The sequence below is a fragment of the Diabrotica undecimpunctata genome, chromosome 5 (assembly GCF_040954645.1).
Source record: "Diabrotica undecimpunctata isolate CICGRU chromosome 5, icDiaUnde3, whole genome shotgun sequence".
Classification (NCBI taxonomy): Eukaryota; Metazoa; Arthropoda; class Insecta; order Coleoptera; family Chrysomelidae; genus Diabrotica; species Diabrotica undecimpunctata.
The window spans coordinates 28,135,616-28,207,704 of NC_092807.1; the positions used below are offsets into that span (position 1 = coordinate 28,135,616).

A 72,089-nucleotide genomic window follows, 5' to 3' on the forward strand; every position below is an offset into this window, starting at 1 on the left:
AAACATGGGAGGAGTAGACAGATGTAACCAAAAATTTGAGCCTTTATAAAATTTCACTGAGGCGCAAGAAATGGTATTTTCCACTGGTGGCACACTGTATTAATGTAGCTCTGCAAAATGCTTGGCAGTTGCATAGACAAAGAGGTGGGGACCTAGATCAGTTAAAATTCCGAAGATGAGTAGGCACTGCGCTATTAATACAAAATAAAAAAATGAAACAGATGCGAAAGGTCTTAAGTCATCCACCAAAAGTTTATACATTAGGTTTGATTATATGGATCATTTGGTAATTCCTCAAAATAAGCAAACACATTGCTATGAAAAAACAACCACCAGATGTTCAAAATGCGACAAAGGACTCCACGTGAAATGTTTTTTGGTATACCATACAAAAAGTGTATAGTAAATGTAGGTACCCTTAAGTGCCCATCGTCCTACATATAGAACGCCCAAAATTTTGTATATTTATCAAAAAAATAAATCTTATGTTCGTCTAATATATATTTTAGTATATCCTAAATTAAACCATTACAAGAAAAAAAAAATAATTAAAATCTGGGTTAAAAATAAATAAGGGCCGGTTACTAGGTCTTAGGGAAGTTCCACGAGCAATTATTAGCACTTATGCCAATAACTGAAACTCCAAAATTACTGGTAAGATGTAGTTATCGGCATCAGCAATATTAATTGGCTTTTCCATTATTAATTATTAAACTTTTGAGATAATTTACATATAGATATGCAAAAATAATTATTTTTTTTTGTAAAGTGAAAATTCCGCTGTTTTTATTTTCAGATTGTTAACAATGCCAAAAGTCAAAAGAGATAATAAATATCAGAAAATATAAACCAAGAAGTGCTCTAATAGACATTGGAAATGGAATGCCCAAGAAACTAGCAGCAAGGAAATATGGAATTCCCAGACAAACCCCCTTTCAACATTGACTGAGTGACATATTCAAATAAATTATGCAACGTACTTAACAAAATATGAGGAAGGTGTGTTGAAGGTTTGCTCATGAACCATAAGATAGATGGGGTCATTGTTGACAAATAGATTAAACATACTGAGTTCAGCTTAATATGTTGCTAACTCCACAATACCTTCTGGAGGGATTACGTAAGTTTTATTGAAAACAATTTTTTTTTAGATTTCTGTTACTTTCTCCATAATATATTATGTTCGTCAAGAAATAATTCCTTGTCTATCTTTGATAATTGTTGAGAATGTAGAGTAGAAGTATCAGTCTAAGTACCTGTCTTACTGTGCAAAGTTTAGTACCATTTCCCACTCATAAATATATGCGTCAGATAAGTGCACACGGCGTACAAACCATTGTGTTCTAGTTTACGCTGTGTGCGTCATTTTGTCTTACAAAACATTTAATCTTAAAATGATACTAAATTTGCAAAAATAAATTCAACTGACCTCCCATACGTTTCTTAATAATAAAATATGTCGATTTCCATGATAAAAAATTTTGACATAAACGTAACCTGTTAAAATTTAGCCTGGAGTCAAGGGGTTAAACAATAAAATTAAGACAGTAAATTCTATGGCAACTCCAATTATCTTATCGAACCTAACCTAACTTAACCAAATATAGCAGTACTATTGTCGTTGAGACAATATAGAACTGCTGTGTTTAGACAGGATAGAAAACCTTTTACAATTTTTACAGGTAATTGAGATAAGTAAAAAAAAAAGGTGGATTACCTAGAAGGTAATTAAGCTAAGTAAAAAAAGTATCTAATATTACCAGACCATAAAAAAGGTTGGCAAAAAAGAATCGCGAAAGTGATTAAAGTTGATGAATACTATTATGATATAATACTATACTTTTATAGACGCTGCTTAAAATATATCTAAAGTCTCAGAATGACTGGGTAAGATCCAAAACAAAAGTCGAGGACATAGCAACAAAAATTGCCAAACTTGCCACACTGTTAGACAAAAAGACCAACGTTGAAATACTTCAATACAACATTGGAGACCTTACGAAAGTAAACGACCAAGAGGAAGACCACAGATGAGATGGGTTGATGACATTAAAAAAATAGCTGGAACAAAATGAAAATATGTTGTTCAGGATAGAGACTGATGGAAGGAGTTGGGAGAGGCCTATGTCCAAACATGGACGACAGAAGACTAACCCTTAACTGGAGACGTGCCGTCTGACAGACTACAGCATAAAGAATTTTGAACACCCTGTACAAATAACTCCGCCCATCGGCACATCACTTCATCTATTCTTTATATTATTCGTTGACTATTAGTGACCCGACTTAGGTAAAGAAATACGCATATTTGGAAAAGTTATAACCGAAAATCAGTTTTAGTTAGTCTGCTAGACGGCTCGGTCTCAGGTTACATTTTGTTTCATTGAAAACGTCGCGTATTTGTTACAATCATGGCCGGTCTATCAAAAAAAAATCCGTTGTACCGATGCTGATTTTGAAGATACAGCTTTGAAGTGGTTTGACGAATTAGACAGTGATGTCGATCAAGTACAAGATGATGTTTATTTAGAATCTGATAGCATATAAATAGTATCTGATAGCATAAATCCATACATACTGCACCAAAGTTACAAAAACAATTCTAAAATTCAAGAAAAATCTGCTTTTGCTAAAATATTAGCAAAACAATTAGTAGAAGGTCATATGAAGCGAAAAATTGGTAATTTTCATGTACCGCGGCTAATTCGTGCTAGTATAGCGAGTATTCTTGGAATTGATATCTGGAATATCTTCTAACCAAGAAGATGATAACGAGCCATTAGTACTAGAGAAGCAAAAAATATGTTATTTGTGCCATCGCAAGAAGAACCGTATGACAAAATATCTTTGTGGCCGATGAAGGAAACCTGTGTGCCAAATCAAATCAATTGTATGTAATTTTTACAGTTGCTGAACATTTTTTTCAACATGAAAATAATTACGCGAGTTAATTTTTACGTAATTCAGTATCTGTTAGTGTCTTTCATATAAAAAACTTACTTGATGTATATTTATTTTTTCACTAATGAAAATTAAAAAATGTAACTGTCACGAACTGTAAATGATTAGCTGTTAGAAAGTCATAGCTATTTTTTTATTTTCTGACAATATTTTGAGTTTCTTTACTGTGCAAATACAAACAGCTTAGAGTACTATTAAATATATTAAAAAAGTTTGTAAGTTTAGTTTTTATCCCCTCTTCTACATTGTAGTAGGTCAGACGGCATGTCTTTCTGTGTGTATTAAAATAGGGTCCCTCCAGTTAAGGAATATGAAGAAAAAGAAGAAAGTCTCAGAGCCTTTGAACAAAATACCTGCAAATGTAGGGACTCATTTTGACAAAAAAATTGAGACAGTGAATTTAATCTCCAACCGCGTATCTCAATCTATCTTAATCATAGGCAACCATAGACATATAACAGAAATATACTGAGTGCTGCAATACAGTCCTGTTTCCCCAGTGCGACACAGAAAACTGACGCAAAGCAGACCCTGCGTCTCTTTTCAGTAGGCCGGATTTACCGACCACGTGATCCAAATGACCAATGAAATTATCACTAATTTCTTACGCGCTGCCAATGACCGAATTTTAAATTTTCGATAATTCATAATTAACACGTGATTTTGGGTATTTTAGACAAGTTATGACCCGTGATTTTGGATGACAAATTTCATTTTTTGTTTGCTAGACTATCGTCTATTCTTGGTATTCAAGAACCTCATCCCTACTTATTCTCAATCAAAATAGTAAATTGTGTAACCATACATTTAAAACAATTGTTTTCCGAAAAAAACCTAAAGAAGTAGTTTCATTTAAGGAAAATAAGCAAAAGGTGAAGGTTTCAAGGTACTTCAGAGATACTTCCAAAACTAACATTTTGTACATAATATACTTATACTTAAGATACTTACCTTCCACCAAGTAATTATTGCTGGAGGCCTCGAGCCTCGACACCGACAGGTAATGTTGTATCTTCTTCCGGCACTGAACTCAGGATTGTTTCCAATAAGTGTGACTTCTAGGGGTCTCAGGTACATATCGATTGCAGTTCGTACAACAAGTGGTGGTTGAAGACGACTGTTGCTGGCCTCACAGCTGCAAAAAGGGGAGATTTCAACGACGTATTAAAGTACATTCGTTTACCAAATTTCCATCAGTAAACATGAGCACGTGTTGATATTCGCCGTCTCATTCGTCAAGAGGCTATTAAATATAATTTACTACCTTAAGTTAGACAGATTCTCATGTTACAGATCCAAACTTGCCAGTATTTTAAATTCAAATTGTATCGTGTTGATTTTTAAGTTAATACATTGTCTTATATTTATGTTATAGTTATTGTTAAGTTATTTACTGGTCGTGTTATTTTTTAGAGTTTAGTTTAATTGTGATATAATGATTAAATTTCAAGGAATTCTTACACTAACAGTTTCAAAAGTAAATATTTTTTAAAATCATATGATACATAGGTCGTACATCAGTACGACCCTGTTTGGCTTACACGTGGTTCTATTGACGATTGGAAATTTGTAAAATGAATACGGTTTAGTTAGCTTTTAAATGACGTCCGTTTACAATGCAAATTGGCAAAAAAATCAATAATTAGGATAATAATCACGGAATTGTCAACTTTTCTGAGCAGCAAATTAAATACCGAATTGCTTTTCTTATATTATCAGGGCACTTAATTTATTTTATGTTCTAACTGTATTACTTTTGCAAGCATTTAGCATAGTTTAGTTATTTACTAGGAGATAATCTATTTGGTTTCTAATTTTCTGTTGTTCAGTGTGTCGTGGAGATTTCCATGTTTATAATGGTCTAAGTAATAGGTTATAGTAGGTATTTTTAATTGTCAGTTCTTCTTCCTGAGAGATTTGTCATAATATATATCTCCCCGTTTATTTTTTTTCCCGTGCCAAAAGGTTCCATGAATTTCTCTACAGCTTGGCGTTAAAGTCACCAATAAGAAATTTTTATTTTATTATATTATATTAATTTTATAGCATTCCGTAGTTGTTTGAATGGCCGTCCCGAATAAGGTTGTAACCCACAAAACATGTTTTGGTAGGAAACGGTTTTTCATTAGTAATCAAATTTAAGATCAATAATGTACTTTTTATTATTGGATAAGGAAAACAAAAAGATTTATAAAAGATAATATAAAATAATCTTTTATATATAAAAAATATAAGGCTATATACGGGATAGAAAATCAGTTTAGTGAAACAAGGTTGTAACATCACTGAAATTCATTAAAATGCCTTGGTTACAACCTTTTAACATATTGTGTGGAAATGTAAGAAAATAAGACAAATATGACTGCTTTTTAAGAAAATGGTACCTATTTTTCAAGGAACACCTATACCTACATTTATTTATATAAACCTACATTATTAACAAAGATAATAAAAAATTATTTTTTACTTTCCGTTGAAGTAAGGTTTAAATAAAATTCCCTGTATTCTGGATTAGGAATATAAGCACACATATCCACTAAGTTCCTTTTTTTTTCTCTTTCTTTACTGGCAAAGGATTCTTATACAACACAGAAAGATTTTTGCTTTTGAAAGAATGGCAACTGGTAGCCAAAAAAGGATTTTTAACTCCTCTTTTTTTGGACGCAATACATTGTGGCTTTCTTGACCTAATAAATTTGTAAAATTATCACTGGTAATTTTGTAACATACCGCTTCAGTTATTTTAGTCTTGTTTTTCAGTAATCCTAAATCGACTATAGTTAAGTCTTTAAAATTGGTCCTCTCAACACACAAAACACACAATAAATGCCTAAGAGTGTCTTGCATTGGTTGTAGCTTCAATGCAGTCTTTTGGATGATATACTGTTGCTGTTTTTTTCTTACGCCCAATTAGATTGAAATCCCTATCGCATGACAAGAAGCTGTGTCCGCTAATTAAAAACTTTTACTCCACAGATGTAAAATGTCTCATAGTAACGATGTGTACTGGTATAATGGAATACTACGCCAATTATTATTTTGTTCTATACATCGGTCTGACCAAACAATTAATTTTCTTTCTGTTTTTTCTATGGGCTTAAAGTTAGTGGTAATATGCTTCAGTAGGCAGGATATTGTTTCAGCTGAACCTCTTTTTGCTACAATTTCATGACACAGACACATAAAACCCTCGTTTGTACCCATATTGTGGATATCTTGATCATACCATGAATATTGACATTGGTTGAATATATTAGAATGTTTTAGCGTCGGGCAAAATAGTACCTGCTGTAGATTTCTACATAGAACAATAATATTGGAATTATTTTGAGCTAATCCTATATCCTCGTTTAAGGTAGCATACATTTGTTCTGCTTTTGCGTGGTGTAGCTTGCTTTAGATTTGAAGACCCTGCATTTTGGCCTCAGATTTGGCACATACAAGCTCAACATAAAACTTATCGCATCGAGACTAGGTGTGCAATCTAGGTGTACCAAATCTCAAGTTGAATTCGGAATTAAATATGTATCGGTAGAGATTTTCACTGCTACGAAATTGGGAAATTTTGCCTTAAAAAGTAGATACAGTTTGTTTATGGATAGGTCTGGATGTAAAATAAGCTTTTATAGTTGATTAAAATTTAAAAGTTGCTTTGAATTAGTATTAACCACATTTTTATGCAAGCGTTTTAAAAATGTATAGTTTGACACGCTCCAGTAGTGTTAAACATATTTAAAAAATGACCTATATTAACCTTATGAACCTAATTTATATAACTAAAGCTATTTAGTTACTTAAACATAAGGAAGTAAATACAATTTTCTGTACTTACGTTTACTGGAGGTACTTTTTTAGGAACAACAGTACCTTTTCTGGAAACATATTGCTTCCCAGTGTCTCGTAGGGTTTTCTTTTATTGTTCTTCCACTTACTAGGCTTAATTTTTCTTTTTCGAGACTTATTTAATTGTTTTTCTGTGGCCACACTCACCTTAACACATGCTTCATCCGCCATGTCTAATATTTCTAATGATGTTACAACCTTATTCGCCGCGGCTCGACTTAAATGCTGTCATAAATATGAAATGAGATGATTTTCTGCGACCAATTATATACCAGGATAAGAGAAATGATGATTACAACCTTATTCCGTTAATAACACCGATTTAAAAATATTGAGGAGAAGGTACAAATATGGGCTACCATTTTATTTATTGCTGATATCTTGACTATTTTTTGATCGAAAAAGTTCAAATTACATAATTGGCATAAAAAATTGTTTTTCTCTTTTGTGCTAGTCCGTTTTTCTGCTTAGTAAGATATTTTTTTTCTGTAATGTCATAAAAACACTTACGGTGTCATTTAAGTAAGAAACGGAAAGGTGATATAAATATGGGCTACTAGTAAAAATATTTTTATTTTTATTTTATAATTTTTATGTACAATATTCACACACATATTCGTCTCTTTCTGCACCAGAATAATCTATAAGTGCCCACAAATTGCACATAAGGCACTGAATCCATTTTCACCTTGATAATTATCACAAAATTTTCCGTCACAGAAAATACAATTTACATCCGTATTTTCCGGATTCGTAACACCACGAATCTCCTCCGAATCCATATCTTCATCAGCTGGTTGAAATTCCTGCTCACTATCGTTGGAAGAAAAACTTTCGATTTTCTTTTTATGCCGCCTCTCTGACTTGTTTTTAATTTTTTTCTTAGTCACCTTTCTTGTGGACTCAGCCGTAATGTGTCATTTTACTGCTTGTACATTTAATTTCTTTTTGCTGTTTTGCTGGTCTTATGCTTCCTTGTAAGGTGAAGAAGTTAATACCGTTGATTTTGATGATTTTCTACCGCGATTTGTAGATGGACTTACAAACTTCTGCAAACCAGATGGACCTGGTTCTATGACGTTGCTTGTTTCTGGTATTTTTGTTAGAATAGCAGGTTCAATAGCTTGCGGACTTACAAACTTCTGCAAATCAGAAGGACCTGATTCACTAATGTTGCTGGCTTCTGGTGTTTTTGGTAAGATAGCAGGTTCAATTTCTTGCGGTTCTACATGTCTGTGGTTGTTACTCTCAATTTCTGCTGCAATAAAATCTGCATCTGAGAACACAGTCTTATTCAATGGATAAATTCCAGTTTGGCTTTTAAGGTATGCGTTGCCAAAAAGTTCTCCAATATCGTAGTGAGAGAGAGCGCGGTTATTATGCCGTAACCATTGCCTGATTTCTTCGCTATAGTATGTCTTGAGCGTTCCCATAAAAGTTTTGACTAGCGGTTGCAGTTTTTGTGTTGAATGTGGAGGTAATGAAATTATAACTATGTTATTCTCCCTTGCCAGATTGATTACATTTAAATTGCGAGTACGGCTGTAGTGTCCATCCAATATAAGAAGTACAAGAAACTCTTTAAAGGGTTTAAAGGTATCTATAAAGTATTCGAACCACTGTGTAAATAAATTAGACTGCACCCAACCACTAAGATGAACGGCTGATATCGATCCAGGAGAAGTACCTTTCATGAGTTGCACATTCATATTTTTTCTTGGAAAGATTAACATGGGTAGGATAAAATTCCCTCCAGCACTCATACATGCAATTAAAGTGATCAATGATCCTCTCTCAACCGAAGTCAGCGATGCGATTTGTCTCTTTCCTTTGCGCCCCACTACTGCTGCAATTTTATTTTGCACAACGGTTAGGCCTGTTTCATCTACGTTGTAAACCCGATTACTGGAAAAATTGTATTTATCATATGCTTTTTCCAGATGATCAAAAAATATTTGAACATTATCTTTGTGAAAGCTAGCTGCCCGTTCAAAAGACGTTCCAGTTGGTCTCCTTAAAGCCAATGTATTTTTATGACGCGTCAAGAACAAATCTAGCCAACCTTCACCAGCTTTTTTTAATTGCATAAAGGAATGATTAAATCCATTTGATTTAGTCGGATTAAATGCCATTCGTTTGATATCAGTCCGCGTTAAACCATAGAATTTTGCTTCCATTTGAAGGATATAGTCCACCAAACATTTTTCTAAATCTGGGCCAAGAATAGTTCCTCTTCTCAGTTTCTTAAGTAATGCTTCATCTGGACTCAGTTCAGTCATTTTTGCTAAACGTTGTACTGTTGATCTCGAGACATTATAAGTTTTAGCTGCTTTTAATGTACCCATCGTTTTATCTCTCACAGCTTGAATAGCAGATTTCATGCTATCTCGATCCCAGCACTTTCATTGTTTTGGACTTACAATACTTTTTCTACGCATTCTGAAAAGAAAAAAACCCTGTAGATTAAACTGATACAAATATGGGCTAGCTCATATTTGTAACACCACGCTAGCCCATATTGCAACATAACCAAACATATATTTAAATATTAATAACTAAAATGCAATACAAATTAAAAGAAAAAGTCAAGACTATTCTGAAAATATCAGCCTTTAGCTTACGATGTGTGATAAAATATTAAATTTATTCTTAGTTTTCACCGAAAAAAAATTTAAATAAAAACATACCTGAAAAATTTCTTGAACAGCGTCAACACTATAGTGTATTTTTATGTATGAGAGAGTAATAAAACAATAAATTATGTATGCAAATCCCTAAACTGTTGATACGGGTGACTCAATGAAAAACAGATATTTGTCAACAAGTTTACAGAAGTATATAGGAAAACAATTTTAAATTGACTATGACCACCAGGTATAAAGGTTGGAGCAGAATAGAATACAATAGTTGTGAGGATTACTAATCCCTAAATAAGGTTGCCAGTGTCGGAGTGATGGAGGTTAACAGGTACTAATGAATTTGCAAGAAATGTAAGATGTTTATTTTATTGGTTATATATAACCAATAAAAGTTTAATAAGTACCTACCTATTTGCAAAATAAAGTTTAATTCTTTAGATAAAATAAAACGTTTTATTTTATCTGAAATGAGTGCATTCCACGAAGTAAGGGTTTCAACAATCAAACATTTAATTCTTTAATTCCAGGAATCTACGACAGTAATTGACTAGATAATTACCTTCTAAACTTATTCCACAGAAAATGTAATAGTGGGTTTTTCCATTTTGTAGGAAGGTCCAAGTGGCGTATTCAAAATTCTTAACAGTTCACTAAAAGTAGGTACTTCAGTTGCAAGGTGCAGTTTATTGTGTATACTAGTGTTATGGAAAATTTGGAAGTGCCGTGTAAACGCCGAAAAATTGGCCTTTAACAGTTAATGAAAAAACATTAATATTTAATTGTTTTAAATCATTTACAGACAAACGTTTATGTGAAAGTGTTGATGAGACCGTTGAGTTAGTTAGCAGTACACTTGGTGTTGGGAAATCTACGATTTACAGAGTTATTAAAGAAGAGAAATGTGGTAGTTTTCAAATGCCACGTAATGCTCCAGGGAAACCAAAATTTCAAATAGAATATCATTTTAAAGAAGGACTTCGACGGAAAGTGCATGAATTCTTCTTTAGACAAGAATTTCCAACATTGGATAAAGTTCTTGTCTCAGTTCGAGATGATAAGGATTACCCAGAAATGAGTCGAAGTACGTTATGAAAACTTTTAAAAGAAATAGGCTTCCGCTGGAAAAAGAATCCCAGAAAGTCTATTTTATTAGAAAGAAGCGATATTGTCATATGGAGAAGACATTTTCTAAGAACCATAAAGGAAATGAGAAACCAAAAAAGAAAAATATTTTATCTTGATGAAACATGGATCAACGAGGGTCAGACACCAAATAAATTTTGGCAGGATGAAACTGTTACAAGTCAAAGGCACGCTTTTGTCAATAACTTATCTACTGGTTTAAACCCACCATCAGGAAAGGGACGCAGGCTGATAATAGTACACATTGGCAGTTCAGACGGTTTTGTTGAAGGTGGTTTATTAACTTTTGAATCAACTCGTACCGGTGACTACCATGAAGACATGAACGCTGATGTCTTTCAAGAATGGTTCGAACAAATGATAGATCTTCTTCCTAAGAACTGTGTAATAGTAATGGATAATGTAAGTTATCACTCCAGACTTATAGAAGGACTGCCCACAACCAAGTGGTTAAAAAAAGACTTGCAGAATTGGCTGAGTTCAAAAAATATTACGTACCATCCCGGATCTATAAGAAAGGAACTTTATTCGTTGTGTGCCCTTCATAAAGAAAAATTTAAAAAATACGAAATTGATGAAATTGCCAAAAATCGTGGAATGACAGTACTTAGATCCCCACCATATCATTGTGAATTAAACCCGATTGAACTGGTATGGGCACAGATAAAGAGTGAAGTTTCAAGAAAAAATACCACTTTTAAAATTCATGATGTTAAACAGTTGTTTTTGAAGGCCGTAAATAATGTAAAACCTGAAAACTTGGAAAAGGCAGTAAATCACACTATTAAAGAAGAGGAAAAAATGTGGAAGCTGGACAATATTACTGATAAAATGATCGAGCCAGTTATTATAAATCTTGGTTCTGAAAGTTCATCTTCTGAATCTGATTTGGATTTGTAACAAGTAGCTGTAAGTTTTATATTAATATTTTTATTCATCTATTTAACATACCTCAGACGGTTTTAAAAACTCTTTTTCTCTTTTGTAATTTTTAAAAATTAAAAAAAATGTGAATTTTTTAAAACCCTTTTTAATGTAGGCCAGTCAGTTCTAATATAGTGTGTGATAAAAGAGGTCACTTTTGTTTACATACACATAACACTTTATAACACTGAAAAAATTCATTTATTTTTTACAATTATTCAAAGTAATTTTTCAATTAATCTTGAGCACGCCCATGGAGTAGTCGGAGCTACCAGTTAAAATTATGCTAATTACTCTCTCGTTCATAAAAATAAACTATAACATGTGATTGTTTCAACGGTCACTGGACCTAGGTCACTGTAAGCTTTATTAGGTATTATTTTAGACTAAGGGTGGCCGCACACAGAAAGAGCAAAACTGTTTTTGTCAAAAACGTTTTTGACTAAACGAGTCTGATGCTGATGTTTCCATATAAATGAAATGAGCTGACGCACACTGATTAGTCGAGTGTCTAAAGCATGTTTAGGCTCATTTAGTTTCAGTCAGTCTGTTTGATGTTGATTACCGGATCGTCGTTTTGTATCGAAACATTTCAATGTACGCAGGCGCAACGTGTTTTTGGAATTCCCTTCTTGAAACCGCTCGAGTAGTCAACAAGAAGCACATGTGGAAACAGCGATATTTTGCTTGTTTATATTGTGTGTATCATGGAAGTGGACGCAGCAAAATTAATTGTACTGATTGAGGTCAGATTCTTTTCTCATTTATAGGATGCACCCAAAATTGTCTTTTATTTTGCGTTTTTTGTCCTGTAGGAGGAACCACTGCCAGAAAACTGGTGCAATTTCGTCGTTATCTGTCGATATCTTTAATAAAACTGATTGCAGTATGGTTTGTGCAAACATTTTGTTTCTCTTGAAAACAAAATGTTTCTTGTGGAAACAAAAACGTTTTTGTTTCAAACAAAAACGTTTTTGACTAAAACAGTTTTGCCCTTTCTGTGTGCGGTCACCCTTAAGAGTGTCTAATCAAGCCATTGACGTATAGATGGTGGTGAGTATTTCATATTAATTGCGATAGCCCATATTAGTAGCATAACCCATATTTGTACCTTCTCCCCTACAACCTTATTTGGGGCGGAAATTCGTTTATAGAACAACATAGATTTAAAAACATTAAATAACAAATCAAATATTTTAATTATGTTGTCGCACTGAAACGGTGTTTTAATTATGTCTAACAATTTAAAATGATTACAGCCCTCACAGCTTTTTGCAAGTGAGATATTAAACCTTTAATAATACATCTTGGTACAAGAGTGTGATAAGTCTCTCTTATTTACCATCAAAAACTAATATAGGCGACCCTACTCAACGTTTAAATGCAAAAAGTGTGTAAAAGCAAAAAAAGTGTAAATTACCTGTATATGGCCAGGAGGTGTGAACGAGTGAGCTTGTCAATTTTGAGGACGCTCTGGGATTTCCGCCGATCGGAAAAATACTCAGTCTCGTCAGTGACAAGATCTCCGTCTCTCCACCAAGAGACCTGCAAAAAAAAATCAAGAGTGATTGATGGACTCCAACAATCGCTAAAAGCAAAATGGGGTCAGCATATGTGATGCGACGAAAATGCGGTATTGGTATTAGGTTTATTGGATTTTAGTTCATGCAATAATGATCAGTCGGTTTGGAAATATTAACCCTTTCATAAATGTAATTGAAATTATATAAATGTAGAGTGTTTAATTAACTATTTTAATATATTTTTTAAATTATAATATACCAATTTTACATATTTAATATACATTAAATTGGTATAAAACATGTCGGCATATTATTCCAATCCTACGAATAGTTGATATAGTGCCTACTAAAATCTGCTCTTGGCAAAACTAACTTTTCAGTGATTTATAATCAAGAAACGCACAATATTTTTAGCTAAATACACAAAATTACATTACACAAAAATAACCTCTAAGTACAGTACGCTTAATAAGAATTAAATAATATATATTGAATTTAAGCAATAATTTAATTTAATCACAATCCATAACTCTGTTTCTGTTTTTTTCGACAACTTTGATAGGTCAAACTAATTAGCCGACGATACAGGACCGGCTGAACAAAATTCTATCAAATGAACAAAAAAATAAAAATTATATATATATATATATATATATATATATATATATATATATATATATATATATATATATATATGTGGTTTCAGTTGTTTTCCGGGTTTGACTCCGCGTTAAATATTTTTGGTTTTTAGAAAAACCATTGTTTTGACGACGTTTCGGCAAGGTCACACTTGCCATTGTCAAGTCAGATTCTGCTTCGTCTTGATGTTACAGGCGAACTGATTTCTCGGTCGCTGCACGCTGAGTTTAAATATCTTGTTGCGCTTCTTGTCATTGGTCCTGTGCGCAGAGTGGGCGTGGTCTTCTTCGCTATTTTAATTTTTTTTTTTTTTTTTTTTTTTTTTTTTTTTTTTTTTTTTTTTTTTTTTTTTTTTTTTTAAATTAAAATAGCGAAGAAGACCACGCCCACTCTGCGCACAGGACCAATGACAAGAAGCGCAACAAGATATTTAAACTCAGCGTGCAGCGACCGAGAAATCAGTTCGCCTGTAACATCAAGACGAAGCAGAATCTGACTTGACAATGGCAAGTGTGACCTTGCCGAAACGTCGTCAAAACAATGGTTTTTCTAAAAACCAAAAATATTTAACGCGGAGTCAAACCCGGAAAACAACTGAAACCACATATAGCTCCCGCGGAAATTTCAAATTCAATATATATATATATATATATATATATATATATATATATATATATATATATATATATATATATATATATATATATATATATATATATATATTGTTATGATTCATTTTATTCGCCAAAGATAAAATTAAAATTACTAAATAGACCATCTAAATAAATTTTCAAGATATCCTGGAGAGTTGTTATGCTATATAAAATTAAAAATAATATTGGTTTGCTCTTAATATATTTTAAATTATAAAATATAATAATTCAAAATATTTCAACTGATAAACTATGAAAGATATTTCAAAGAAATAAAAGTCCATTATCTTTGGATTACCTGTAGTAAACAAAATTTAAGATATGCATAAATTATTTTCTTTGTAAAATATATTTGAGTGAACGTAGTGAATTGAACAATACGACCGGGTTTTCCAAATGGACTTGTACAGTGAATAAAGACAATAGGGTAGAATGTAGAAATTAGATTTCTCCGTTAGTTCTTAAGAATTTGTAGAAACCGATTAGCATGTTAATAGTTTGTAGGAAATTTATAATTGTAGGTAAAATTGTTGTTTGTTATCTAAATGGGGATAAATATGACGAACTTTGATTGGCAAAGAGTGAAAAAAAGTGGGAGAGATAGATGAATTAGAGTTTAGCTAGATTTTAGAGCAAAAAAAGATCATCAGTTGTTTTCGAAGGGTGCAAGGCGAACAGTCGTTGTTCTTTGGCGGTTCCCAAGTGATAGTAAGCATTAGAAGTGAATGTTTGTGAGTTGTAAGTTTGTAAGTGTATCCTGACGGAAGCTGATCCAGTAAAATATTGTAAGTCATACTTTTCTACATATATATTCCAAGAGTCACTGTTCAGGCCGGAACGAGAGATTCAGTTTATCGAGAGGAGAAGAAGTTTATCTTTTGAACGATACGTGCATCTGAAGGAGATCATTGAAGACGAGAGGCTCGCAATAATTTGTTGTAAGATTGCTGATTACCTAGGGAACTGCTAAGAATAGATAGTGTAGGCTACAATGAACAAGGATTTGGACAACTCATCATCAGAGAGATAGTTTTTTTTTTCATTCGTCAGTTTTTCCTTTATCAACAAAGTTTTTTTTAATTGCTTCAGAAAAGATAGAAATATTTATCAGGAGATATAGAACAACAATTTTGATTTGAAATTTTAATTTATATAGTATATAACATTAATTTTTGAAGGTTCACGTACGTAGAACAAAATTTTGATAATCATTGTATGAGATATTTTTTGTTTAAGATATTTGAGTGTGAATTTTATTTCAATATATAAATTTGTATCATATATGTTTATTATTCCGGTATTCCTCAGACCACAAAATTTTTTAAATTTGTAATCGGTAAATACTCAAATGTTTCTTATATTGAATCAAGATTAATATATTATTATTGTGGTGTGTATAATCGTCTTTCATTCCATGAAGTGGTATATACCTGAGGTTTACCGTTCATTATTTAAATTTTTTTTTAAATGTGTAGTTGGACATAGTTTTGTTTACCTCTAACAACTGTTTTAAATAATGTGGCATTGCATGTTAAGGTCTTTACGAAATAAACAATACAAACACATTAAACAGCCTATACTATTATTTTATTAGAGGTAAATATTATAATGTTATAATAATTAAGTAAAATTATAGACAAGTTTCAAAATTGTTAAAGATGCTCCATATCATCTTCATCTTCTTGTGGGTAATCGTTTGTGGCTACATCGCTATGTGTTAAATTTTGATAAAACGCATGACAAACTGACGGAACAAAAGGCAGTAGTGCAATTAAGTCATTGTACTTTTGTTTTGTGATTGGTAGTGGGATTACTGAGACTTGATTTAATTGGACTGGAAACGTTACTTGCTGTCTTCGATACCTCATGAAGTCCATTTCATACATATTTTGATTTTTGAAATCGGTCTTATTAATGAACTTTCCAATGAGTTCTTGTTGGACTTGTAATAAAACACATGTTGACAGTAGAACAGGGTCTTTATTAACATTTTTTTTCTACTTACAAAAGGAGGATTAGATGACAATTTCTTATCGAACAGAGTTTTGAAGTTTTTGAAATCTGCAAGTTCCATATTGTGCACTGTGTATTTACCTGATGTTTACCTAACTAGTTGTTGCCAGTCCCATGGTGTTAAAATGGCCAAATTGGAGAGTTTCTTTCTTTTTCTTTTGATTAAAGCATGAACGGTGTCTGCTTCCATATGTGTTTGCCCTTTCAGTAAACACTTTTGAGTAATCATCTTTATTTGCAGTATCCAAAAATAGCACATTATAATAATATTTATTATATAATAGCACTTATATTTTTATTTTGTCCATAGCAGTTATCGGTCCAAAGAGTGATGTCCTCTACTTGACTACCTGGAATTGTATTGTCAGCCCATTTCAAAATTGACGAGGCAATTTCATTTGCACCTCGGGCCCCTTCCGATTCGTCCCACATTATACATTGTACAGAAGAATCACTGGCATCATGTAATGTAAAATTTAATGTCCAAAGCTTCCTTTTGTAGAAACTAATACAATAATTGTTTGTTAGTGGTAAAGGCAAACATTTTTGCAAATCACCAGATAGTACTTTGTATTTTGGTGACTCTTTAGCTATTATAAAGTCCAAATGTTTTAAGTTATACCGAGTTTTAGATTCAATTAGGTGAGCATCATGATCAGCCTGTACACTGGTTAGTTCATCTACAGTAAGATTATTTTTTAATTGAGCGGTGAATGTACTGCATGTATCGAAAATGTCTCTTTCGGGCGGTTTAAACGACAACTTGAAGTCTTTATTAAAAATATCTGCGTACAACCACTTTTTTGCTCTGAGCTTTGGATCTACATGTCTTTCATTGCATTCATCAATGTACAGTTGATACATCTTTTCTATTGTAATTTCTGTGCCCAGATAATCTCTCTTACTCCTTTCTCTGGAATAATTACTCTCGTATTTTGGGAATGATTTAATATTTTGATGTATACTATTTATGGTTTCGGTAGGAGTCTTATTGGTTGGCGTGTGTCTACCTCTTTGATCAGCTTTTATTAAACCTCCTGGCTCAGTTTTTTTCAACATATTTACTACTACTAAATTAGATATACAAAGTGTGTTTAAAAACATAACCTTGCACACCTTCAATAGCTGATTGTTTACTGTAAAATGGTAGTGTAGTGTATTATTTTTAGATTTGGTAGAATTTAGATCTTTTTTTCTTGATCGACGAGTAGGTTGGATGTAGATACATGAGAAGATAAACTGCTTTTAAAGATCTGAAACGTTTGTCTCAGTCCAGTATGAGTTGAAAATTTTTTGTCTTTCGTATTCTGGCAATCTTTCAGAACATTTCATTTGACACATGCAAGGAGGCTTTAACATTTTTGCAGGCATTTCTTTTCCTCTTTTACTGAGATACTCTTTCCCACCAGCTATTTTTCATTTGCAAACATTACAGGCCCAATTTTGTTCATTTACTACACGTTTTTTACCTTTTTGTTTGCACTTAGTTATATTTTGTACCTTTCTTTTAACACTTTTCTCTTCTTCTAAAATAAGTTCATTATGTTCATTAAAATTGCCTGCATCACTGCTTAGGGATAAATCATCCTAAAGAAGATTTTTTTTATTGCCCCACTAATCGTAGGAGTAATAATAGCTTTCTCTTTTACCTTTGTTTTCGCTGGTTTACTTATACGTCTCATATCGTTGTCGTCCGATTCTGAGCTTTCACCACTTAGATTAGATTTTATCAATATATGAATTTTCATCTCCAAACAAATTCATTTCTGTCAAATCATTTTTGTCCACTTCTTTCTTATAACGAATATATTATATAAAACCAGCTAAAAGAAGGACTTGAATCGTGGTCGTCCGATTCTGAGCTTTCACCACTTAGATTAGATTTTATCAATATATGAATTTTCATCTCCAAACAAATTCATTTCTGTCAAATCATTTTTGTCCACTTCTTTCTTATAACGAATATATTATATAAAACCAGCTAAAAGAAGGACTTGAATCGTGGTTTATTATAATTTATGAAAATATTTTAATTAAATAATGTTAAAAAATAAAAAATTGAGACATGACTTTAAATTATTGTTTAATTTCAAATCGAGAGCTGTCATTCGTTTCTTGTAAAGTGTAGCACAAAACTATATTTAGTTGTGGCATACTAAAGTGGAAATCACATTCAGATGGCAGTGTACGGATATAGGATAACAGCATTGCCAATTCTACTATCATTGTAAATTATGCTACTTTTGTAAAACAAGCAGGGCCGAACTCAGGGTAGACTAAAATAGGTTTAGGTAAGTTAAAATTTTTAGTAGAATATTCCTGAATGAAATAAATGGTCTTAATTTCTAAAATGCGTTTACACATTATAAAGATAATTTGTTGGTTAAACACAACTATTATATTATATTATATGAACTACATTAATAATTTTAAGTAAATAGTAACCTTTAGTGAACATTTATTAATGAGTATTTAATGAAAGTGTTTTAAGAGAATACCCCAGAAATACAATTTTAAATTATTTTCAATGTCATAATCTAGTTTATTCCGAAAATTATTTTCTACCTTTATAACATGGTTGAGGTAACTTTTCCAATGTTATTGTTCTGTACTTTTCATAACCTTCATAAATCAATGCTTTAAATGCGTTTTGTTTAAAACTTTAATTTCTAGAGGACACGTACCATTGCACTTCTCTTCACATCCTTTATATTGGATTCAGTTTACAGTGATAAGGCGGAAGTCTTTAGATGTGAACATTTACGCGGCATTTTTCGTCACTGTGATTTGTGTATTTTTCAACAATTTATTCAATGTTGTATTTGTTATAAATATTTTTAAATGCATGAGCAGTTTTCAGAAGTTGTTTTTTTTTAAGTAATTATCTACAAAATAAATAGGATTTTATTGGGAGTAAACCACCATTGAAGAATAAAATAAGTTTATTGACGTTTCAATTTCCACAATTGTTTTGGTAAAGTCACTCCTTAATTTGATGTTTCACCCAATATTGTTTGGGAAAATTAAGTTTCCTAGAATGGTAAGATGCATTGTCCATTACAATCAAATTCTTTTTATTTTTTTGGGAGATTCTGTATTAACATGTCTTCAAACCATTTTTTAAATAGATATCCATCCGCACCTTCATGGTAGTCTTCAGCACCTTTTTTTTGGCAAGAAAAGTTATGTCACCACCTTCAACGAATTCACCTTTGTTTCTCGTATGGACTGAAACAAATCTTGATCCTTTTCTGCTCGGGGTTTTATACCTGTGGTAAGTTTATTAACAAAAGCCTGTCGTCTATTTTTATTGTTGTATCTTGCCATACTTGTCCATTGATAGTTCCAGTTATAACCCACGACTTGTCCGTATAAATGATATTGGCTCCTTGATTCCTCAGTTTCTGTATTTCTCCGAGAAAATGGCGCCTCCAAGCGACTATTTCTTGTTTTTCTATTATTATTGAATTTCTACCCTGCTTGCTGTATATAAAACCCATGTGCTGTAGTCTTCTCAATATTCTCTTAGCAAAATTTAGAAGGCGCTTCATTTCGTAAATTTTTTTTAGTACCACGTCAAGGTTTGGAAGATGTTGTCCATAAAAAAACCGTGCACTACTTGTCTTATTTCAGAGCGAGTTACTTTATCGTATTTATTCTCACGGCTAATCGAATAACCGGTTCTTTTTTTATTATATGGAAGTTGGGAGTAGCCCATTTTTACTTTTACCTCTATATATCACATAATCGTTCGTTCAGAGACTCCAGTCATAACAGAAACTTTCCGCGCTATTGTTGATAAACTTTTATCATTGTTACTGTTTGACAAATAGTTAAAAACATTTAACACTATTTTTGTGCATTCGCTATTTAAAAAATTACTGTTTTTGAATTGTATTACACTTTTTGAGATTGACACGACACAAACGTCTGACATCAACTAAATATCCTTTTAATGAACATTTTATCTAGCTGAATTTATAATTGCAGGCATTAAAGAATAATTTTGAATTTATAATTATATTTTCTTAATTCTTAATTACTTTCTAATGTCTGTAATTGTAAATTCAAGTAGAGAAAGTTTGGTGTCATTAAAAGAATATTAGATTAAAAAGGGATTGTACAAATAATTATTTCATTTCGACGAATTGCAAACAATTTTGAAAAGAAGGTATAAAACCGAAAAAACTAGATTCCTGAAATATAACTTTCTATTTTTAAAATAACAACAGAAAAATTATATAATTTAAAAGAAAACTTCAAAAAGCAATATTTTTCCATTTTACATTCATAAATATTTGCCAAATTATAATTCTTTTATAGGGGCCGGCCCATACCGCACGATTAAAAGCTTTGGCAACCCTGTAGTTAGTTCTGACATAGAGAAAGCACAGGCCTATCTCTGTAACGCTGCCATCTGAATGTGAATTTTAGTATAGAATAAATAAAACACAATGAAAAAATTAAAAATTTAATTTTAAATTAATACAAAATGAATAACTTGTACAGTGAACAAGTGTGGAATTTAAATATATGTATTATAATTCGAAACTGCTGAAATAATAGTATTTTGTCATATCTCCATTATTAAAAAAATCTTCAAACATTTTGGACATTAACTCAACCGTCTCTCTGGTTATTAAATTTATTAGATACCGTTTTTTGTTGTTAATAATAAAAATAATATTTATCTTAACACATTTTTAAACTCTCAATATATGGAAATGAGAGGAGACATAACAAATAATAACAAATATATCAAAATAAAAGGAGCAGTGACTGTCTATAATTTTGAAAAAGTGTCAGAATTTAAATACTTAGGATTATTTATTATTACTTAATTAATTAATTAATTATTACTAAAAGCAAAAAATATTACTGTCTATGAGACAGTAATCAGACCCACAGTGATGTATGCCAGTGAAACGTAGATTATGAACTAGCAGGAAGAAAAGAAAGTAGAGATCTGGGAAAGAAAGGTGCTCAGATAAATCTTAGGCAGGGAATATTTGAAGAAGGCGAACGAATAAAGAAATAATGAAGATGTATGCAAAACCAGCAATTACAACAAAAATACGAGCCCAAAGAGCTAGATGGCTTGGTCACATTGTACAAATGCCAGATAATCGAAATGTTAAAACAATACTGAAGGAGGTGTGAAATGGGAAAAAAAGAAGAGGACGTTCAAAGAGGACATCTTGTTATGAATCTAATAGTTTGATATTCAATATATGCTTTTATATAGATTGTTGAATTTTATCTCTGTTGTTCTTGATATTCATATTTGATAATTTAACGTGAGAAAATAATAAAAACTATATCAATGAATTAAATTTGCGTACAGATTTTAGGGGCGAATTTCTCACTCACATGAATATACACCACCTATAGTAAAATTTTTGAATGCATTTTTTTAAATAATATTTTAAAAACTACATTCTCTGGGGCATTTATCTGGTTTTATATTATCTAGATCGCATGGTAATTTAATTGATATTTTTATATTTTTAAACTTAACAAAAGGAAACGCTAGACTAAAAATAGTAAGTAATAAACAAAATTGATAAAGATTTTTATTAGTAACTTACAATCTTGCCGATAATATATAATGAAAAGGTACCAATATAATTTAAGATATGTATCGGTTAGGACCACTGTCGTACTAAAACATATTAAAAAAGTTTTTTTCACTACATTTAATAAGATTTAACGAAACAACTTCTAATGTATATATATATATATATATATATATATATATATATATATATATATATATATATATAAAGTGCACTCGTAAGTGAATGGGATATTTCGGTCAATTTGGAGATAAAAAAGAGAAGAGTTGTGCTACTTTATCTATTTATTGAAGACGTTTCGCCTACTGTTCAATTGGCATCATCAGTTCATCTTTAAAAGATCTGTAGCATTAAGATGTTATTATTGTAAAGAAACATCAAAAATTAATCTAATAAATAAATCAGCATATACACAGAAACACACAACGCCGGAAGATTCCCAATTTAAGTAATTTTATATTAATACATACTGGTGTTTTTTGTTACTATGTGCAAAAAAAGTTTTTTTTTAAGGTTTGAAATGTATGGTAGCTTTGAACTTAAAACGCAAAGGTTTACCCAAGGTTAATCGAAAAACCCAATGTAACTACATTTAAAAGGAGGTAATTATTTGAATTGTCGGCAATAACTAAATTTTTGATTGTTAGAAAGTTTAAAAGTGAGGTTCTGTTTTAGCCAGAACGCATGCGCTGACAAATTCAAGTAGTTCTTATGAATCTTTATGTCGTTAAGGTTCATTGGTAAAAACGAATGAAATTAAATCCCAGTATAGGGAAATATTATTTTGATTTTCTTTTTTTAATTATATTCTATTGTTCATGTATTATTATATCTATAATATAGAATCACGAAATTTTTGATGATAATTGATCTTCTCTCTTGCCTTTTTGACATAAAACTCTCCCTCAAGTACCTCTTTCGTCTTCGTTACTGCAAAATGTCGTATCTCGTGTGCACGTCTTAAAATCTAATTTTGCAAAGCCTCTGGTACAACTATTAGCCCTATACCGTCTGCGTACCTACTTATATAAAATATCATTCTTTATAAAATAATTATTATATTCGTCTTCTCTTTCCAATATTTGCTTAATTGATTGAATATATTTGTCTTTTTCTTGCGTTATTTTTAGCTTTTTGATAATTTCGCATTCTATTTTCTCGTCCTCTTACAATACAGCACAATGTTTGCTAAGAGCATCAACATGAGACATTCGGGTGCCTGATCGATGTTCTATTTCGTATTCGTATTCCTCTAATAGTAAAGCCCATCTTGCTACTCTCGTAGTTAGATATTTTTTGTCCATCGTCTTTTGGAAAGCTTGGCAATTTGTTATTATTTTGAATTTAGTACCTAATAAATAAGTACGGAACTTCTTTACTGCTTGGATGATGGCTAATACTTTTAATTCGTAACTAGAGTATATTTATTCTGCTGGTGTGGTCTTTTTGTTAATATAATATATCGGATGAAATTTATTATCCAGATAAGATTTTTTGCATCAGACAAGCTCCGTATCCTTATTTGCTTGCATCTGTGTGGAGTTCTAAATCATAACTGGTATCACCACCAATATAAAAACTGTTTGAGTACGGAATGTTTTGAAATCTTTGTTTTCAGATGGTTCATAAAAAATCTGATAGCAATGGGCTTAGAGTATTACCCATTATAAGATCTACACTGTTATTTGTATATATTTGATTATTAAATTCAAAGTAGTTCTATTTTATGCAAATTTTAAGCAGATTTAAAATTTATGATTGGATTACTAGAACAAAAGTTTCTGTAGGAAAAATACTAGGAAAAAAATTTTTCCTTTAAACGTCATCACTTATTATCGTAGCTATTTAAATGCACCAACATAATTTTTTTAAACCAATCTGTATGGGATTATGAATCCTTTACAATACTATAAATATTTAACAATTTATTTGAATTTCTTGTGCATATAGCACATTTAAAAACGCCTTTAAATACACGTTTAAATGATTTTAACATTATTGGATTAACTTTATATAAACGGTAATTTACTAAACAGTCTACGCCACTGCTTTATCTTTTCTTTTTGATAAAATGTGAACTATTAAAGAATAAACGCAATGCTTTTTAGCAAAAGTTTATCATGAGTCGTTTAATATTTCAGTCGTTATTGGTTATCCTGTTGTTTCAAACAATTTTAGCATTCCGCTATGGTAAAAGAGAAGCAAAAATAAAAAAAGGTAAAAGAGAAGCGAATGTAGGCCAAAATCGTGGTTGGATATATGACGATGAACGCTTAGACAAGCGAAATGCTATTAACCGTGGATGGATATACGACGATGAACGTTTAGACAAGAGAAATGCCAACAAAGGTGGATGGATATATGACGATGAACGTTTAGACAAGAGAAATGCTGACAACCGTGCATGGATATACGACGATGAACGTTTAGACAAGAGAAATGCTGACAACCGTGCATGGATATACGACGATGAACGTTTAGACAAGAGAAATGCCAACAGAGGTGGATGGATATATGACGATGAACGTTTAAACAAGAGAAATGCTGACAACCGTGCATGGATATACGACGACGAACGTTTAGACAAGAGAAATGCCAACAACCGTGGATGGATATACGACGATGAACGTTTAGACAAGAGAAATGCCAACAACCGTGGGTGGATATACGACGATGAACGTTTAGACAAGAGAAATGCTGATAACCGTGGATGGATATACGACGACGAACGTTTAGACAAGCGAGATGCTCATGCATTAAATATAAAAAAAAGAAGTATGGAAAAATCTAGTCAAGTTCCATCTGGGTTCTGGGTAAATCACGATGAACGTGTTGCCTAAAGACCCAATATTGAAAAACTATGGCCTAATTAAATTAAAAATTGTAAGTATATTATATATTATATAAAAACCTAGTGTATTTAAATTTCTCCAATTAATTATATATATTTGAGGTCTTTGTTTTTTAAATTATATTTTTATTAATTATTAGTCTAGATTTTTTATGAATATGTTTTTGTTGGGTTTCACTTATTTATAAATTCAATGTAACATGTCAGGTTTAAATTCTATATTGTTTTTAATTAACGCAACTGTCTACTATTTGGACCAGAGAAATTGGAAAAGAAAAAGCATTTTTCGTGACACTCATTGATACAGTTATCTAACAACTGCTTTTTAAAACAAGTAAAAGATTAAATGTTAATATTTACTTATAAATAATTATACAAACAATGTTAGATTGCTATTTAATTTCAAAAACTAAAGTTGAAGAACGGTAGATGATATAGAAAAGTGACACTATTTTTAAAAGTTTATTTTTTGAAAAGTATTAAAAACTGTTCTAAAAATGCACAAAAAAATTTAATTTCGTGTAATAATAGGGACAATATTGCATGTATTTAGCTGTAAATATTTAACGATGTTTCACTTAACAATTATTGAAAATTTTTTTTGTTTATCCCAGAAAACTTTTATGTACAAAGTTATTATGATTAGGTCTACATTAATTCTGAAAGCATTATATCGATTTTATTGTATCAAATTAAATCATTTCGCAATTAATGGGTTTTTAAAAATACTGCGAATTGAAGCTTATACACATTTAAAACTCGGACGCATCAACATGTAGAAATTTTTTTTTATTCGAAATGTCATTTTTATACGAATTTTAAAACGATATGTAATGTTCTTCAACCCTAAGAACTGGAGTTGGCCTTTTTTATTTCTCGATTTTACTATTTCAAAAACTAAATTCATAGCTTAAAAATTATAAAAGTCTAAATTGTTGTTGCCTCCAGATTAGGTGTTTGCCGTTTGAGTGGTCTTGAAAACAGCTGCAGTCTTAGTTGGTTGGTTTTATATGTACTTAATCCATCATTTTATTTATGAAACTATCCCATAAACAAAAAGAGATTATATATCGTCGGTGCAATGCCACACCCACGAATGTGCAAAATGAGCGTTAGGAGATATTCAACCTTTAAACTTTCAATTAGTTGACAAAATTCAGGATTTAATGCGACATTTTTTTTGTACTTTTAATATCAGATGTTATGGTTATATTTTAGAAATATTATCAGAGATTTTCGAAAATATCCATTATTTTTCGGAAAAAGTTACATTCGTGATTGCGGCATTGAAGTTTTTGTAATAAAATGCATATACGTGAAATTATATCAACCTTTATTATGGTAAAAGTGGAACAAAAAGTACCTTCTAATAATGAAAAATAATAACAATAAAAAAGATAGAAGTAATAACATACTTGGTAAAAGACTTCATATTTTAGAATAATTTAATTCTCGTCTGAATCCTCGCTTTCATTTGGCTCCGGTAAATTGTCCTTTATATTTTTATCGGCATTTATAGAATTATAAAAGTTATGATAGTTCTTTGGAATTGTTAAATCATTACACATTTTCTGCAGATCTTTATATTTAGCAATCGCAATTGGCAACTGCTTATCATAAGCTTTCTTCAAGTCAACGTTTTTGGGTCGACCACGACTTTTCATGAAGTTTACTTGTTCATCTCCAAAATTTTTTTTATAGGACATTGTCACCATGGCATCGGTTTTAATGTATCGTAACCAGCAAACTTGTTGCCAAGGAATTTGGTTCAATGTATAGTTCTGTATTCCAAAGGACTTGAAATCAAAGACGTCATCAAACATTATAAATCTGACTTCAAATGGACGTGGATGTGTTCGAGCATTTCTTATTATCTGAGCCCAACCTTCTGGTGAATAAACAGGGACATATTTTGATTTTTGTTCGATTTTCGAGTGGAGTGAATCACACTCCATCTCGGTATGCCCTGTTTCAAAAAACTTGTGATCAATCGTTTTTAAATTAGTATGATCCGTAAGAAGTTTCAAGCACATAGCAGCAAAATGTGAATTTCTTTGTTGCCCGCCACACCCGTCCGATATCATTCGAACCTCAGTAATGGTTGGATGATTGATAATGTAATTGTAAAGGATATCTCGATATTGTAAACGAGGATATCTCGTTTGACCCCCTTTTTCCTTGGGTTTCGTCCCAAAGGTAACAGATTCCGTCCTGATTCCCTAAGTTGTAGAGAGTCAGGTTGTAAATAGCCAATTTTCGTAGGTAAAATCTTTGTCTGTTGGACCCTTTGGAGTCGTAAGCACTGCTTCGAGGTCAAAGTTAAACGATAGTACCTCTGGATTACTCTTTGAAATTTCTTTGTCTTCGTCTCTAGCCTCACGAGCTAATTGCTTCCTTAGCATGTGTTCGTGATGAGCCTGTTCGTGTGTTATTTTTTCCTCCTCTGTCAAATTCGTATATTTTAAGCACTTTTTACAGTGGTCTTTTTTGGGTTTATGGAACCCCAACTTATAAGTTCTTAACACTCGTCGATATTTTTCGAAAGAAACTGGATGGACATTTAATTCTGAGCACTTTAATTTGTACAATTTGTGCACAATAGAGACGTTTAGTGCAGAATCCAAATACCTTTTGGTACTAGAGGCTATACATATATATATATATATATATATATATATATATATATATATATATATATATATATATAACGTTTACTTCTTTATATATATATATATATATATATATATATATATATATATATATATATATATATATTTATATAAGCGTGGATCGAAATACGGGCGCTTTTCGATCGCCATCTTTTTCTATCTCTCCAGGTGTCTTCATCAATGGCTCTGTCTTTTATGGTTTCCATAACACCTTGTACCCAAGACTTGGCTGGTCTTCCTCGTTTCCTTCTATTACTTGGATTGTATTCCATAGCTCTTTTTGGCCATCTGTTGTCGTCCATCCTCTGTACGTGTCCATACCATATTAACTCTCTAGTTTCTATTCTTTCAGAAGTTGTATGTACTCTATCTGTTTTTCGTCTAATTTCAGAATTAGGTATACGTTCTACTCTTGATATATGGCAAGCTCTTCTCAGGTAGTCCATTTCAACCGTGTCAATTTTTTTCTTTCCTTTTACTGTCGTTTGCCAACATTCTGCTCCATATTTAAGAATGGGCTCTACAATTACTTTGTAGATAATCATTTTAGTTCTCACAGTAGCTTTGTTGGACGAATTGTATCGAATTCAGAATTTAAAGACTCTTCCTGCCTTGTTGCACTCTATAGTCTATATCTCGTTCCGGTGTTCCTTTACTGCAAATAATACTTCCCAAATATTTGTATTCGTAACACCTTTTCATTTGTCTAATTTCCAAATCCGGGTCTTTGTCTTTACTGCCTATTCGCATATATTCTGTTTTAGACATATTCATACTCATCCCCCATTTTTCGTATACATCTTTGAGCTTTCTAAGCATATAATCTGCATCTTCTTCACAGCTTGAAATTAGTACTTGATCATCTGCAAATAACAGCGTTGTCAGATAATGGTTGTTAATCTTCAACCCCATTCCCGCACATTTTTGTCTCCACTGGTGCAGTGCTTCTTGGATATATATTTTGAATAGGGTGGTGAAAAGACAACATCCTTGTCTCAAGCCTTTCGTTACTGTAAATACCCTTGAGAAAGTATTTCCTGTTTTTACAGTGTTTTGAGGACATTTATAGATGTTCAGTATTGCTTTTAGATATGTTTTACTAAGGTCCGTTTTCGTCAAGACACTAAATAAGAGTTTTAAAGGAACTGTATCATAAGCCTTCTCCAGATCTATAAATACCACATGCGTAGGAAGGTTTCGAGCTGTTCCTTTTTCAATTACTTGTTGAAGGGTAAATGTGCTGTCCACGCACGATCTTCCTGCTCTGAAGCCGCTTTGTTCATCAATTTCTTTATACTCCTCTTCTATTTTTCTTTTCAATATACGACCATATAACCTTCCCAGCGAGCTAGTTACGCTAATGACTCTATAAATTCCGCATTCTTTTCTGTCTCCCTTTTTATAAATGGGGCTAATGTGGGCCAAATTCTAATCGTCTGGAATCGTTTGGCCTTCAATTAAGCATTTATTAAAAATATTCACTAAGCTTTCCAAAAGAGCATCCGGTCCATGTTTCACCAACTCGATGGGAATGTCTTCAGGCCCGGGTGTTTTTACATTTTTCATTTGTTTCAATTCTTTTTTCAGTTCTTCTTTGTTTATCTTATGCACCTCTGAGTTTTCTGTCATTGAGATATGGTCAGGTCTTTCCATAAATTCGTGCCTACTTTCTGTTAATAGCGTTTCGTAATATTTTTCCCACTTTTTATTTTGAATCAGGTTTATATTTCCCTCATCTTTTCTTTCTTTTCTAATACTTTTTATGAATTTCCAAGCTTGTGTCACTTTGGTTCCTCCTAAGCATCGATCCATCTCTTCGCATTTCTCTTCCCACATTTCGTTTTTTCTTTTAGTGACTTCCTTCTTTGCTTCCCTGTTGAGTCTGCTGTAAATTCTGCGGTCTTCGTGTCTTCGAGTCTTTCGTGGATAGCCATGTTTGATAAGCTTTTTTTTGTCTTTAATTAATTTTCCTACTTCTTCGTTCCACCACTCGGATTTTTTCTTTTGTCAGCTTTTTCGTACCCCAATTCGTACCCCAAAAGAGATTTTCGCAGGCCATAAAATGAACCTTATTTCATATTTCCTTCTTTTATAAATTTCAACTACACAAAAAACTATACCACTGCGTTAGAAAAGCTGATTAACTAAAATAGTGGGTAATGACTACAACTAAGTATAGCACATATACCGTAGAACATATGTCTATGATGGAATTACCTCTTCTGTCAAAATAGAACAGAATCTTTAAGTTATTATTAATTTTCAAAAAATCAACTTTTAAAGCTATTTTTACAATAATTAAGCAACAAATTAACAGAAAATAAAACGTATTCCGAAGCCTCTCTTATCAATATTACTTTTTTTTCAATAACCGATAGTAGCACACAATACCTATTATTATTCCTCATAATATGAAAAAAGTATTTCCATTTCCGTTTTATTATTGTGAGAAGTACATCACATTTTTACACATTCTGCGGAGAATTTTATAATTTGTCACTCGATAAACCCATGAGATTCGTAGTATCTTTCTCCATTTACTAAAATCCTCTTTTGCACCTCTTTTATGGTATTTTTAAAATTGGTTCTGAGTACACATTAGAAATTGATCTAGCATCTGTGAACCTGCCAATTGCTTTATGGTAGTCATAAAATCTATGTACACATCACAGTTAACACCTCTGCATTTTTGAAAGGGAAGCTGACTGGTAAATAGAGAGACAGAGAGAGGGAGAGAGAGAGAGAAAGAGATTTCACAAGACTTTGTAAAATCTAAACTGTGTGCTCGGTACATGTTCATCATATTATTTTTTTTTCTTCTGTAAATAAATTGTTAAATTTTTTGTAATCAGTGCTGCGTTTTTTGTTACGACTTAAAGAGGTACAGAATTAATATTTGTTTTTTTTTTATTTACAAATTCGCATCAACCCGAAGGCTATTAGCGAGAATCAGATTTACAATATTAAATATATTATATATTAACAAAATTAATAGCTTTTAAGTAGTTTACCATATTTGTGAATGAACAATTTGCACCAATTGCTTTCTCTAAGTTTATTGAGATACCATAATTGATTCTTGCTGTGGAGAAAACTGGACAGTCTACACCAACATGTTTCACCGAAAGTTTAACGTTACACTGCTCACATTTTGGTTCGGATTCTTTAGCAATTAAGAACTTGTGCGTGGCACTGGTATGACCTAATCTAAGACGAGTTATTGTCACTTGATCCCTTCTTTTAGTGGAGAAACATCATCATGGTTTAATGTCCGGTTTAATATTCCGAAGATTGGACACTGAAAATTCCCACCGGTTTTGCCACTCACTTAGGATCCGCGATTTGATAACACTTGAAACATCACTAGCTATCACGTATTTCACAATAATAGAGTCAGCTGAATTGACGGCTTCACGCGCACACTTATCTGCTTCTTCATTACCTCTAATACCATTATGTGATGGGATCCAAATAAAGATTACCTCCTTATTACAATTTTCTATCTCTATCAGATTTTGTTTTATTTTTTCAAGAATATGATTCTCGGGGTATATTCTTCCTATAGATTGTAGGGAGTTTAGTGAATCAGTCAAAATTATATATTTCTGATTTGGTGAGGATATAATATATGTGAGTGCCTCGTATATGGCATATAATTCTGCATTAAGAGTACTATAGTGTATTGGCAACTTATATTTTTGACACATATTAGAGGATATAACTGCTGCTCCCACGCCATCTGTTGATTTTGAAGCATCTGTATAAATTTGAGAGAAAGTTGTATATTTTGATAATAAGTTTTGCAGATTTTGATGTATTATACAATGGTTAGTAGTGTGTTTGTCCAATGATGTTAGGGTAGTTATTATTTTAGGTACTCCCAAAGTCCATGGTGCAGCAGGTTCAAAACTAACGGGAAAGCAAGGAGGTAAGGTAGTGTTCAGAGATGAGAGATCCATTTTGATTCGGTGGTAGAAAGGTTTATGTAGATGTGGTTTATTGGAGAAGCATGTTGATAATCGGTTAAGGTGATCATATTTGAAGGTGTCGTTGTTAGGATTTGCATTTGATTTAATTGCATAGGTTAACTTTAAGTACATTCTTCTGTGATATAGTGATGGTTTAGCTGCTTCACAATAATATTTGTTTATTTCCTGTATTTATTTAGTTTTTAGAAAAACCCTTGTTTTGATGACGTTTCGGCAACGTCACACTTGCCATTTTCAGGTCAGAATAGTTCTACTTTTTCTATATGTTCTAATCGGTTCTCGTCATCTTCTTCATATTTGTATTTCCCTACATATTTTGAGTGTAATACGGAGTATAAGATATCTTTTTTTTATATAATTTTAAATAATCGGTGACTATTGACATATTACATAATATTATATTGAAGCAATAAGTCAACATATGAATGATTAAAATAATATGTATTTTTTATATGCTATATATTTTAAAACTTTTCTTTTTTTTCAGGTTTTTGGAAATTTCTGAAAATTTAATTTCAAAATATTGGGCACTAAAAATACTCTTACTGTGTATCTGAAAATATAAAAATATTTTGCTTTTTTTTAATTTTATTTCTGTATTAAAACTCTTTTAGTCACATACCTAGATAGAGGCATCCAAACATTATAAAATGTGGTAGATATGCTTAGGAGAGGTAACTAAAATAATACGTAATTAAAAAATTCTGCCTCTCCCCATCTGTTTTTTTGTTACCACCTGTACCTTACAAAGTACATGTTGCATTTAGGGATGTTACAAAAAAATAAACAAAATCAACTAATTTGTATTTAATTTATTTAAATACTTGATATAAATGTATTATTATTATGTATCAAAATACAAAAAACAAGAATAGTTGTTTAGAAAATGACTTAACAGCCAATCTATTATGAAATTCGGCAAAATAATTTCTGCCATTCATAACACATAAGTGAACTTGACATTTTTTGCAAAACATGTGCGTCCTCCCTTTACAACCCTCCATCTTATACCTAGAATTTTCTTTGTTGTAATCATAGATTGGTACATAATTATCCCAATCATATCTAAATTTCATATAAGGTCGTTTTTCGGTAAGCTTTCTTTTCAACGATTGCGGAGAACGTTATTTCGCTGAAGGTCTACTTCTCTTAGGTGTATCTTTGTGAAGAAGTAAATCAACTACTGACTGTCTGAATCCAATAAGTTCCACAATATCCAACTTTGGAACATGAATAGAATCTGTAATTTTCTTTTATTTTTGCAATAATATTTGTATATTTTCTCCAAATAAATGTAAAATATATTATCAGTTAACCCTTATTTTGGGCAACGGGCCCAAGACGCCAATTCTTTTATAATAAACTAATAAAAATTTTTTTATTGAATTTTATTCATCACTGAATTTGTTTAGAAGTGTGTTTCTTTCTTAACATAGTCATGTGCTATTTAAAATATTCATTATTATTTTTGAAATTATTGCGTCGAAAGGATTTTGTCACGTAGAGAGACCACACGAGCCCGTCTTATCCTATTTATATTTATACCTTAAGTCTAAATCTTTGTCACATAAGTTAATCTGAAAGTCGGGTAATGTTTTTGTGGATTTTCTAAACGACTTTTATGATTCTGTTATTAGATTAAAAATTGTTATTATTAAAAAATAAAGTCTTAACGTGTAACAAACAATGTAAACATCTCTTTGATGTTAACATTAAAGAGATGCTTACAGTAGGTGTTATATCTAGTTTAAATGAATTTTAAAAACTGACAATCATTGTTAGAATGCAATAATATTGTTAGCTAGATACCTATACGTATTTTGAAATAAATAATGCATCTGCTATCAGTCGTTTTATATCGATGTTAGTGTCGACAAATAAGCTCTTAAAATTATATTGAATTACGTTGAAAGTAGATAGTGCGAATAAAATGTCCTAAAAACCATAATCAGCTGCAGGACTGCAAGATATTCCTAACAATTTATGGGATTTCGATGAAGAAGAATCTACTGAAATAGGTGGTATTAAATGTGACTCTGAATGAAATTATAGATTATTTTTCGGAAGCAAGTGAAGAGGATGATCAGTAAGTAGTATTAAGTGATAATGAAGAAGAGTGTGTAGATACAAGTTCCCAGATCTCAGATTATGTAATTTTTGAAACTAAGGATGGAATTAACTAGCAGATTCAAACACAACCGATAGGACAGATGCGATCCTGCGACATAATAAAAAGCAAAGTACACAAAATACGTCAAAGTTTAGATAATCCTGTTGATTCCTTTTGTCTGTTTGTGGACGAAAACACTGTGAACGTGTGATGTCAGCTAGTATAATTCAGCCAGAGAAAAACAGGATTCGATCGTATGTCATTTATTTCGGATTTACATATACAAATAAAAAGTAATTATCGTTAAGTACCTACTAAATACAATGTTCGAATACAAAGACGTACTGTTTATTTATTTCGATAGATGGGTGTGACGATACCAAAATACGGCGATCGAGGAATTGAAGTCGTACTCGTATCTCAACGCAGTGCGAGTACTTGGACAGGGATAAGGTTGTCTACCTAGTTCAACACACCAGATAGAAAGATCACGCCAAAATCGTTCAACGCACCAGATTGACGCAGTCAGAGGAAGGAATGTCAATCTCGCTCAACGCGCCAGATCGACTGGATTTGGAAGGACACGTTCAACGCACCTGTCCCCAAGGTCAGATATTCTCAACTCAACGCGTCGAAAAATGGTTAGCTGTCTTTCAGTTTCGACTTTTATATTATTCGAGACGGAACAAAAACATGTTTTGTTTAACACATAGGCGTACTCTAGACGATAAAATATATTATCGTCACAAACGAAATAGTAAAGTGTACAAATTATATAGAAGCCGACAAAGTCCTGGGATAGAGAACTGGCAATATTGCGAATACAAAGCTATATGCCTTTATTGGACCACTATTAACTGCAAGACAATTGAGTGCCAACATTTATAACGTAGATATACTATGGAGTAAGTTTTATGGACCTACTATATTTAAAGCTACCATGGATTTAAAACGATTCAAAAAATTGCTAAGATTTGTTCGATTTGACGATAAGGACACGAGGTCCGAACGAAGAAGGAACGACAAATTAGCAGCAATACGCGATATGTGGAATCAAGTAAACCGAACTTTTCAGAAATACTATTTACCAGAAAACAAGGTAACGGTAGATGAGTAACTTGTTCCGTATCGAGGTAGGTGTCCCTACAAGCAGTATATGCCTTCAAATATGGTGGGCCTGTGACTCGGAAACATATTACGCTTTAGGTGAAATACCATATACAGGAAAAAACGGAAATACAGTAGCCAAAGGTCTTGAATCTCAAGTTGTAAAGCAACTCGTTGAGCCTTATTATAATTCTAGGAGGAATGTGACCTCCTATAACTATTTCACTGATCTTGCAAACTCTTGTGGGCAAAATGAATTTGATTTGTTCCTCGGGAATTTTTACCAAACAAGAACTGTTTAGAGAAATCTTTAATTTTCGAATTCACTCCACAAGAAACTCTTGTTTCTTACATTCCGAAAAATCAAAGATGGGTCCTAGTCCTGTCTAGCATGCATCACAATCCCTTCTGTGCAGATGATGTTGACAAAACACCAGCTATGATACTCTATTATCATCATCATATAACGGGGGTCCTACGGCGATTGCCGCTTCCCGCATTTCAGCCTCCATCATTTCCTATCTCTCCAATCTCCCTCTTCTAAGCCTCTAGATTGCATTGATTTTGTAATTTCTCTTCTCCAGGAATTTGGTGGTCTTCCCCTTTTCCTTCTTTCTGGCGGAACATGCATTAAGGCTTTCTTTGGCCATCGCTCCTCCTCCATTCTCATCACGTGACCATACCATTGTAATTGCCTTCCTTGTATTCTATCTGAAAGAGTATCTCTAATTCCTGTACGGTTTCGTATTTCCTCATTCCTGATTCTTTCCATTCTCGATACTCGACATGACCTTCTAAGATAATCCATTTCCACAACGTCTACTTTATCTCGTTCATTCTTTGTCATCGTCCAACATTCGGCACCATATGTGGTAATTGGTTCTACAATTGCTCTGTATACGCGAAGTTTGGTATGCATCTTTATTTTATTAGACCACAGTAATGAATTCAGTATTAGGATGCATTTTTTCCCTTGGGTTATTCGGTTTTGTACATCTATCTTAACTCTGCCATCTGCTGATATGATGCTTCCTAGATATTTATACTGGTTGCAGCCTTTTATGACTGCGTTTTCAAGCCTCAGATCTGTGGTATTTCCTCCCAATTTTAAATATTCTGTTTTGCTTATGTTTACAGTAAGCCCCCATTTGGCATATTCCTCAAATAATTTTCGATTCATATAATTTATATCTTCCTCATCGGTTGCAACCACCACCTGATCATCTGCAAACAACAATGTATACAGAGTTTCTTGTCCCACTTCGATGCCCATAAATCTACATTTATTTCTCCAATTCCTCAATGCTTCTTGGACGTATATTTTAAAGAGTGTCGGTGACAAACAGCATCCTTGCTTTAGGCCTTTACTCTATTATAATAGTACAAAATGTGGTGTCGATACGCTAGACCAAATGGTTTATAAATATATGTGCAAAAGACGAACTAACCGTTTTGCCTAGTGCATTTTTTATGAATATTTTAGACGTAGCTGGGATAGCCTTATTTATTACTTGGACAAATTTACATCCAAAATGGAACGAAAACAAAAATAAAAAGCGAAGATTGTTTCTTAGAACGACAGCAGAACAACTAGTGTTGCCTCAAATTTTGAGAAGAGAATCAGGGGGACTACAATTGGAACCAAAAACAGTGTATTGAAAAATGCTTACAGGAAGTTGAACCACACAATATAAAGAAAAAACTCGAAAAAACTTCAGTCTTAATAAGGAAGTGACATGTGCCCAAAAAAAAAGAACAGGAAACAAAAACAAATTGTGTGAAATATGCAGTAGAAATGTGCGTAACGATCATTGTATAATTAAAAAGTATGTAAGTATTGCAATAAAGAAAACTTAATGACTAATCTATGGTTTTTTATTTTTATCTAACCTTGTTTTTAACCTAGTAATTAATCTAACCTAATAACTAACTGAAGAAATAGAGCAATTGCAGGCAAAACATAATATTTTTAATGTACATAAAAAAGTGAAAGAACTTGAAGGTACACAAAAACGTAAGCAGCCAAATACCCTGTATAATGTCAACAGAAACATAATAACAGAACTAGAAGAACAGTTGAAGACATGGAAAAACTATATTGAAGAACTCTTTGCAGATGATAGACAACAATCTGAGCTAAGTAACATACAAGGAGACGAAGGTCCAGAAATAACGGAAGAAGAAGTAATGTACGCACTAAAAAGAATGAAAAATGGTATAGCCCCAGGTCCAGATGAAATACCAACGGAAATCCTTAAACTAATAGAAAAAGACTCGATTCACATTTTAGTTAAACTTTTCAGTAGCATTTATACATCAGGAAAAATACCACAACAATGGCTTTTATCCACCTTTGTTACTATACCAAAAAAGATAAATGCCAAACAATGCAGTGATTACCGTACAATCAGTCTGATGAGCCATGTACTGAAAATATTTCTGAAAATTATACACTCTAGAGTACACAGAAAACTGGAAATGGACATCAATAATACCCAGTTTGGATTCCGAAATGGACTTGGAACAAGAGAGGCGTTGTTTGCACTGAACGTTATGTCTCAAAGATGTCTTGACATAAATCAAGATGTATTCATGTGTTTCATAGATTACAACAAGGCCTTTGATAAAGTGCGGCATGATCACCTAATCAGACTCCTGACAGAAAAGAATTTAGATAAACGAGACATCCGACTAATAGCAAATATGTACTACAATCAGAAAGCAGTAGTGAGAGTAGAGAATAATACCACTGAAGAAATTGAAATAAAGCGAGGTGTGAGACAAGGGTGTATACTGTCACCAACCCTGTTTAATCTCTATTCCGAAGACGTAATGAATAGAACACTCTCTGAGCAATCCGTAGGTATTAAAATAAATGGTGTTAGATTAAACAATCTGAGATTTGCCGACGACACCGTTCTGATCGCAGAAACACTTGAAGAGCTACAGACATTGGTGAATAAGATAGCAGACTGCAGCGAAGAATATGGACTATCTTTGAACATAAAGAAAACTAAATTTATGGTAATATCGAAATCAACACAAAATGTCCAAAATTTATATTTACACAATGAAATTATCGATCGAGTTAGCAAATACAAATATTTAGGCACTTTTATAAATCAAGACAACAATAGCTCAGCAGAAATCAAAATAAGAATAGAAAAAGCCAGATTCATATTCACTAAAATGAAGAGAATGTTCTGCGGAAGAGATTTGAGCCTTGAAATGAAACTTCGCCTGATGAGATGTTACGTACTTTCTGTGCTGTTCTACGGAATGGAGTCATAGACGTTGAAAAAGATTGATACCAAAAAATAAGAAGCATTTGAACTGTGGATGTATCGCAGAATCCTGAGAATATCATGGACCGAGAGAGTCACAAATGTCGAGGTCTTGAGAAGAATGAATAAAGAAAAGGAAGTCATATTTACGATCAAAAAACGAAAACTACAATACTTGGGACACATTACAAGAGGCGAAAGATATGAACTGCTTCGAATAATTATGCAAGGGAAAATAGCAGGAAAAAGGTCCATAGCAAGAAGACGAAACTCCTGGCTAAAGAATCTACGGGAATGGTATAGCTGTAGCAACAACGAATTGTTTCGGTCAGCAGTTTCGAAAATACGTATAGCCCTGATGATCGCCAACCTTCGGAACGAAGATGGCACTTGAAGAAGAATAACTAACTACCTAACTAAAAAAAACTGTTTTTTTACCTTAATGGTTAATTTTTCATATCAATGTGCTATTTAAGTTGGGAATAAGCCAATCTTGTGACTAAGTCCCAACTTAAATAGTAAATTGATAGGACAAATTATTAATTTGTAAAAGTACAATAATAATATTTATCTGACTTATGTGTTTAATTCATTTTGTAAAGATTGTTTTTATTGGTAGTTTATACATTCTCTCATAAGAGTAACAACACTGTAATCTTTTTTCAAGGTGTGAGTAAGCATAAACCCTTCGGAAGCCGAAGCCTATTTAATAAAGCCAAAAGTAACCAAGATTGGGATGCCTACAGGTATAAGCTAACGCTATACAATAAAGAAATTCGGAAAGCCAAAAGGAATTCATGGAGAGAGTTTTACGAGGAGATTACAGATATCCCGGCATGTTCTCGAATCCATAAAGTCCTGGCAAAGGATGGTGCTACAATCAAAGAAGTAGGTTTCTTAAAGAAAGCTAATGACAAATTTACGGACACCAAAGAGGAAAGTCTTAGAGAACTAATGAACACGCACTTTCCGGGCTCAACAATTCTGGATGATGCAGATAGGCAAATCAACATAGACCAAAGGCTCACTAGACCAAGGTCTACAGATTGGGAAATAGCCACAGCAATCACAAAACCAAACAGAATTAGATGGGCTATAAATAAGTTTCGGCCATATAAGTCTCCAGGGACAGATGGCATATATCCAATACTGTTGCATATGGGATTAGAGGTATTGATACCACACCTATGCAAGCTCCTCAAAGCCAGTTTAGCATGGGGGGTCATACCGGAAATATGGCAAAAGGTCAAAGTCATATACTTACCTAAGGTAGGTAAAGTATCAGACCTAACTACGGTAACCTGGTAAATCTACGGACTCTGCGTTGGATGATCTAAATAGGCTTATCTCAAAGTCAATGAAAGACAAAGATATAGCAATGACCGCTTTTTTAGATATAGAAGGGGCATTTAATAATGTCTTTGATAGGAGCTATGAGTAGACGAGGCGCACCTGCAATAATATGCAGATGGATAAGGGCATCCCTGGAGAATAGGACAGTAATGTCCACTCTGGGTAAAGCAACCATCAAAGCAAAATTAGGTGGAGACTGTCCACAAGGAGGAGTTCTGTCCCCTCTACTTTGGGCAACCTTGGTAGATGATCTCCTCAGAAATCTGTCCACAGAAGGCTTTTATTGTCTAGGATATGTTGACGATATAGCAATCGTTGTCAGGGGCAGGTTTACTCAGGTAGTGTCTGAGAGAATGCAAGCAGCCCTAAATATAGTTGACGACTGGTGTAAACAAGAGAGACTGATAGTCAATGCTCAGAAAACACAAATTGTCACTTCACCAAAAAAACAGCACTACAATGCCTAAAACCACCGGTACTGGGAAGAACAGAGATTTCATTTGCCAAAGAAACAAAATACCTTGGGGTATATTTTGATCATAGGCTTACATGGAATACTCACATTCTAAAAACCACACAGAAAGGTATTATGTCCTTGGGCAGATGTAGAAGAATGTGCGGTAAGAATTGGGAACTTAACCCCAAAATGACTCTATGGTTATATACAAGGGTTATTAGACCCATGATAACCTATGGCTCGGTGACGTGGTGGACAAATACGCAGCAAGTGGGAGCAATAAGGCTGCTAGGTAATACACAAGGGCTAGCATGCTTGTGTATTACGGGGGCCTTAAAAACAACTCCTACTGCATCGCTGGTAGTCCTGTTGAATCTACCACCACTTCATATCTTTATACAGGGCGAAGCCAGATCCGTGATGCACAGATTAATCCATAGTCAGCGACATATAAGCCAGATGCATGGTACTGACAACAGAAAGCTAATTGAGGAGCTAACTATACGGTAAACATACGGGGGCAACAGTTACGAGATATAGCTTTAACAATAAGTTCACAATTAAGAAACCAGGCAGGGAAGACTCGCATAAAGGTGTACCCATACAAGCTGCTGCTACCTGGTACACGGATGGCTTAAAAACATCGGAGGGGGTAGGAGCCGGCATAGTAGGGACAAATCAAGGGATAGATTTCCCGGTAAGTTTATCTAAGGATGTGACAGTTTTTCAGGCGGAAATAACTGCAATCCATCACTGCGTGGAAGAAATAGAAAGGCAGGGAAGAACGTTCTGTTCATACAACATAAACCCTTCTTTTCAAATAAAATGGCCTAGCAGATTTACAAAAGTTTTTATTTATTTATTAATTAAGTCTTTATTTGGCTCCAAATGTTTATTGATTGTGAATAAATATCTTTTCTACAAAAGTTTTCTTGCAATTTATTATTTTGTGCAAATCCTTCAGGTAGATTGCACCCTCTAGGTATACCGCATACTATAATAGCACCTTTTTTTATATAGAAAATTTAATTTTAACTTTAATACGAAATCAAAAAAGAATATAAGAGATATATGGGTAAATCTAAATAGTACATTCAATAACAGTGGTGTGCCTAACGGAACCGAGTTGGCCGGTTACGTAAGTAAAATGTGTTAAAATTAATAAGGTTAAGGGTTAAAATCGTATTTTTGCTTGTCTTTGACAGAGCTTTAATAATTATTGGGGGAATTTGATATTAAATTTCCCAACTTAGCGGACCGTTTAAGTCAAAGTCAAAGTTTTTATTCTAATGAAAAATATGCGCAAAATATTTGAAATATACTGTAAGTTGCTCTATGTCTTATGAAGAGATCGTCCTTTGATCTACCAAAGCTAAGGTAACGTAGTAATCGTTGATATTCTTATAAGTGTATAAAAATTATTTTAATATCCTATGATTTCCCCGCTTTTTTGTGTATGTATAAGTTTATTGTGTTTACGCTACAATAATTTTAATAGTTTACAAATTTTCCAAAGTCAATTAAATTTTCCACTATTACAGTTTATTGTTTAATGCATTTGCGTGTTATTAAAAGTATTATTTTTGAATTGTTTTAAGTACTCTACAGATAATTCTATAGAGACTGTTAAATAAAGAGTTGCAAAGCCTACTGTGTCCTGACCCTATTGTGCTCTTGTGTTGATAGCGACAACAAAGACAGAATTTAAAAATACCGGCGAAATACAGAACAAATACAAAAAACAATTGACGAATATAACATCTGAAACCTTGAATTCGCTTGTGAATATTCTTATGATATTTTTTTAATAATAGTCCAGTCCTCCGAGACGAAAATGCAACTGAACCTCTAAAAATTAACAAACAAGCTAAATTTTGCTAAGAATGTCTATTTTCAGATCACAAAAAATATCCAAAAAAGTTTTCCACTCCTAAGTGAGGGGGGGGCTATACATGTCGATTTTCTAGCCTGACCAAAACATACTATCGTCATAAACATGATTTTTGTAATTAAACTGAAGCTATTTTTAAAGGAAGTTATTCATATAGCTCTGACTTTTCAGTTTCACCCCTTGCTCTTTTACCCAGACAAGTATTTTATTTCTAAATTTTTCAAAAATTACATTTTCAGGGCATTCCTCTATAATATTTGTAAAAAATCTAATGTTTTACTTTATGTTAGAATTACTTAAAATGACATAGTTTCCGTCAACTAAAATAATGATTTTAAAGGCTTCTATACTGGCGTTAGAATATTTTTTTCCTCTACAGTAAAATTATGGGTGTATATTGGCTGTATATTGTCGCCTTTACTTTTTAACTTATATTCGGAGGAAATATTTATAGAAGCCTTAATGGAGACAACCGAAGGTATTATTGTGAATGGAGTAACCGTCAACAATATTAGATATACTTTGATCAGATAAAAGGCATATATCGAGCACGGTTTAATTTAATCTTGCCCAAGTACTTTCGATCCCTAGATCATCTTCAGGGGCATTTCGTCAATTGCGGCCTATCCGACAAGAACAAAATGTCATAAACATATAAATATACATCACACTACACTACAAAAGGACAAACAAACACTTTAAAATTATTTAAGAAAGGCTACATTACTTGCAGAAGCCGGAGACAGAATGGATAGATTCAACATTTTGTTCTTGTCGGATAGGCCGCAATTGACGAAATGCCCCTGAAGATGATCTAGGGATCGAAAGTTCTTGGGCAAGATTAAATTAAACTGTGCTCGATATATGCCTTTTATCTGATCTAATATTAGATATGCCGACGATACCTTAGTGCTTGCTAATTGTGGAGAAAACCTTCAAAATCTAATGAACAAAATAAAACAGACTTGTGATCAGTATGGATTAAAACTCACCGTTAAGAAAACTAAATATATGATAGTTAGCAAACAAAATTATATACAGGATGACGGTATAAAAGTCGGAGATGCCACACTGGACGGAGTAGAGAAACTCGTGTATCTCGGCAGTAATATCAATTAGAGCTGGGATCCAACCGCAGAAATTAAAAGCCGAATAGAACAAGCCCGAGCTGCCTTTGTAACAATGAGAAACGTACTTTGCAGTCACGATCTTAGCATTGACCTTAGAGTTCGAATGACATCTTGCCACATCTTTCCTGTCCTGCTGTATGGAGTGAAAGCGTGGACTCTAACTGAGGCTATCCTTAGACGCTTGACAGCCTTTGAGATGTGGGTATACAGGCGACTACTAAAAATAAGCTGGGTCGACAGAGTTAGAAATGAGGAGTTCCTTAGACGGCTGAACCAAACAACACAACTGGTCAATATAATAAAGAAACGCAAGCTGGAATAGTTCGGTCACATTATGAGACTACCTGAAAAATATGATCTTTTACATCTGATCATTCAGGGAAAGATCCAAGGTAATCGTGGTCCTGATAGAAGAACATCATGGCTGAAAAATCTAAGGCAATGGTATGGAAAATCAACTACATCGTTATTTAGAGCTGCTGTCAATAAAGTCACGATAGCGAATATGGTAGATAACATGATATCCCGATCGATAACGCTCATGGAACTAGAAGAAGTAAAATTTTGAGGCAAGCGTCACGAAACTAGCGCCACGAGAAGGCGTCGTCACGGGTAGGGCCATAGAATAGCGGTTCTTTACATCGATTCACTACTCTAGATCAATTCGTTCCTAGTCATCATATAGTCTCTGTCAATAGAAGATTCAATTATATGATGATTCACAATTATTCGTTCGACTCCCTAAAATAATCTGTGTAATGCCAAGATCAAAAAACAACAATCTATCCAGTCTCCCACACTGTGACGTCGCTACCTAAAGGTTAAGTTTATTTGCAGCACTTTTTCGATATTTAAGATTATTTTTCCTTAATTCCAACGATATCGTACTCTTAGAAGATCTATATTGACCAGCCAAACTCTCCTCGTTGATATATTTAACTGGTTTTTTGCTCTTCTCATCAATCTTTCTGACCTATGTGCAGTAAATGCACGTAATGTTTCACTTCAATAGGTTAGAAATAGTTTTCCCAGCTGATACTTCGCTATTTATAAATGGTTTTGCGTGAAATCTCTAAATACCTAATTCTCAATTTATATGACAAGAGAAAACTTAAAATTATTTTGTCTTTGTTAAAACTTAGTGAATGAATTTTGTGCCAAAATTACGTTACAAATAAAGACATACGTTATAGCTGTATTATGACAGCTTAAAATCGGGAGACATGTAGGAGCTTGAAGGAGACTTATGTTCAACAGTAGACAGTAATGGCTACATAATGAATTGTACATTGTATACTTAAAGTCAGCAGTGATAGTAAAAGCAGAATGCACAATATCTAGAAATTATATAATTTTCTGTATGTAGTGTAAATTTAATATTTATATTTGGGTGAATTTAATAAATTTCATATTTAATTCCTTTTTCTACAGAATACAGTCCTCCTTATCCTCCAGATATGCTACATAGGATGCTTTTTTCTAATATTGTTAATATAAATAACTTAACACCATTTTTTGCTAAATCTCAAAACATTGTATCTAACAATCAGAACATCTATTACCATTCACTACCTTTTATACCATCATTAACACCTAAATTAATACAAACACTAAAGGTTATTGACAATATAAAAATAGCAACAAAGAACATCAAAACTATTTCATCTTTATATTCCAAAACTAAATATCCTATAGACAAATTTGAAAAAACGAATGTAGTATACAGCATTAGTTGTACTCAGTGTGAATCTGACTATGTTGGTGAGACCGGAAGAAATCTTTCAAATCGCATTATTTCTCACATAAGTGATTGCAGAATTAAAAAACCATCTTGTGCTTTGGCAGCGCATGTAATCGATAAAGACCATATTATGGATTTTGATAACATTAAAATTTTATGTAGTGAAAGTAATAAATTCAAAAGGACTTTTTTAGAAATGGTTTGTATTAGCAAAAGTGATAATAGTTTAAACAAAAGATCAGAAATTCAAAACCTAAGCAAAATTTATAATTATATTATTTCTTTATAATTTATATAAAAAACTTGAAAAATATCACATTTTTATTTAATTTTCCATATATCTGTTACATTTTTTCAGACATCTATCAATGGTGAATAAATCTTCTTCTTTTTTGTTACTAAACAAAAAAGAATTTTTAAACAAAATTTTATTTTTGACAATATAATAATTGTCAAAGCTAAACATTTTAAGTTGGCATTTATGACATTGAGGCTTATTTGTAATTGGTTGCTACTTTAAACTATTTATAAATTCAATTATTTTTTTTGTTAAGAAAATGTTTTCAAAATTATTAAAATTTCAGGGAAGAATTTATTAGATAAGGGCATTTTAGTATTAATTCTTTTTGACATGTATTTGCAGCAATTTTTATTAACGAAACTAATTTTATTTGGTGAGTTAACAAAAAAATGTTATTCTTTATAGTTCAACTTTGTAAGATATTTTGTCTTTTTTAGCAGCTCTTGATAAGAATTGTAAACACAATTGAGATATTAAATAGTTAACCAATAGCCCCTTTTATTGACTCCAACCCATTAAAAACATTTATATATATATATATATATATATATATATATATATATATATATATATATTATGTGTTTAATTTATATATATGTCACAGGTTCTTAAACTTTATCTTTTAAAATCAAATAACAGGAAAAGTGATAGATTAAAACCAGTAAAATAATATATCCGGTCTCAACTAATATTACTTAACAAATTAATACTAGAACATATCTTAGATTAGCTACGTACTACAGGAATCACGGGTGTAACATAGGAATAAAAATGGGATCTAACATACCAAACCTATGTGGCAATATTAATTTTAAAAATTCGGTATACCTATACGAAAAAACGATTTGTATGTTTGATTTTATTAAGATTCTGAAATTGTTTGCTTGTGGCAAATTTGGAGTTAAATATTTTGTATAATAGGAATAGTAATAATAATAATATCACTTTTAAACTTACGTAAATAGATTTTAAGCTTTGTTTAGTTGCTAAATTGGTAAAATCGAATTAAATGTTTTATTTATATGGAATTTTTTTTAAACGGCAGATATCGAGCACATTTGTTTTAATAAATCATGTTTAAATGCTTGTGGAATTTAACGGAAATGGTAAAGTGAAATCTGACATATATGACAAATAAGATGGATAGTCACTATTAAAGTGAACTAAAACTCTATGGGATACTGAACATTCACCACAAGTAGTACAACCGACCAGTAATATAGAAGAAGCCAACAAATGAAATATGACATTATATTAATTACTAGATGTAGACTGTTTAATCCAGATCTCACACTCAAACCTGTTAAAAATAACTGAGGTGCTAGCTTCGGGGTAAATATAGTGGATACAGAGTGTGACTACAAAAACTAGACTGGAACAATCTGCTAGAGAGTGGTTATTTGCCTACATGAAAAAGGATCTACCAAGCACTACTAATAACACAGAAAAGAAAAAATTGAAATGCTTAGAAATAAAGATTAAAGCTGAAAACAAAGGTTCAAACTGAAGTATTATACCACTGGTTCAGTCAAACGTACAGTCAATGGGTAAACTACAAAATTGGAAAATGTCAAAGCCAAACTCATATATGGAATTCAGCCACAATAAACCGTAGTTAAAATTACATCAAAAATATATCAAAGTTATAGATAACTCCAGGTAAAATGGATGTAGGCTCGACGAAAATTTGCAATTATTAGTCGCTCTTAGCAAAGACGTGAAAAGCGACTAATATTTGCTAGTTTTCGACAGGCCATTGGACAGAAAATAATTCGTTTAATTGTTTAGTTTTTCACCATCAAAGCAGGTGGTACCTCTGTACTCGAACCATTAAAAGTGGGAAGATTTTGGAGACATAAGTTGGACTTTTTGGTTTAAATCGGAATCTCGGAGCCGAGGAGCTGGGAGAGAACTCTGAGGCACATAATTCTTTAGTTTCCTTGGTGATGGTGCTGATTATATTCTGGACGAGTCGTTCTAGAAACTGAAATGTCGCTGATAGTAGAGCCTATATTTTTTAGGTTTCTTATCATTTCGCTTCTCCGGTTATAATATGGGACCTTTTAAGTGTTTAAGTTCTCATGGTATCATATCGCACTTTATGATATCTGTGAAAAAGCGAAAAGCGAGCTATCAATTCTTTTGCATATTCGCCGCTAGATCTTAAAAATTCGGGGTTCATATTATAAAAATTTAAGGCTATACCTAGTTATACATATTTAAGATCTAATGTGATTTCTTTGTATGTGTATTTAACTTCCGTATATTTGTGTTTAAGAGCAGTAAGGTCATGTTGATTTTACGTGGCCTGTATTTTGTTGCTCTGTTTGGTTGCTATTTGTTAATCAATACTTTCAAAAAAGAATTGGTACAGTTCTTTGCTGTTGCGGAACCAACCAAGAAGGTATTTCTTTTGAAAACAATTTATTTAAAATCCTTTATAAAGGGTATATAATTAAAACACCCAATCGGGCTACATCACAAAACGTTTTTGGAATCTATATTCCATCATCAGTGTGTCTAGGTTTACATACATGTTTTGAGCCACTAAATGTTTGGGTAAAAACCCTTTAAATGTTATCAATTTAAATTTAGGTTACGTTATTCAATCTTATATGTTATGATGTTAAAGTTATAAGTGGAATATTTAGTGGCTCAAAACATGTACACCTAGACACACTGATGATGGAATATAGATTCCGAAAACGTTTTGTGATGTAGGTCGATTATGTGTTTTAATTATATACCTTTTATAAAGGATTTTAAATAAATTTTTTGTGATACATGGTATACAGTCAGCTACAGGAACTTAGTTAATTGTGGATTTCTTTTCAGTACTGTGGATCTGTATGATAGATTTGGTTTCTGTACACACAAGCACAAGGAAGTGGAATATTTGAGCTCTTAATTCATTAATCTGCTTTCCTAATTTTTATTTTTTGTTAGGTACATTTTACGTTTTTAGGTTCTTAATTAGGTAGTATTTTTTATGTTTAAGTTTGGAAGAATTTTATTGTTTTTTTTTTATTTAAAAGTACAAACGATTCTTCTTCTGATTTTTTTTCTTCTTTCTTGTCTTATTGTTATAAGTCCATAAAATTTGTAAAATTTGCAGTGACAATAAAGCATATTACGTATTTACTTACTTATATATTTGTATTGCTATTAAGGCTAAATATAACCAAAAAATTACTTTTAGAGCTTTATAATAAATATACTCTAGAGATGGGATTGCAATAAATCTTAATTCCTATGGTCAACAAAACAATGCCGTTTTCTATATAATAGGGTAATGCAATCTCAAAAAATGTTTAATAAAAAAATTAATTAAAGTACATAATATTATATTAATATGTTACGGCACTGTTCCGGTTTAATATCCCGAAAAAAATTTACGTTGCACATTTTTATTAATAGATTAATTCAGTTTTACGAAGGCCTCAACATGAGTCGTTTAATCATAAGGTGCATTTTGGCACTTTTATTAGTTCAAGTAATTTCAGCTTACAGAAAATTATCAGATGCTTATAATGAGAAACGAAGCGCTGATGATAATGACTGGCAAAATAATGTTCAAGATTACCAAAGAACCAAAAGACTAGTAGGATTTAAAGAAGGCACGATACAAAAAAGAAGCGATGATGGCTTCAACCTTTGGTTATCGAGAGCAAACGAGGAAGAAAGAGAAAGAGGTGGAAATCATGATGACGTAAGAAAAAGAAGCGACGATGACTTTAACCTTTGGCTATCAAGGGCACAAGAGGAGGAAAGAGAGAGAGATGGGAACCACGACGAAGTAAGAAAAAGAAGCGATGATGACTTTAATCTTTGGCTATCAAGAGCAAATGAGGAAGAAAGAGAAAGGGGTGGTAACCACGATGATGTAAAGAAAAGAAGCGATGATGACTTCAACCTTTGGTTATCGAGAGCAAACGAGGAAGAAAGAGAAAGAGGTGGAAACCATGATGACGTAAGAAAAAGAAGCGACGATGACTTTAACCTTTGGCTATCAAGGGCACAAGAGGAAGAAAGAGAGAGAGATGGTAACCACGATGATGTAAGAAAAAGAAGCGATGATGACTTTAATCTTTGGCTATCAAGAGCAAATGAGGAAGAAAGAGAAAGGGGTGGTAACCACGATGATGTAAGAAAAAGAAGCGACGATGATTTTAATCTTTGGCTGTCGATAGCAAAGGAGGAAGAAAGAGAGAGAGATGGTAACCACGATGATGTAAGAAAAAGAAGCGACGATGACTTTAACCTTTGGCTGTCGAGAGCAAAGGAGGAAGAAAGAGAGAGAGATGGTAACCATGATGATGTACGAAAACGAGGAGTAAAGTCAGACTATATTTATAATATGTATAGTGTGGATAAACGTTCCGTCTAGGTAGGCATTCAATAATATTCACATTATTAGTATTAAATAAAATGTAACGCGTATCTGACCAAACTTCTTCTTTTTTTTTTCGTTTTCTTTAAATAGTATATTTATTCAGTCTCAGCTTTTACAATAGTAATATCCAACTTTCATGTTATCTCGTAGTCTTTTCACTCTTTTTTATATAATTTTTGTTAAGTATTTAATTACATACTTTGTTTTCTGTTCTTGTTCATTATCAACTTTAATCGCGATGGGTAAAACGAGGTGATTTGCGCTTCTGTATTATCTGTAAGTAAATCACGAAAAACTTTTGTTCTCTAGAGTTCCACAAAATTTTTACAATTCATTATCATTACAGTTGTTTTACTATTCGTCTACACTTTATAGTATTTAACTAACTAACAAAATACGTTGAGGAGAGGAGAGCTGTTTGTCTTTGGTCATGTAAAATATATTTGTATTTTTTAATTTATTAATTGCCATAGATTTTAATAAAGGCAGCTTAACGCCTTTATTTTAGAAACGAAAATTTTTAAATTATTCACTAAATAAATGATTATGATCTAGAATGTAAAGTACGTACATAGAATCTATTTTTCTATTATTAAAATCTTTTTTGTGTTCTGATATACGTTTGTTAAAGTTCTACCAGTTTGACCGATGTAATTTTTGGGCAGTCGCCACATTTAAGTTTGTACATACTGTATAAGTGCTTTTTCTTCGGGCTCTTGTTGTTTTTAATATATTTGCTTAAGTTGTTGTTTGTTTTGAAAGTTGGTGTTATTCTTATCTGTTTAAGTGTTTATACAAGTTTTTAGCCTTCTGCGTAAAGTGGTTTTATGTCAGAGTGTTCCCATCGCAACAAGCTTGCTGTATAGGCTAGGTATATACTATCAATTGTTGGTACTACATTTTTTTCATATTCCTCGTAAAACAAATTCCGTAACATTTAGCAGTCACGATATTAAGACGTTTAGGTTTTTCAGAACCCAATCTTGTTTTTTTTTTCTTTTTAATACCACCCTTCACTTATGATACTGCCTTTACAACTACTTTCAGGCTCATTTTGCAGATTTTTATAAACGTTTATACACATTTTCTTGGATTGTCCATTCAAAATAAACTCTTTTCTACAGTTCCAGTCTCAGTGTGGTTGTTTTTTATATCACATAAATGATCGTCGACTTTTAGGTACACTTTCTCTACTACTACTTGAGTTCTCTTGCTTCCATGGATGAAAAGTTATAGGTGATTTTATCCATGGTCTAAACATTTTGGTACTTTTTGCTAATTATTGCAAATTTCATGAAGATGAAAAATTTTAGATGTTATCATTAGATTTGTGATATTATTATGGTCTAGAAGAATTTTTTCTAGAAGAAAATTTTCTGTGGGAGCAATACTAGGAAAAGAATTTTTACGCCAAATGAAATTTACTTTTTTGTGTAATTGAAAATTTTGTATTTTATTAATTAGTTCTATTGTGTTTTTTACGGCAAATTTGATTGAAAATTTATGACAGCTCCGTCATATAAAATTTCAAAAAAGTTTTTAGAGATTATTCTAGAAAATAATAAATTTTCATCTTAATGCACCCACCAAATACAATACAATGTGTTAATAAAATACAACTCTAAACTAACTTCAATTTATCTAAAAAATCTTTTTTCTAGTATTCCTACTACAGAAACTTCGATTCTATTAAGAAAATTTGGACCATAAAATTACAAATTCAATCATTACATCTGAAATTTTACATCGTCTTGTCCCAAATTGGACGTGTACAAACATATTGCTATAGAGCCCCCCATAAAATTATTAGACCCTCTGAAATATAATAAACTAATCACTGGCATCCTTTGGAGATCCGCAAACTCATCACCGCAGATAGGAAAACTCATCACCCGGATTTTTTTTTGTAAAGCGCTAGTTTCTGATGCAGAAGATTTTCTGTTACACTTTTTGTTTACTTGGTATTAAATTCAGAAATCGTTTAAAGCAATTTGCTTTAAAATTTAACTAACATATTTATATCGGGTGTCTCCCGGTAAATAGCCACATCAGACACATTTGGCAATCTGTTTTGAGATCTGAAAATTTGGCTGCATAGGTTTTTGATAGTAAACTTTTTAATGAATATATTTTTGAGCATATGATATTCCCGGTTATATCGGTATATATCCCGGTTATACCCAACTTCGGTATTTTATTTATTCAACATTTGAAATTGGTTTATTTTTTTAATTATCGCACCTTAGATGTTTGTAAGAATTTCGTGGTCTTTACCTGGCATGAGGTGAAGGCAGGCCAGTGATCAGTTTACAAATCTTTCCGGGTCTATTTTACAATCGCTAGTTTTATTGCGGTGATCAGTTTGTAGTATCTCCGAGTGCCATTATGATAATTGGTGATGAGTTTATGTGTGCCCTTAAAATTTGCATTAATCAATACTTTGAATTTAATAATAAAATATATACAAATAACCGTACTTTTTTTAATTGGGTTTGTATGACTACGAACCTTATGGTCCATTTGCCAATTTGCTTATTTTATATAATTACATAAATGTCTTATATAAACATAACATGTCTTATTAATTTTTATCACACCTTAACATTACCTTAACATTATACGTAACCTATATAGTTCTCATAATATTTAGTTCGATTTTTTTTCCATTACGATAAGACCATAACCCGATTCAATATCTCGGAGGTTATTTGCCTTAATTGTTATCTCTCCATATTTTTATCTCTATATTTTTTTATTATATATATATATATATATATATATATATATATATATTATTATATATATAAATTATATATTATAATTATATATATATATATATATATATAAAAAAATATATATTTTTTATTATATTAATATATATATATATATATATATATATATATATATATATATATATATATATATATATATATATAGAGTTAGAATATTAAAAAACTTTGCTAGTAACATAGTGGTGTTTTTTGTTACTATGTGCAAAAAAAGTTTTTTATAGGAATTGAAAATGTATGGTAGCTTCGAACTTGACACGTAAAGGCTTACCCAAGGTTAATCGAAAAACCCAATGCAACTACATTTAAAAGGAGGTAATTCTTTGAAATGTCGGCAATAACTAAATTTTTGATTTTTAGATAGTTAAAAGTGAGGTTCTGTTTAAGCCAGAACGCAAGCGCTGACAACTTCATTATAGTTGGTATGAATCTTTATGTCGTTAAGGTTCATTGGTAAAAAACGAATGAATTTAAATCCCAGTAAAGGGAAATATTATTTTGATTTTCTTTATTTAATTATATTATATTGTTCATGTATTATTGCATCTTATTGAGATGTATCTAAGAAAAGCAAGGGAATGTTATATATTTTTTTTGTGTTAATGAAAATTAATTATAAAGGTATGTTAGTTGTTAATGGATATATCAGTCAAGTTAGTTATCTGTGATATAGTATTGTTCTTGGTATCTGATTTAAGTAACAGGTGGTATATATCGCTTAGATTCTTGATGTCACTCTTAACATTAATGGAGAAATCGTTAAGAAAAATATAAGACATTTCAATGAACTCTCTTTTAGATTTATTGTTCTCACGGTGGAGAATTGTGGTGTTGGTGTAGTCCATGAGATGACCAGTGGAATGGACATGTTTGGCTAATGCACAACGGTCAGGGTGAAGTCGAGAATCACTTTTGTGTAGTGTAATACGTGATTTCAATAACTGAGATGTTTGACCGATGTAGGAATTGTTGCAAGAGAGACATGGAATGTTGTAGACAATATTACTAAGCCTATCTATGGGAGTCTTATCTTTTATCTTAGAATAAAGATTATTAATTGTTAGGGCTGATCTACAAGCTACATTAAGTTTAATGTTGTTATTATTATTGCCAAAGCTATTTTCAACACTTTTCAGAATCCTTGTTAACCCCGGAGTGATATCTCTGAAATATGGTAATGAAAAATATTTGTTTATAGGAGTATCAGAGACTGGGTTCCCACTTAAGACATCAGGATCAGCATTGTTAGTCGCGAAGGAAGGTGAAATATCTTCGTCATGGATAGTATTAAACAAAATCTTATTAACTAATGGTGTTGGATAAGCATTTGAAATAAAAAGTTTCTGTAGGATTTGTAGGTTTTTTGTATGAAATGAAGGATCTGATAGTTTTGTTACTCTATTTTTCATCTGTTTGATTAAGTTGACTTTGGTAGAATTATTATGGTATGAGTTGTAGTTAAGGTATCTACCAGAATGGGTCGGTTTTTGATACCAATCTATTTTGATGTTGTTGGTTTCCCTGATCATCCTTATGTCGAGAAAGGGGACGGACCAATTACCATCTTCCCTCTCTATAGTGAACTGGATGTAGGGGTCATAACCATTAAAAGTGTCTAATAGTTCATCTACCTTGTCATTGGGTATAGCCAAAATGATATCATCAACATATTTTTTAATAAATGGAATATTAAAGGATAGTAAAGGAATGACTGAGTCTAATACATAATCCATAACGTAAGTTGCAATGATAGGAGAAATCTTAGCTCCCATAGGGGTACCGAAAGTTTGTTGATAGAATTTATCATTAAATGAGAAGTAAGTGTTGTTAAAGAGAAATTCGACGATGCTGATGAATCTGTCGTAAGACATGGAACAACAACCTCTAATACGGTCCCAGTTGATCTCTATTGATGTCAAACATATTCAACAAATTCTCTTTGGCGAAAACGTTCGGCGAAACAATTGATACACATTAAGGTATTTCTTGCAGATTTCCCCAATATTTAAGAGTTTACTATATATATATATATATATATATATATATATATATATATATAGCTATGTTGATGAGTTTATGACTTAAGTGCTACTGTGTCATCTGCAAATGTGCCAATTGTTACGGTATTTGAGGTTGGTAGATCAGACGTATATAATAAATATAATAGAGGTCCCGGGACGCTTTTTTCATTTACTTTTGTTCTGAACTGTCGGTTTTCCAAATATGATCTAAGTGTTTTACAGAATGGTGATATTATGTATTTAATTTTATCAAGAGGTTCTCAAATTTTAATGTGTTTGAAAAATTTCAATTGTTTCTAAAATTTTTTTAAATATAAGTACTTTTTAACACAAGATGTTTTTCAGTTCACTGTAAGTTTTTATTTTGAATCATATTTTGTCCCAGTATCTGAGTGCCTGAGGTGTTTTACGCTTTTGCGGCATATTTATTTTATTTTTTGTACTATAATTTTTAATCTAAATTTATTTTTTTTTAGATCCTAATTTTCATAAATGGGAAGAACAAAATATCTACAAATACCTAGCAAATATGTTAGTTTTATATTTATGTTTATTAAATTAACCTAATATATTTGTTTTATTGCTAAAACTGTATTCATTACCCCTGTTTATCTGTGAAAATATCATCGATTTCACGAACTTTAAAAATGAGGTTGATCAACTGCTTCTATCTAATTAGACTTCTTCGGTCCATATTTGGACATAGCGCTGCTTTGAATGAATAATCGCACATTTAAAAAAACGTAATTTTTCAGGAGAGGCCGTCAAAAATTAAACAAAATATTTATTCTCATAACTTTTTATTAAATTGAGATCCTTTTACATTAAATATAAACATTAGTAGGGCGTTAATCATTATTTGCTTGTGATATAAACTTTTTGTTACTTGGCCATGACAAGAACTTCAAAATAATGAAAAACATTCAGTAGTTCGACTTATGACAAAGTAAGTACAACAAAATTATTTTGAATAACATCACAAAGCATAATGCGTTACTCGAGCTATTTTGAGGTTGTCTTGAAAAATGACACAAGTGGTAATAATACTTTAAGTGATATTAAGAATTTTCTAAAATAGTGACACAATTTCAGTAGAGACAATATTGATGAAAAACATTTTGTTATTACTATACATTTTCTGGTTTTATGTTAAGATTAGTACAGTGAATTTATCTAATGATTTTGTGTTGAGTTCCATTAACACACTATGTTAATCAATAATTCAAAGCAATAATAGTCTAATCTTTAGATAAATATTGCACTAATAATAAACAAGAGACAAAAACGTAACCTAAAGATACACAATTATGTTTTTCAGTAAGTAACAACCTATCAACACAATAATTATATCAGGCGTCTAGAAAATCAACAAACTTTTCTGCAAGGTACAAGAACAAAATTAGTCTAAAAAATTTAAAGTAGAATGGCAATTTTTTATGAGGTAGGTATTAAATAATTAATGGGGAGCTCATTATCAGATTTTCTTAAGTACCTACAAAAATGATATTTTTAGAGATTTTTAAAAAATTGTTTATAAAACCTTAGAACTATGTTCTTTGAAATCAAATCAAGCAATCCCTTTTCACATACTGGTATCTTTTCTCTGTATGCTTGTTTCAAAACAACATTATTATTTGCAGTCTTTCTTGTTTTCCCAATGTTGTCTATTTTAACTATTTTAAATTCCGTGTCTTCGTATGATGTCTTATATAAGTAACAATAATTACTGTCCGAGTCATTCTTTTCCACTTTCAAAATTTTTATGTCTCCCATCTTTACTGTTTCTTTTTCTATGGTTTTGGAAAAATATTTGCCTATGGAATTTGCCAGCTCTTTTATGTCATAAAAATTATCGTGTATCAACTCATTTACTTCATAGGCTTTGTCAGTTTTCTTTAAGTTTCTAATTATGTGCGCATATTGGTCAGGTGAATATATAGGTCTTGACTTTAGAGCTCTTTTTATTCCTCTTTCGATGAGGGAGTGAACATTGTCTCATTTTGAGTATGTCCCTTAATTAGGTATTTATTAGTAATGGAGTTAATGAAATCGAGATGGTAAACTGCATACACATAAAGCGCTATAATAAACTGATTTTTCTGCTGCCCGCAGCAGTAGTTATCAAACATTTCCTGGCGTTGTGTTTCTGTAATCTTGTGTACACAATGTTCTTTGCATTTTTCAGAACATTGTGCTTTTAATGACTTTGCAGGGACTATGGTCATCTCTTTTTTTGAATTAGACAAGAAAGACTTACCATAATTTCTCAAAATTTTCGCTTTGGCGCGTAACCAGTTATTGGGTGTAGCTTTTCGTTTCCGTTCTTTTCTCGAATTAACATTTTCTTTACCTTCAATACATGGAGAAGCTATATCTGCAGAAATTGTAGACCGTGAAGCTACGGGATCAGTTTGTAAATCTTCTAGCTACTGGCTTAGCAACATAATCGCGTGGAGTTTAATCTTCGTTGGTGCTAGATGACGAAAATCACCCCAGGATATTTTCTATTTTAGATGGTGCAACTGCTTTTGAACAACCTTGATTTGCTACAGAATCTGAACTGGACGAACTGCTTGAACTACTGGAGCAGCTGTTCGAACCACTTGAGCTTCTTAAACTGGTCGATCTAGATGAACTGCTACGAAATTTTGATTGTCTAGGGCTAGCTTAGAATGAATTTGGTTGGCTGTAGACATTTTGCTTTAAGTGTAATTCTTCATTATTAAAGTCTTGGTTATTGTCTTGGGAATCCAATTGTTTTGGAGATTGTCGCTCAGAATTAGGAATTGGTTCATTTATCAAATAATCTGTCGTGATGTCCTCTGATGGTATCAATGATTTTTTACGTTTGAATTTATTCTTGCGACTTCTACGGTTATTTGCATCACCATTCGAATACTCGTAATCTGGTTCTTTGACACTATCATCGGAACAAAATCCTCAAAACTTTCTATGTTGTTTGTAGATATTATGGGGGATAAGGAAGGGTGTTTTCTTTTGGTAACTTGCTTGTCAGTTGATGAGACAGTCGGTTTACTATTTTCATTTTTGTTAATATTTAGTTTAATGTTCATGTTTTGGAACATTTTAATAGTACGGCGATTTGACACTGCAAGAAAAAGTTTGCAATAAAAATACTGAAATAACAAAATAACTTTTTTATTTTAAGGATGCCAACTTATTATTATGATCAGTCAACATCAAAATCTCAAAAAACGATGAACATTATCAAGATGAGGTGATAGTTTTATTTATTGCACAATCGATGTAGTCAAACCAATAATAATTAATAAAGACTATTTTTTATTTTACAGAATAAACGCAACGAATTTTAGTATAATGATTTTTAAAACCTTTACAAAACTCCGAATTCAGAATTAATTATTGTGAATAGTGTTATATTATGTCTAAGGTCATAAGTTTTGGATGCGAATTTTTAACGAATAACATCTCATTTCATTATAATAGGTGAATATTTTATTATTGTTTTCGTGAATAAACAAGTAAGTCCAAAAAAGTGAAGTCATTTTACTTACTTTTTGACGAAGAACAGAATATCACTAGATGCACTTTTCTTTAAAAAAATGTATTAAAACTACATTAAGTTTTTTCGCGAACAAACACACAAAACGAAAAGATATACTATTGCAGAAAGTATTCATTAATTTTAAATGGATTATTTCAAGATGTGTTGTTATTCTGCAAACAAACAATGATATTATTGTAAGGACTTGTAGCAACTGGTAGTAGTCGATTGTTCATGAAAGATGGTGCCGAAAATCAACCAATCACATAATGACATTTTGTGGCGCCACGTCGCCAGTTTTCGAGATACGAATGTGAGATTTATTTACAAGATAGTAGAGACCGTTTTGGATATCGCTGTGTGCTTAACTAGAAAATGAACTATTTTGGATTGTGTGGTTATTCATGAAAAGCAGCGAAGGCCTCCCCAATCCTTTTCCATTCTTCTCTGTCTGTCGCTACAATCATCCACCTAGAGCCCACGTGCTTCTTGATATCATCCGCCCATCTCATTTGGGGCCTTCCTCTGCTTCGTTTATAATCTCACGGTCTCCAACTAAAAAGAATTTTGTTCCATCGGTCTTCTTTTTGTCTTATATTCTGTCGGACAAATTTCCATTTCAATTTTGCAACTTCTTACCAAACATCCCTCACTTTTGTTTTCTATCTTACCCACTCGTTTCTCTTTTTATCCATTAGTCTTATATGCAACATTTGTCTTTCCATTGCTCTTTGAGTTTTTGTGATTTTGTCCATGTTTGCTTTTGTAAATGTCGACGTTTGAGAACCACAAGTGAGAACAGGGAGTACGCATTGATTGTATAATTTGGTCTTAAGATGCTGTGGATATCTTTTGTTTTTAAGAATGTAGCTTAGTTTTTCAAATGCCGCCCATGCCAGTCTAACTCGTCTTTTTATCTCTGCTGTTTGGTTTTCTTTGTTAAGTTTTATAGGTTGACCCAGATATACATAATCCTGAACTTGTTCTATTTGATATTGTCCGATTCTCATTGTGATGTCTTCATCTGTATGATTTTGGTCTTGCAGTAATTCATATTAAGGCCTATCTTTCCAGCTTGTATGTCCAGTTCTTTCATCATTTCAAATAATTCTTCTTTTTTATCGGTTATCAATGCGATGTTATCAGCGTACCTTAGATGGTTCAAGCGTTGTCCACAAATTTTTATACCTTTTTCTTCCCAGTTTAAAAAAGCACGTGTTAATAAGATTAACCCTAAAATAACCAGCGAAGTAGTAAAATATCTATTCCACATATTCTGTTGACGTATTAAATCTATTCACCCTGTCATATGAGTGTATTGACTGGAAAACGCAATAAAACAGAGTTTACTCAGAAACTCAAATTTTATGTACGCAGTTATAATTTACGACTTGGTAAGGACTTTAAAATTATTGTCAAAATGTTGTGAAAATGTATCGGAAAAGAAGTTCTGCGATGTGCTTCTTCTTTCTCGGGCGCCCATAAAGTTAGTTTTACAATTTATTTTGTGAAGCGAACATTTTTATTGCCATCATTCTGTTTATTCGCTCCTCGTTTCATTTATGGCTTTTAGCTCTTGGTTTACTTTTGAAATCAATAATTCAGATATCTTTTTTACCAATGCTCAATTTACAATCTGTTTGTATTTATAACAGGGTGGCTTAGCTTTTTCGAAATGCATACTGTTTATAACCAATCGCTTTTATCTCCGTGTTAGCAGATTTAACTCCGAATACAGTTGTTTCTTGATAATCCGACAGGTATGGGACCAGAGGGGTGTCGGATTAACGAAAGTAATTATATATATATATATATATATATATATATATATATATATATATATATATATATATATATATATATATATATTCGTTTTGAGCTTGTGCTTGTCATTGAACGGAACTTTCTAAACAAATTAAATAAAAGTTTGGCACAACGTATTACTGTATCTAAAAATCCTCGAATTGCAGCACAACACACAGCAGGAAAACACAGGAAGTACAGCATCCCGTAAGAATGAGGTTCATGATGTGACAAGCAGACACGGTTGTGACCTTGACGGGAGGTTCGTTGGACTGCCGAGCCTCTCGGATTGCAAAACGTCGGTTGTACTACAGTACACCTTTATTCTACTGAGCCTCTATACATAATACTAAATATGTTTATGACTCTTAAAAAAATATTATTATCATAAATGTTATTATCATTAGGGGAGAGCATTTATGCAAGCAGCATAATTTGCATATTCTGTATATTTTATGCAATAAATAGCGTTTTTGCATATTTTTCGAAAAAATGCTCATAAGTGCATATTTTATATATACTCAGGTGCAAAAAAATCGATCCATGGGTATTATTTGCTGAAATAAGAAAACGTTTGAAGATATTAGTTTTAAATCAGGTATATATGTAAAAGTATATGTTAGATTAAAATAATTTTTACAGATTATCCAAAAAAATCATTTATTTATAGAGACATACGCCATAACTAAAAAATACAAGAATATTCAAAACTTTCTGAAATTAAGAAAAACATTGATAATAAATCACTATCTAGTGTTTCCCCCTCGGGCCCTTATAACAACCCTAGGCATTGAGGTAATTAACCTCTGGATATCAAATTGATCCAATTGGTCCCATATTTCTTGAAGAGCCGCTGTAAGTTCAGCCAAGTTGTTTGGACGGGGTACTCGTGCTCGAAGACGTCTTCCCATCATATCCCATAGATGTTTTATGGGATTGAGATCGGGACTGCAAGCTGGCCAGTTCATACGGACAATTTCCACCACCTCTATATATTGGTTGACGATTCTAGCACGGTGAGGACGCGCGTTGTCGTCCATAAAAATAAAATTAGGTCCAATGAAAGGAGCAAAAGGTACCACAAGCTGATCTAAAATACTTGTTATGTATCTTGCAGCAGTCATAGAACCTCTATCTACAATAACTAAATTAGTATGGGCTTCTGAACTGATACCAGCCCAAACCATAACGGAGCCCCCCCGATAACTTATTCTTTCCGCAATATTACATTGAAAATATCGCTCTCCGTGTCTTCTCCAAACCCTTTCTCGGCCGTCTGGTGACCTTAGACAAAATCTGGACTTATCTGAGAACAATACATTGCCCCAGTCTACATCACTCTAGTTTTCCTGTTCTCTTGCAAAAGCAAGGCGAGCTCTGCGATGTTCTATGGATAGTATTGGATAGGGCTGGCCTTCTGGATAATAAATTACCTTTTACAAGTCGCCGACGAACTGTCCATCTGCTTACATCCACATTTCTCACTTCGCTCAGACGATTTGCCAGTTCAACTGAAGTAAGATGCTGATTTCTCAAACATGATGAGACCAGAAATCGATCATCTCTTTCGGATTTTACCGTTCTACGACCTGATCCTGGTCTTCTTGTGAAGTTACCGGTGTCGCTAAAACGCCGAACTGCTCTTTGAACCGAAGATCGACTAACACCCAACATTTCAGCTGCATAATATTGGCTACGACCATCTTGAACTAAAGTCACCGCCCTTGCAGCATCTGTCGGAGTTAGAGACATTTAGGAAAGATAATTAAATAAAAATATAACACGTTTTGAAAATAAAATCACTAAGTACACTAGTGTGGTTGTTGAATTAAAAACAACATTCAATAAATATCTACTTGCTTCAGACCCTTTTAGACAAAAACCTGAAATACCAATTTGTTTTAAGAAATATAAAAAGCAATATTAAACACATTATTTTATTTCTCGTATACGAGGGTACACCTAAATTTACATACGTAATTTAATGTCTCTAAAATTATACAACTTCAAATAAATAAGAAATAAGGAATGGATCGATTTTTTTTGCACCTGAGTGTATAAATACACAGCAACACTAAGGTTTAAGGCCGTTTCTCGATATTCTGGGTATATCTAAATTCCAATGTAAAAGTTTAAATAAAATAACGCAAAACCTATGGAAGATACCGAGATAATTATTTTTTTATATGATAGGTCTTAAAAAATTCTAGTGTACTAACACTTTATAAATTAATAAATTGTTTAAACATTTTTTTTTTCAATTATTACCAAAATTAACTTAAAAAAAATACCACAACTACAAACGTCTGTATTTTAAGAACGATTTTCGAAGTGGAAATTGAAACGTCAATAAACTTATTTTAACCTTCATTTGTGGCTTATTCCTATTAAAAGAGTATCTCGGACATCTTTTATTTAATTGTCCAATTTATGTATCAATACAACCTGAAAGTAAGGATTGTTTATCAGGTTAAAATAATTTTGTTTTTTCTCCAGATGGCTCTATATTTCATTATGTGCCGTACATTTTCTTCCCAGACAACTGAAGGCCTTCCCCTTCTTCTTCTTTGTAGTGGTATATAATTTAAAGCTTTCTTTGGCAATCTGTCTTCATTCATTCGCTTCGCGTGACCATACCACACGTTGTCTCGTTTCAATTCTGTCTACACTGGAATATGCAGTATTTGTCCTCCTTCTAATATATTCATTCCTGATATGATATTTTTTGGATACACCACACACTCTCTTTAGAAAATCCATTTCTACTACTTCTATTCTATTTCTATCTTTTTTCGTGATCTGCCAAACTTCTGCCCCATGAGTCGTATTAGGCTTTACCAAGGTTCGATAAATTGTCAATTTCAATTCTTGTCTAATATCTTTAGACCATAGTAGAGAGTTTACTGCTTTTTTTCCCTGCTGGTTCTGTTTTCGATGTATCTTTTGGTAGTGCCTTCTTTAGATATTATAGTTCCGGAATATTTATATTCATGGCATGTTTTGTGTTTCTAATTTCTAACTCTGGATCTTCTTGATTATCTTCTATTTTAAGATACTCTGTCTTTGACATATTCATATTGAGGCCCCATTTTTCACATTCTTTCTTTAATTTTCTAAACATTTAGTCCATGTCTTCCTCATCATTTGCTATGACTACCTGATCATCTGAAAATAAAGTTGTTAGACATTTACCACCAACTATGTCTATTCCCATTCCGGATACTTGTTTCCTCCACTACTCTAGCGATGATTGAATATATATTTTAAATAAGGTCGGAGATAGACAACATCCTTGTTTAAGCGCTTTTGTTATTGCAAATGATTCAGATATAAAGTTTCATTCTTTGACGACACTTTTTGCATTTTTGTATATATTTGCGATAGCATCCACATACTTTCTACTGAGACCTACTTTCGTCAATGTTTGAAACAGTTTTTTCGAAGGTACTGTATCGTATGCCTTCTCTAAATATATAAATAATAGGTGGGTACATAGATTCCTTGCCTTCCGATTTTCAATTACCTGCTGCAGAACGAATATACCATCAGTGCACGATCTTCTGCACGAAATCCATTTTATTCTTCTATGTCTTTGTATTCTGATTCTTTTCTTTCTTTTATTATTCGACTACCACCTCCTCACTGACTTGATAACAGTTATTCCCCTATAATTAGAGAATTTGAGTTTATCCCTTTTCTTGGATATTGAACTGATTTATCCGACATTCCAATGACCAGGGATATTTTGTCCTTTTAAGCATTTTTTAAATAGTTAAACCAACATCTCATGTTATATTTTTGGTCCATACTTTACCAACCCAATTGGGATGTGTCCAAGTCCTGCTGCTTTACCGTTTTTCGAACTTTTGAGGGCATCGCTTAACTCTCTGGTTGTTGTCTCAATTATTTGTGTATGTTCGGATATTTCTTTCATTTCGAGCTCTTGGAATTTACATATTTCCTCTGTCAGTAAGACCTCATAATGGTGTTTCCACTGTTTCGGATCTATGTGTTAACTGTAAGTTAGATTTTTCCTTTTCTTCCCTTCGGAGAGACTTTATCACCTTTTACGCTTGCCCAATTCTTGTTCCACCCATATACCTATCCACCTCTGCATATCTTCGATCCCACATCTCATTTTTACTTTTCACTACTTCTCTTCTTACACCTCGATTTAATTTTTCATATATCTTTATGTAATCTTCTTCCTTTCTCGTTGACATCCATTTCTGATAAGCAGTTTTCTTCTTGTTTACATGCATATTGTTTGCATATTCTCACACCACCATGCTTGATTTTTTGTTTCATGCTTGTCTTTATACCCCAAAGCTTCACTTGCACCCTCATGAATGCATTTTTTAAGGTTGATCTTCACCCTCGATTAATTTGTTTCTGATCCTAGAGATGGCTCTACTGCGGCATACTACTGTGGTAATTTTTTTAACTTAATCGTAGATTTCTACATGACGACTCTGTAATATTTTCAAACCCTAATATAAATTACAGTTTTCTATAATTATATCCATTGGCTGAGTTGCCAAGTGTAGACAGTAATTTTATCAAATACCTAGTAGACCAAATAAGCAAAGATATCTTTAACAACAGCTTTATGTATAATATTTTACTGCTCCGCTGTGTCAATCGGAATGTATTAAAGTTACGCATTTGCAAGAACATAATCCACACCATATCATTGAAAAATGACACATATTTATTATGTAAACATTTTTATCGACAAAGAGGTACTTAGCGGCGCTATCTGTGAATATCATATTACCACTAAATTTATACATGCAATCATATATTAGATTTTTGTTGATAGAATAGTTAAAATTAAATTATCTGGTATTATTTAATATTTTAGTGGGATTTATATGAAAAATGGTCAATCGTCAAAAATGTTATTTAAAACATGCGAACATGTCTTTCTTTTGGTCTGTTTATTACTGGTTTCAGGTTTGTTATCTTCCTTATTAGTGCGTCTTTTTCTCTTCTTTGTATGTGTCCAAACCATCTCAGTCTGTCTGTGTGGATTAATAAATTTTACTATGTCTTCCCCTTCGGTTATATTTCTATTTCTTATTTCATCCTTTATTAGTCTTCTATATTCTCCTTGTTCGGGCTTTATTGGGCTGTTTATTCTTATCATTTTGCTTTTAAAAATTCTTACTTTTTCTTTATATTTTACTTTTTATTTATATTTTTATTTTCTTTATATCTATTTTCGTACGACATATTACTTTCGCTACGTATGCTATCACTGGTCTAATTGCTGCTCTATATATTTTTGTCTTTGTTTTTGCTGTTTTTTATCTTTAAGTAGTGAATGATATTTCCAAAACACGATGTTCTTCTCTCACCTTGTGTGCGTGGTAGTGTCATGCGTTGGATGTACGATTTGGGGTAGTTGATGCCTATTTAGTTATCACGGTTCTATTTGGTCTAATTAGTTCTTCAGTTTCCGTATTCGACCATTTTATAAAGCCAAATGAGTATGTGAAAAGTGGTATTGCGTATATGTTTATTGCTTTTACTATGTGCTTGAAATTAAGTTTGCTTTTGAGTATTAGTATCCCAGATTTAGTCATAAGGCTCACACTCCATCTAAGGAGAAAATTGACTCATCCCAGATACCTACGGTATCAAAAGGATTGAGCTCTGGTGGGACTCTTTCCGTGTTACCGAGCCCTACGTGGCTTGATATGTTGGAGTATCTCCCAAAAATTTTCGTACACATCTGGACGTTGAGGGTACTACAGCTTTCTGCATAGTCTTGTAGATATGTTCATTCAGACCTAGCTTTTTTATGTTTTCTAGGAGTTTCTTTGGAATTACTCCAGTAGTAGAGAGAATAATAGGTATTGTCTGGATACTCTCCATTCTCCACTGTCTTCGTATTTGAATTTCCAGATCCCTGTACTTGGCGATTTTTTCGTTCGTGGGTATCGCCACATCAATTAATGTTGTTTGTCTCTTTAGTTTATTAACTAGTATGAGATCTGGTCTATTATGTGCCACTGTTTGTTCTGTGAGCACAGTGCGGTCCCAGGATAGCTTGTAGTTGTCATTGTCAAGTATACTCTCAGGAACGTATTGATAATATGGAAGATGGTTTGTTTGAAGAAGTCCCAGTTTGATAGCTATCTCTTGATGAATGATCTTTCTTACTGAGTCGTGCCGTTCCTTATATTCAGTTGCAGCAAATGCCTGACAGCCCCGGTAAGATGTTGGATGGTTTCTTGAGCTTAACATCCATATCGACATTTGTCATTCTTTACCTGAGGGTCTTTGACGATATATTTCAGGTAATTTTTGGTTTATATAACCTGATCCTGAATGGCTAGTAGTGAATCTTCTGTTTCATGGAACATCTTTCCTGACGTCAGCCAATAGTTCGACGCTATATTGTCGACATGGTCTTGACTGACCTCATTGGGATGTCGCCCGTGCAGAGGTTCACCCATCAAACAGAGAAAGAAATAGGTATGAACCCTGTGACTGTAAGAGAAATGATCGTGAAGATGACTGGAGGAAGTACGGAGGAATGGAATAGTGTTCACAATTACATCCGAGCAGTCATTAAAAAGAAAGAAGAAGAAGAGAAACACCAACCGAGCCAACGACAGAGATAAGATCTAATTACTATTTTAATGGAAATAAGCCACAATTGAAGGTTAAAATAAGTTTATTGACATTTGAATCTTTGATCTTTGATCTTGCACTAATAACTTGTTTATACTCCAACAATTAATAGAGAAAAGAATAGTAGTTGGTACCAAAGTACATCTAGCCTTCATTGACCTAGAAAAGGCGTATGATACAGTTCCAAGACTTAAATTGTGGCAACAACTCGACATTAGTCCATACCTTTTAGGAATAATTACAGAAGTATACAGGGAGAACACTACTTACCTAAAAATCGGAAATAGACTATCAGAGCCAATAAAAGTAACTAAAGGACTAAAACAAGGATGCATAATGTCACACTCACTGTTTAATTTATATATTGAGGCAGCCCTCCATAATTGGAAAAACCACTGCCTGGGAATGGGAATCCCCATAAGAAATGACGTACTGTTCTCCCTGAACTTTGCGGATGACCAAGTCGTCCTAGCTCAAGATTTTTATGATCTAGAGTTTATGATAAAGCGTCTATACAGAGAATATGTAAAATGTGGGTTACAAGTCAGCATGAAGAAAACAGAATATTTAGTTATCAATTCAGATGCAAGGTTTGAAGTGTTGATCGACGAGGACGTGGAAATCAAACAAGTGGAAAAATTTAAATATTTAAGTGCACTCATTGCTAAGAACGGCTTGGGACAAACCGAAATTAAACACCGAATTACTCAGAGACGTAAAATTGTAGGATGTCTGAACTCCTTAAGGTGGGATCGCAACATTTCCAAAAGGAACAAAAAAAGAATAGGGCAAACCATGGTCGAATCAGTTCTTTGTTATGGCTCTGAAGTATGGACAATTGTCAATGCAGACCTGAAGAGAAGATTGTTAGCAGTTGAAATGGATAATTTGAGAAGAAGTGCTAGAAAATCAAGAGGTTCAAAATGGTTTGGACACCTTTTTCTTCTTCCGGGGGGGCATCCACAAATGGATGCCCCCCCCCCCGGAAGAAGAAAAACAGGTAGAACTTGACGCTCATGGAATGAAGGAATTAGAAGAGCGATGGAATTGAAAGGTTTGGAGGAGAAGCATGCCTTAAACCGGCAGAATTGGCGGAGAAGAACGGGAATACGGCGATAGCCGTCTCCAAAATAAATTGTATTTACAAGTTGGCTTATTCCCATTAAAATAGTAATTACTTTAAAAGCCACAAGAAAATAGTTTCAGAACAATAGATAAGATTTAGATAAGAGAAGTGAGTGTTCCAAAAATGTCTTCACCCCACTTTCGGAGTACAGTACGTGCGACAGTCAAATGCACACAAGTAAGAGAGGGTGGTTTTAGTTGGTAGACAGGATAATAGATACATGAATCTTTGGCACTGCTATCTTTAGTACTTTAAATTAAACTAAAACCCAAATTTTAGGGACTCAAAATGGAGGTAGCATAAAAAAATTTCAAACCCCCCCCCCCTCAGGCAAATTCTGTGTACGATACTGGTTATGCAAGAAACACTATTTTTATAAATACTAAAATAATTTAAAATAATTAACCAAAAACGCCTAAATAGGTTTTTAAAACTAAATAGGTTTTTTATAGATATATTACTTATAGAGTGTAAATTTTATGATATCCTACTTTCAAAATAAAAGTTGCAGTATCTACTATTCTGTAACTCTGTAAGTTTCAGCATGACCGGTTCAAAGTTCAAACCGATAACATTCCTATTAAATTTTGTTGTTATCTGCCAAAGTGTTGTACAAAGTAATTGATATGGCAACCCTGTTAGTGTGACGTTTTGCTTGAAGCGTTTCGAAGCCGAACGTAATGCTATCTATCGATGATAAATACTACCATTGCTTCAGATGGAGCCATCTCCCTACATTACGATTTGAAGGCGGCAGTTCAAGACATAATTCTTGTTTAACGAGATTTTTCATATGTTTAGGAAAAAATATTTAACTTTTTGTTGCAAATATTTTCCACTTTTACAGTTTTAAATATGTTGTTATTAAAAAATTTTTCGGTTTCTTACCGGTAACTTTATTATAAGCCGAAACATATTATTTTTCCTATTGGAACAAAACTGTAAATTCAAAAATTTTCAAAAAATTCATAAGTATTTCTTATAATCATATGTTGATGCTGTAAAAAAATTAACAAAATCCTATGTTTGGTTTTCCCGCTTTATACTTGGAAAAAAGTAGTTTTTTGAGTTTTTTCAAAAACGAAAACATGAAGTTTGTTTAAAAGTTGTCAAAATACTTCTAGACATCACATATACCTTCTCAAATTTTTTCAAATTTTTTGAATTTGGGGTTTGTCTTTTGGGGGGTGCAGATCAACCTTAAGTTGTTGGTATAATTCTTCCGCTGATATATTTTCTTGATCCACTTTTTGTCATTTTGTGGCCAGTCGTAGTTTGTAAACAATTTAAATTTTGTTTTGTAATGTTGACAATATAAATATATTTTTTTCATTTATTAATTTAAGTAACGTTGGTGTTATCCATGGATTTTTATCCATGGTATTTTCCTTTTTGTTTAATTTTATTTTGTTAGTATTTACGTTTATATAATTTTGTAGTTTTCTAATGAACCATTCCATGTTTTTATTGACTTTTTTTTTAAGTAAAACAAAAATCAATTTTCCTATTCCAAAATTGACTAAAGTTTTTTGTAATTGATAAAATCCTTATTGAACTTGAATTGAAAAACTTACTGAACTTAAGCTTTGAGTATTATATTTTTATATAAGTACTGTATAAGTATCTCTTCGTTCTGGTTAACTGAATTCTACCGTAATAATAAATTTAGCTCATCTTAAAAACAAAAGCATGCTATCAGCGCATTATCCAGCTGCCCGACTAAACATTTCCTATTTATGCTCCGGCGTTTCTGAAAATCGTTTTTCAGGTCGAAAACGCTTTGTTCTCGTCTATTAGAAGTAAGTCTAAAGCAGACGTCTTCCATTTTGTAAATGGAGACTGAATTTATATGGATAAGCTTTTCATTTGACAAACGTTTCTTAGATTTTTCCAGTGGAGCGTTCTTGAAACGATTGATATTATATATTGAATTTATATCAGGGTTTCTTATCGGATAAGATAGGTTTAAATAAATAAAACATAAGTTTGTTTTAAAAACAACTACTTTGAGGAGATTTTTTATATATGGATTAAAGAGGGGCAAAAAATACTAATTACTTAAAATAAAGTAAAAATGATATTTGTTAGAATAATTATTTTCAAGACGATGATAATATAGCTTGATTGGGGCTTGATTTATAAAGTATAATTTTTAAGTTATGTTGTGAGGAAAAGTAGCACAGTAGCTAAGTTGGTTCGTTAAAATGTTATTGTTTTCTTTTAAATATATATCGACTTCCGTTTTTTTTTTCAATCTTTCCTTGAAGCCATAGGTCTGTGGTCGTATTTTCGAATTCAATCGAATTTTTTCGTATACGGGTAAACTCGACTGAAAAATTTCGTGTACGAATCTAAATGTGTATTTTTGAACGTCCTTCGAAATGTTATACGTATATGAGAAGAATTTGCACCGGCAACACTGCACATTCGAACAAGTAACACTCAAATAAAAAAAAAGAAAAATAATTGGCAGTTTTACTTAACATATTTTACGGTTTTGTCATCTAAAACAATTCGTTTCTTGTAAATTAGCTCAAAGGAGTAAAAAAAGGGCATGAACTATGGTAGTTCAGTGTCGGCCGAACAAAAAAAGAGCCATTTAATCCTATCAACTCCATTGTGAGGGGATTTGTCAATCTGTACAATTTTTGAAATTGTACATTAGAATAGTTTTCTAGAAGGTTAAGAAAGTGATGGTAAACTCTACCTCTCCGTTCCGCTAATATTTCCGCCTCTACAAGGGCATTAACTATATCTCTTTCTTTGAAAAATTATTTAAACCAGCTATTGAAAACAAAGTTCAATGTAAAAATATTGTATACAACAACGATTAAAAACGATCAGCAGAAATCTTATCTGAATTTCACGGGCCCAATGACAACTGAAATAACTGAAAAATAACTGAAATAACAATTACTTTAATCGTATACGAGCATCGATATTCAAATGGTTCAGACCCATTCGAGTCGCCGTATACGAAAAAATTCGTACACGCAGTGTTCGAAAATACACAAAATTGGATTTAGAGCGAATTTCTTCTAATTTAGTATGCGAAATATGCTCGAATGAATTCGAAAATACGACCCCTGACCTACAACAACCAATTCTGTGTTGGGTTAAAAGGTGTTGGTTAGCTGTATACCATGTAACGTAAGCAAAACAGTTTTGTATTTTGAGAACGAGTTCCGAAGTGGAAATTGAAACGTCAATGAACGTACTTTATCCTTTAATTGTGGCTTATTGCCATTTAAATAGTAATTACTTCAAAATTCCACAATAAACTAGCTTTAGAACAACAATACATTCACGTTTAAGTGATAAATCGACTTCACGAACCTCTCCGACAGTGTTACCAAAAAAGAGTCTTCGCTCCATTAAACACGAGAAAAAACAAAAAGAAATCTTGGTAAGTCATATAAAACTCTTAAAGAAAAAGTTATCGCTGAAAAATCCATGAAAGAACTGCTGGCATGTCGCATGAAATGCAAGAAACGTATACCTATGGCTAAGAGAAGCGATATTCAATGAATATTGGTTAATGGGTACATACCAAAAATGGTCTGCTTACATGTCATCATTAATAAAGATTGAAAACAAAGCTACTCAAAGACAACGCGCAATAGATTCTGAAAAGCGTAACTTTCGTATGAAGAGGTATAAATATTTTGTTGTATTAGATGGACTTCGTCAAGCTATTTGTATGAGATGTTTACTAAAAACCTTTGAAGAAAGTGATAATTTTAGAAAAAAACGTGGCAATGAAAAAGCGGTCTTCAGTAGGTGGTACAAATATTAATGATATGCGTGGAATAACTGTAGCTAAAAGTAAAATATTCGATGACAAAATAAAGGAAATGAAAACCATATTGTGTCTTTTCCATCGTATGAAAGTCACTACACCAGAGGTACATCGAAGAATTATTTGCCTTTCCATCTAACAATCACCAAAATGTATTAACTATTTTGTGACACGTATTTCAAACCCCTTTCAATAAAAATTTACAGCCAAGAATTTAACAAATTAGGGTTATGTTTCAAAAACCTCGTGTTGATACAAGCTATACTTGTGATAACTCTGTCAAGATGAGCAAACCAAAACTGAAATAACTTCGCAACATGATAATCATAAAATGACAGCAGCTTAATCATCATCATCATCAGTGGTTTTCATTCCAGGTGGAATGTTTGCCGCTCTGGCTTAGAGCTCTCTGATTCGCTTACTGCGGTGAATCACTCCGCATTCCACTTATGTTGTCAAAGTTTGTTGTATGACTTGGCTTTAGTTACAATTTTCTTCTACTCATTACGATATGTGCATAGTTCCCTGCAGTTTCTTACTTCCAGAATTTTGATATATCTCATGACCTGATACTCCCTTCTCTTTCTGGGTCTTCCTCTTGGTCTTTCAGTTCCGGGTTTCCATCTGGTGATCTTCTTAATCAGTAGGTCGTTTTTCCTTTTCCTCTCTATGTGTCCCAGCCCCTCTGCTTTATTAAATCTAACTATATCTTCTCCCTGCATTATGTCTCTTAATTCATGGTTTATTCTTCTTCTCATTTCTCCGTTGTCCATTCTTATCGGGCCCATAATCCAAGGATTTTCCTTTCGAAAATTCTTAATTTCTTCATATTTTCTGTGAGGCACATTGTCTCAGCTGCGTACGTAACTACTGATCTGATTGCAACTCTGTATATTTTTAGTTTTGTATTTCTGGATAAGTTATTGTCCTTCATGAGCCTATGATATCTCCAGTATGTTTTGTTGCCTGCTAGTATTCGTTCGGTTACTTCTTTACTTCTCTTGTTTTGGACATTCACTATTACTCCCAAATATTGACATTGTTGGACTCTTTCAAAAGTGTAGTTTTCTATTTTGATTTCTCTCGTCCTGTTATCTTCTCTTCTAGAGCAGAGTAGATATTTTTTTTCCTTCGTTGATTTTTAGACCTATTTTCCGTGCTTCTTTTGTCAGGATTGTTACTGCTTCTTTTAA

General features: G+C 32.5%; 2 protein-coding genes across 2 annotated transcripts; both read left to right on the forward strand.

Annotated features, from left to right (window-relative positions):
- The first annotated feature begins 24,013 nt into the window (after nucleotides 1-24,013).
- Nucleotides 24,014-32,003, forward strand: LOC140441213 (uncharacterized). The gene is made up of 2 exons (XM_072531796.1): nucleotides 24,014-24,797; nucleotides 31,911-32,003. The coding sequence occupies exon 1, from the start codon at nucleotides 24,035-24,037 to the stop codon at nucleotides 24,752-24,754; it is 720 nt and encodes a 239-aa protein (XP_072387897.1). The 5' UTR covers nucleotides 24,014-24,034; the 3' UTR covers nucleotides 24,755-24,797; nucleotides 31,911-32,003.
- Nucleotides 32,004-48,218: 16,215 nt separating this feature from the next.
- Nucleotides 48,219-54,589, forward strand: LOC140441214 (uncharacterized). The gene is made up of 2 exons (XM_072531797.1): nucleotides 48,219-49,184; nucleotides 54,477-54,589. Exon 1 carries the CDS (start codon nucleotides 48,243-48,245, stop codon nucleotides 49,182-49,184), a length of 942 nt encoding a protein of 313 aa, XP_072387898.1. The 5' UTR covers nucleotides 48,219-48,242; the 3' UTR covers nucleotides 54,477-54,589.
- The last annotated feature ends 17,500 nt before the right edge of the window (nucleotides 54,590-72,089 follow it).

Excerpts from the sequence above, each read along its gene's own strand:
- LOC140441214 (XM_072531797.1), top strand. The coding sequence starts at position 48,243 with ATGAGTCGTTTAATCATAAGGTGCATTTTGGCACTTTTATTAGTTCAA.
- LOC140441213 (XM_072531796.1), top strand. The coding sequence starts at position 24,035 with ATGAGTCGTTTAATATTTCAGTCGTTATTGGTTATCCTGTTGTTTCAA.